The sequence below is a fragment of the Triticum urartu genome, chromosome 1 (assembly GCF_003073215.2).
Source record: "Triticum urartu cultivar G1812 chromosome 1, Tu2.1, whole genome shotgun sequence".
In the NCBI taxonomy this organism is placed as follows: Eukaryota; Viridiplantae; Streptophyta; class Magnoliopsida; order Poales; family Poaceae; genus Triticum; species Triticum urartu.
Window position 1 is genome coordinate 563,132,984 of NC_053022.1, and position 57,086 is coordinate 563,190,069.

At 47.9% G+C, this 57,086-nt stretch overlaps 2 protein-coding genes across 2 annotated transcripts; one reads left to right on the forward strand and one right to left on the reverse strand.

Annotated features, from left to right (window-relative positions):
• Positions 1–27,905: 27,905 nt before the first annotated feature.
• On the reverse strand, positions 27,906–29,685 carry LOC125533163 (F-box/FBD/LRR-repeat protein At5g56420-like). The gene is made up of 4 exons (XM_048696918.1): positions 28,948–29,685; positions 28,738–28,878; positions 28,370–28,504; positions 27,906–28,286 (listed from the first exon to the last, which is right to left on the reverse strand). The coding sequence occupies exons 1-4, from the start codon at positions 29,683–29,685 to the stop codon at positions 27,906–27,908; spliced, it is 1,395 nt and encodes a 464-aa protein (XP_048552875.1).
• Positions 29,686–31,931: 2,246 nt separating this feature from the next.
• Positions 31,932–38,089, forward strand: LOC125530635 (70 kDa peptidyl-prolyl isomerase-like). Its single transcript, XM_048695021.1, has 3 exons — positions 31,932–32,353; positions 32,447–32,533; positions 37,653–38,089. The coding sequence occupies exons 1-3, from the start codon at positions 32,248–32,250 to the stop codon at positions 37,742–37,744; spliced, it is 285 nt and encodes a 94-aa protein (XP_048550978.1). The 5' UTR covers positions 31,932–32,247; the 3' UTR covers positions 37,745–38,089.
• Positions 38,090–57,086: the final 18,997 nt, after the last annotated feature.

A 57,086-nucleotide genomic window follows, 5' to 3' on the forward strand; every position in this document is an offset into this window, starting at 1 on the left:
TAGGGTTTCTAGTCGTATTCAGGCCGTGGAGGCCCAGTAGGAGGCATTTTTTTGGTTTTTTCTTTTTTATTTCTACATTTTTTTGGTTTTTTATTTTTTTATTTCTACTTAAAACTAAATACTTACAGTTTTTTAGTGATTTCTTTTTGCTTTTAGGTCACAAAAATTATAAACTTTCTGTTAGTGCCATTAGTTTTAAATTTTGAATAGTTTAAATTTGAATTTTTAAAAATTTGTGTGAATCACTAGTTTATGAATAACTTTACTATAAAATAGAATTTTTTTCTATTTATTTTTTATTTATTACTTACAACTAAATACTTATAGTTTTTTAGTGATTTCTTTTTGATTTTAGGTCACAAAAATTATAAACTTTCTGTTAGTGCCATTAGTTTTAAAATTTTGAATAGTTTAAATTGGAATTTTATAAAATTTGTGTGAATCACTAGTTTATGAATAACTTTACTATAAAAATAGAATTTTTTTTCTTCTTTGCTATTTATTTTTTATTAATACTTACAATTAAATACTTATAGTTTGATTTTAGGTCACAAAAATTATATTCTTTTTGCTATTGAAGAATATTATAGTTTTATTTTAGTTGATCATAACATAATATTTTAATTGATTGTTTTTATTTTCATAAAAGTTTTGTAGTTCATTCTGTTTGCTATTAATTCATTCTTTGAGCTAAATGACTCTGAAATTGGAAAGCATTTCAAAATGAACTCTGAAAAGGTTGAAAGTTGGCATGGTATCATCATTTCACCCACATAGCATGTTCCAAAAAGTAGAGAGGGTTACGACAAAAACTTGATGCACTTCGTGTACAAAATGGACAATCACTTTCGAAGTATCAAAGTTTCGAACCATAAGACATGAAAGCATTTCAAATGAACTCTGAAAAAGTTGAAAGTTGGGATGGTATCATAATTTCACCCACATAGCATTTGCTTATTGCGGGAGAAAGTCTTCACTTTTTCTTCGCTTGTGTCATTTGCTTATTGCGCCGTAACCATGGATAATCTTCATTGTTTATCAGGATGCTTGGGTCAGCCTTGACATTGAAGGGAGGAATTTCATGAAACTTTTCATAATCTTCAGACATGTCTGTCTTGCCGTCCACTCCCAGGATGTCCCTTTTTCCTGAAAGAACTATGTGGTGCTTTGGCTCATCGTATGATGTATTCGCTTCCTTATCTTTTCTTTTTCTCGGTTTGGTAGACATGTCCTTCACATAGATAACCTGTGCCACATCATTGGCTAGGACGAACGGTTCGTCAGTGTACCCAAAATTTTTCAGATCCACTGTTGTCATTCCATACTGTGGGTCTACCTGTACCCCGCCGCCTAACAGATTGACCCATTTGCACTTAAACAAAGGGACCTTAAAATCAGGTCCGTAGTCAAGTTCCCATATGTCCACTATGTAACCATAATATGTGTCCTTTCCGCTCTCGGTTGTTGCATCAAAGCGGACACCGCTGTTTTGGTTGGTGCTCTTTTGATCTTGGGCGATCGTGTAAAATGTATTCCCATTTATCTCGTATCCTTTGTAAGTCAATACAGTCAAAGATGGTCCCCTGGACAACAAGTACAACTCATCACAAACAGTGTTGTCACCTCTGAGACGTGTTTCCAACCAACTGCTGAAAGTCCTGATGTGTTCACATGTAATCCAGTCGTCGCACTGCTCCGAGTGTTTGGAGCGCAGACTGTTCTTGTGTTCATCGACATACGGGGTCACCAAGGTAGAGTTCTGTACAACTGTGTAGTGTGCTTGAGACCAAGAATATCCGTCCCTGCATATTATTGAGTCTCTTCCCAGAGTGCCTTTTCCAGTCAGTCTCCCCTCATACCGCGATTTAGGGAGACCTATCTTGTTAAGGCCAGGAATGAAGTCAACACAAAACCCGATAACATCCTCTGTTTGATGGCCCATGGAGATGCTTCCTTCTGGCCTAGCGCGGTTACGGACATATTTCTTTAGGACTCCCATGAACCTCTCAAAGGGGAACATATTGTGTAGAAATACGGGCCCCAGGATGACAATCTCGTCGACTAGATGAACTAGGACGTGCGTCATGATATTGAAGAAGGATGGTGGGAACACCAGCTCGAAACTGACAAGACATTGCGCCACATCACTCCTTAGCCTTGGTACAATTTCTGGATCGATCACCTTCTGAGAGATTGCATTGAGGAATGCACATAGCATCACAATGGCTAATCGAACGTTTTTCGGTAGAAGCCCCCTCAATGCAACCGGAAGCAGTTGTGTCATAATCACGTGGAAGTCATGAGACTTTAGGTTATGAAACTTTTTCTCTGGCATATTTATTATTCCCTTTATATTCGACGAGAAGCCAGTCGTGACCTTCATACTGAGCAGGCATTCAAAGAAGATTTCTTTCTCTTCTTTCGTAAGAGCGTAGCTGGCAGGACCTTTATACTGCTTCGGAGGCATGCCGTCTTTTTCGTGCAAACGTTGCAGGTCCTCTCGTGCCTCAGGTGTATCTTTTGTCTTCCCATACACACCCAAGAAGCCTAGCAGGTTCACGCAAAGGTTCTTCGTCACGTGCATCACGTCGATTGAGGAGCGGACCTCTAGGTCTTTCCAGTAGGGTAGGTCCCAAAATATAGATTTCTTCTTCCACATGGGTGTGTGTCCCTCAGCGTCATTCGAAACAGCTAGTCCACCGGGACCCTTTCCAAAGATTACGTAGTGTAAATCATTGACCATAGCAAGCACGTGATCACCAGTGCGCATGGCGGGCTTCTTCTGGTGATCTGCCTCGCCTTTGAAATGCTTGCCTTTCTTTCGACATTGATGGTTGGTCGGAAGAAATTGACGATGGCTCAGGTACACATTCTTCCTGCATTTGTCCAGGTATATACTTTCAGTGTCATCTAAACAGTGCGTGCATGCGTGGTATCCTTTGTTTGTCTGTCCTGAAAGGTTACTGAGAGCGGGCCAATCGTTGATGGTCACGAACAGCAACGCCTTAAGGTTAAATTCCTCCTGTCTTTGCTCATCCCACGTACGTACACCGTTTCCATTCCACAGCTGTAAAAGTTCTTCAACTAATGGCCTTAGGTACACATCAATTTCGTTGCCGGGTTGCTTAGGGCCTTGGATGAGAACTGGCATCATAATGAACTTCCGCTTCATGTACATCCAAGGAGGAAGGTTATACATACATAGTGTCACGGGCCAGGTGCTGTGATTGCTGCTCTGCTCCCCGAAAGGATTAATGCCATCCGCGCTTAAAGCAAATCATACATTCCTTGGGTCCTTTGCAAACTCATCCCAGTACTTTCTCTCAATTTTTCTCCACTGCGACCCGTCAGCGGGTGCTCTCAACTTCCCATCTTTCTTTCGGTTCTCACTGTGCCATCGCATCAACTTGGCATGCTCTTCGTTTCTGAACAGACGTTTCAACCGTGGTATTATAGGAGCATACCACATCACCTTCGCAGGAACCCTCTTCCTGAGGGGCTCACCGTCAACATCACCAGGGTCATCTCGTCTGATCTTATACCGCAACGCACCGCATACCGGGCATGCGTTCAGATCCTTGTATGCATCGCGGTAGAGGATGCAGTCATTAGGGCATGCATGTATCTTCTCCACCTCCAATCCTAGAGGGCATACGACCTTCTTTGCTGCGTATGTACTGTCGGGCAATTCGTTATCCTTTGGAAGCTTCTTCTTCAATATTTTCGGTAGCTTCTCAAATCCTTTGTCAGCCACAGCATTCTCTGCCTTCCACTGCAGCAATTCCAGTACGGTACCGAGCTTTGTGTTGCCATCTTCGCAATTGGGGTATAACCCTTTTTTGTGATCCTCTAACATGCGATCGAACTTCAGCTTCTCCTTTTGACTAATGCATTGCGTCCTTGCATCGACAATGACCCGGCGGAGATCATCATCATCGGGCACATCGTCTGGTTCCTCTTGATCTTCAGCAGCTTCACCCGTGGCAGCATCATTGGGCACATCGTCTGGTTCCTCTTGATCTTCACCAGCTCCCCCCGTTGCAGCATCACCGTATTCAGGGGGCACATAGTTGTCATCGTACTCTTCTTCTTCGCCGTCTTCCATCATAACCCCTATTTCTCCGTGCCTCGTCCAAACATTATAGTGTGGCATGAAACCCTTGTAAAGCAGGTGGGAGTGAAGGATTTTCCGGTTAGAGTAAGACCTCGTATTCCCACATTCAGTGCATGGACAACACATAAAACCATTCTGCTTGTTTGCCTCAGCCGCATCGAGAAACTCATGCACGCCCTTAATGTACTCGCGGGTGTGTCTGTCACCGTACATCCATTGCCGGTTCATCTGCGTGCATTATATATAATTAAGTGTCCAAATTAATAGAAGTTCATCATCACATTAAAACCAAAGTGCATACATAGTTCTCATCTAACAACATATAGCTCTCCAGAGCATCTAATTAATTAAACCATACATTGAAACTATGTAAAACATTTCAATGCGAAAACAAATGCGATCATAATCACAACCAAGGTAACAATTGATCCAACGGCATAATGATACCAAGCCTCGGTATGAATGGCATATTTTCTAATCTTTCTAATCTTCAAGCGCATTGCATCCATCTTGATCTTGTGATCATCGACGACATCCGCAACATGCAACTCCAATATCATCTTCTCCTCCTCAATTTTTTTATTTTTTCCTTCAACAAATTGTTTTCTTCTTCAACTAAATTTAACCTCTCGACAATAGGGTCGGTTGGCATTTCCGATTCACATACATCCTAGATAAATAAAATCTATGTCACGTTGGTCGGCATAATTTTCATAAACAATAAATGAACCAATAGTTATAAAGATAATATACATACCAAATCCGAATCATAGACAGGACGAGGGCCGACGGGGGCGGATACCAAAACCATCGCACTATATAAGATGCAATAATAAATGTAAGAAAATGATACAAGTATCTATCTAAACATACAAGTAAGAATATTTTTCCTTTCAGAAAGAAGATAAGAACAAGAGGCTCACCACGGTGGTGTCGGTGATGAGATCGGCGCGGGTGATCGACGGCGGTGAAGACGGGGACGGGGCGTGACGGACCGCTAAATCTAGACAAATCTCGAGGAAAATGGAGCTTGGAGGTCGAGCTTCGAGAGGAGAAAGCTTAAGTAGTGTGGCTCGGGCATTCCATCGAACACCTCATGTGCATAGGAGGTGAGCTAGAGCACCACAAAGCCCTCTCCGCCTCGGCCAGAAAAAACAGAGCACTGTGCTCTGCTCTTGCGCGAGGGGGTATATATAGGCACCTCATTGGTCCCGGTTGATGACATGAACCGGGACTAAAGGGAAGCCTTTGGTCCCGGTTCAAGCCACCAACCGGGACCAATGGTGGTGGGCCAGGAGCGAGGCCCATTGGTCCCGGTTCGTCCCACCAACCGGGACCAAAAGGTCCAGACGAACCGGGACCAATGGCCCACGTGGCCCGGCCGGCCCCCTGGGCTCACAAACCGGGACCAATGCCCACATTGGTCCCGTTCTAGACTGAACCGGGACTAATGGGCTGAGCCGGCCTGGACCATAGCCCTGTTTTCTACTAGTGCATCAAGACCTCCTCACGGAGAAGAACGGCTACTATTGTATCTTTCCTTTGTTGATTTTGAATCTTGTGCTACCTTATGTGTTCGGTGATCTAGCCCTTGTGTGATTGATACTTGTCGGTTTAGTGTTCCTCTTGTGTGTTTTCCTTGTGTTCTTCCGCTTGTCCCTCGTGTTCTCCTCGTAGGATCCACTCCAAACGTGAAAGATCCCCGATTAGGGTTCCACCCTACATCAGAGAGCCATCAAGTCTGCTCGCCCTCATAAAGCGACTTAATGGACACAACAAATCATATTTGATGTCCAGATACCATGCAGATCCGTGCTTTCTCATCAGATAAGTACATATCAGCACAAGTTGGTTTCAGCAGAACTAACATAAGATTCCAAGATAATATAAACTTATATAAACTACAAATGTGAGAACTATTCCTCCGTTCCATAATTCTTGTCGTGGTTTTAGTTCAAATTCTTGTTGTGGTTTTAGTTCAAAATAGTTTTAGTTCAACTTTTGAACTAAAACCACGACAAGAATTATGGAACGGAAGTAGAGACAGTTAGCAAAGCACAAAATTTACCGCCCCCTCCCCCCGCGTCGCTCCCGCGAGCAACGGGGGGAAACCCTAGCCGCCGCCGCTCCTAGTCCCCTCCCCTCCTCCACCCCCATCGCCGCCGCCGCGCTTGCTGGCGGGCAAAGCCCGGCCAGCAGCGGCGGCGGCGGGGCCTCTTCTCCTCTTCAAGCGGTGGTGGGCGACGCGGGACGGCCTCGTCGTTCGGGGCGCAGCGCTTCGTGGGGCGCGGCGGCGCTGGTGGCTGCTGCTTCAGCGTGGTGGGCTACGTGGTGTGCCCGGCGGGATGTGCCCTGGTGGTGGCGGTGGCGCGAGCCTGGCGGCGGCGGTGGCCCAAATCGTCTGGATCTGGTGGCTCTCCCTCGACAGGCGGCGCGGGGGCTGGCCTTGACCCGGAGTGGTCGTGGCGTTGGGAGTGGACCGTGGCAGCGCGTGGCGAGCTGCTACAGCGGCGGCTGCCAGTGGTGCGGCGGTCCCTCGGTGGATGGGCACTCTGGAGGCTCTCTTTGGCGGCTGGGTGCGGACGGGCCGGCGGCCCTCGCTGGTGGACGGGTGGCTGATGTTGCCCCGCGTGGAGCTGCGGGAGGCCATGGTGGGGCGTCAGGGGTGACGTCTGGGGAGGTTGCAGGGGGGATGGGTGGTCTCTCTACCCGTCACCGGTGCAGGGGGCGCTGGTCCGGACATGCTCCGCTCCTCTTCTCCCCATTTCCCCTACCTAGCGCTTCCGAGCTCCAGATCGCTGTTCGGGGCAGTCCAGTCATTAGCGGCTCTGCTATGCTAGGGTTTTGCCGGTCGGTTCCAAGTCTATCCCTGTGTTGGTGTCTGGAGCGTCGGGATGCAGGGCGGCGGCCTTGGTGGCGGGAGCGGTGTGCTCGTGGGCGGAGCTCGCGGCTCATGTGCGGGCTAGTCTCCATGGTCGTGTGGGCGGCATGGCGGCTGGTGCTTGGGGCTCATAGATCGACAGCGGGTAGCTTGGTCTCTTCTCGGTGGCTTGTTCCCGGTTGAGTGCTCCGTCGACTTTCTAGTGAGGCTTAGTGTCTATCTATTGTTTACTTGGATTTGTTGTGGGAGTGTTAGCTGCTTCTTAGCATCTTTGTACCTTGCCTTGGGTGCGTGTGGTGTTGTATCACTCGTTGTAAGTTGGTCGTGGCTTTATATATAAAGCGGGGCGAAAGCCTTTTTCGGTGAAATTGGTACCTTCTTCCAAAGTGTATGTGCTTTCAAAGGGATCAACGACACTCAACTCATGGACGCTAGAATCCATAATGTAGCTATAAGACCAATCCGATGTAAAACAATCATAATGTACAAAAAATGTGTCAAAAGTCAAGATGTGACTTGATGCCACGATAAAACAATTGTCTTGAGACGAATGTCAAGAGATCTTATAGGATCCTGGTGTTTACAACGAGTTGGTTTTCTCTGGTCCAGTTGATCCCCATGTACCATTTCTATTTATTTCTTTAGCATAGAAAACACCCATTATATTTCGATTGATTGTTGGCCAAATCTGATCATCGGCAATGGCAGCGAGGAATTCTGGGGCCGTGTCATGCATTTATAGCAGGTACTACGAGTCTGTGAGTACGATGTCCTGCCTTGCAAGATCATAGGCGTTGGTTGCTTTGAAAGATAGGATCACCTAGCGCCTAGGCATCCAACTGAATCAACAACCACCTGAGTGGTTCTACAAACCATCCGTTGTGCTCCAATACACCATGTACTACTATCGATTCGCTAACAAGCGCAATATGCATGCAATTACTGAATAGTTGATTCACTAGCAACTTTACTATGTTCCATCTTCGGCATTTGCATCGGCACACAATAAATCGGCATACAATTTAGACAGTCCAGGAATTCTGAATCTGACAGCTAACAAAAGAGGGCAAGCAACCTGCACAAAGAAAGGAGCAGCAGCCAACGCTGGGGCTTGATCAGTGCAGCTCAACATCATGACCATTTATATGCCGGAAGAAAGTGAAATTCGTTTGCTTTCAAGATGAAGCCCTCGGCTGAAGTGGTAGATCGACAGCACACTGCAAATAGTTGTTGACGCAAACTCGAGACATCGTAAAATATTCCGAATGCACAACTAACTACGTTCTGTACAAATCATGCCACTCGGCAAGGAAAAACACAAGTGAACGGTAGGAATTTTAGCAACACAGCAATACTCTAAACTGATAAGGTGTTTAAAAAAACAAAAGAAGAGATATTGATACTCAGCACCATCAGTTTGTGTGGCTTCGTAAATACGGCTTAACGGATAACACCATATTTGACGTTCAGAAACAGACACAACTATGCATGCACTTTCTGATCAAATAAGTGCACGTCAGCACAAGTTGATTTCAACAGAACCAAGACCATGAATAGCTTGTTTACAAATCACAAGCTTTCAATATAATACGAAACTTGAGCAAACTACAAACATGAGAACTAATAAAAGTTAGGACAAAGCACGAAATTTGTAAGTGTGCGGAGGCGAAAGCGTCGTACCTCTTCTAGAGGGACGCCGTACGTGTTTATAGAGCAGGGGCGCACCTCCCTGATAGCGCATACAAGTTCGTTACAGGAGATTACAACTTGGAGAGAAAGTTAGGTAGAGATAGAGATAGAGTTTACATGAGATAAGATATCTTCTACCTAATATCTAAACCTCCTAACGACATACCACGCAGCCTCCTGTAACACGTAGCTCCTGTACGTTATGGATGTTTAACACCCTCCCTTAATCACAACTTCATCAAGTTGAGATTATGCTTGAAGTCCTCAAAGCTGCGTATAGGCAAGGCCTTTGTAAAGCCGTCTGCAACTTGATCCTTTGAATGTATGAACCGAATATCTAAGAGCTTGTTAGCAACTCTTTCTCTGACAAAGTGAAGTCTATTTCAATATGCTTTGTTCTTGCATGAAAAACTGGATTTGCTGAGAGATAGGTGGCTCCCAAATTATCACACCACAGACAAGGAGCTTGAGTACTTTCCACATCAAGTTCTTTAAGCATAGACTGTACCCATATGATTTCTGCTGTGACATTAGCCAGCGCCTTGTACTCTGCCTATGTACTAGACCTGCAAACCGTGGCTTGTTTTCTGGCACACCATGATATAAGATTGGGTCCAAAGAATACTGCAAAACCATCAGTTGAGCGTCTATCATCCAGACAACCTGCCCAGTCTGAATCAGAAAAGGCACTAACAAGTGTGGAAGATGACCTGCCAAAGTTAAGACCAATGCTCAAGGTATTCTTCACATATCTAACTATGCGTTTTGCAGCAGTTAAATGAACTGAGGTTGGTGCATGAAGGAATTGACACACTTTGTTGACAGCAAAAGAAATATCAGGTCGTGTAAGTGTCAGGTACTGGAGTGCACCTACTAGACTTCTGTATTTGGTGATGTCCTCAGGGCTCAATAGTGTTCCTTCTGTGAGAGACAACTTCTCTGTACTAGACAAATGAGTAGATGTGGGTTTACAGCCTTGCAAGCCAGCCTTTCTTACCAAATCGTTTACATACTTTTCTTGGGAGAGATGAAGTCCATCCTTGTGCCTTTTTACCTCAATCCCTAGAAAATAATGCAAATCTCCAAGATCCTTAAGAGCAAATTCAGCACTTAAATCCTTCAAAAGTCCTGCTATTGCCTTATCAGAAGAGCTTGTGACAATAATATCATCAACATATATGAGAACAAATATGGATGTGTTGAGCTTATTGTAAATAAACAATGAGGTGTCAGACTTTGAAGGAATGAAGCCAAATGTTTGCATCTTTCTGCTGAGACGGGAATACCATGCCCTTGGAGCTTGCTTCAGTCCATACAGTGCTTTATCAAGCCTGCATACATGAGAGGGTGCATGTTTATTTTCAAACCCAGGTGGTTGTTTCATGTATACCTCCTCTTCCAGAACACCATGAAGAAACGCGTTCTGCACGTCTAGCTGTCTGAGACTCCATCCCCTGGAAACAGCAATAGACAAAACAAGACGGATGGTAGCAGCTTTTACAACTGGACTAAAGGTGTCCTCATAGTCTATACCATACCGCTGTTTGAAACCTTTTGCAACTAGTCTGGCCTTGTAACAATCAATTGTTCCATCAGATTTTCTTTTGATCCTGAAGACCCACTTGCAGTCAATAAGGTTTTTACCTTGTTGTGGAGGAACCAAGTGCCATGTTTTGTTTTTCTGTAATGCCACATATTCTTCAGGCATTGCCTTCCTCCACTTTTCATCACCAAGGGCCTCCTCAAGTGTATGAGGCTCACCTGGTTCACCTGTAGAACAAACCATGCCATACTTGGTTATGTGTTTATAATTAACAGGTGCAATTACCCCTTTTTGTAGTCTTGTACGCCTTGTCTCAGTTTGTGGCGCAGAAGATCCTGTGAGCTGACCAGGAGACAGAGCTGCGCCCGATCCCGAGGCGGATTCGCCCGCGCCAGCAGTTGCAGCAGATTCCAGCGTTGGCTGGACGCGGTGCGGATCTTCTGTGGCATGCGGCTGTTGCTCAGAGGATGCATGCGCCACAGAAGATCCTGGCCGACCGGGCATCGTGGGACTGCTGGGGTCCGCACCGTGGCACGCACCTGTCGCATGAACCGCGCCGCTTCGCTTGAACACCACCGGTTGGGGAGGAAAGCGCGTGCGGTCCGGGCCAGCTGTAGCGCCGTCTGGGCCACCCGCAGGTTGCCGCGTGTCCGCTGGAGAGGCGCCTTCAGGTGCGCCTGCCACGCCTGGCGCGACAGCGACGGAGTCTGAGGATTCCGGGTGCACAGATCCCGCGGTGGATCGCCTGCTCTGCTCTAGAGCGGATCCCAAGGAGGATATGCCCCCTTCACCACGACACATGGGATATGGCGCTGTTGAACAGATTTCTTCATTATTTTTCGAGCTGTTTTCGTCGCTGTGGTTTCCTGTAGCAGTACAAGGCTCATGCATATGGTCAGGAGGGTTAGTCAACATATGATCAGTACAGTTATTAGTTCCCCCTTGATCATGACCAATAAGATGAGGTGACAACAGAAGAATTTCTTGGCGAAGCATAGCACCGGCGTTGGGATGGAGGTCAGCAAAGGGAAATTTTGTCTCATCGAATACGACGTCACGAGATATGTAGACGCGTCCGGTGGAAACATCGAGACATTTTACCCCCTTATGCTGAGCACTATACCCAAGAAACACACATTGCGTTGAGTGAAACATGAGTTTGTGTTTATTATATGGACGCAAATTAGGCCAACATGCACAACCAAAGACACGCAGAGAAGAATAGTCTGGTTTAGTGTGGAGAAGCCTTTCGATGGGAGTGTCATTGTTGATGACATGACTAGGAAGCATGTTTATAATGTGTACGGCAATGAGAAAAGCTTCATCCCAGAACTTCAGTGGCATGGAGGCACCAGCTAACAAGGCAAGGCCAACTTCAACGATGTGCCTACGCTTGCGTTCAGCAGAGCTGTTTTGTTGGTGAGCGTGAGGACAAGACACGTGATGAGAGATGCCAAGGTTTTGGAAGAAGGAGTTTAATTTTTCGTATTCCCCTCCCCAATCTGATTGGACAGCAAGAATTTTTCTATCAAACTTTCTTTCAACAAGTGCTTGAAAGTTTTGAAAAACTTGAAACACGTCGGATCTTTTCTTAAGAAGATAGATCCAAGAAAACTTGCTGTAATCATCAATAAAGCTTACGTAGTATGTGTGTCTACCAACAGAGCTAGGGGCTGGACCCCATACATCAGAAAAGATTAGTTGCAATGGTTGAGTAGAAACACTAGTGGAAATAGGATAAGGTAATTGATGACTTTTGCTTTTTGGCAAGAATTACAAATAGTCTCAACATTGCGCTCACCAACAAACGGGAGCTTATTTTTTTTAAGCAAACGTTCAACTAAAGAAAATGAAGCATGTCCTAGACGATCGTGCCATTGTGTGGATGAAAGCTTGATAGCGCCACAAGCTTGTTTATTGAGTCTTCTAAGCTCCAGAATCAACGGATAGAGACCTCGAACGCATCTACCTCGATAGAGGGTTTTCTTCATGGCCAGATCCTTAATCAAAAAGAAGAAAGGATGAAACTCAATATAGACATGATTGTCAAGAGTGATTCTATGAATTGATAGAAGATTTTTGTTGGCACTAGGGACATGCAAAAAATTTCTAAGATGAATTTTACGATGCGGGGTAGTAATAACTGAATGACCAATGTGACGTATCCTCATACCTGCACCGCTAGCGGTGTGAATCTGGTCTTTGCCATGGTATTTCTCCCTGAGAGTCACCTTCTCGAGTTCGCCAGTAAGATGGTTTGTGGCGCCACTGTCGAGATACCAGTTGGTATCTACACCGTATGAGCCATCAGCACCAGCAGCAACCTTTTCATCATCTTCAGTCGAGGCTTCATCTTCATCGAACCGATACCAGCAGTCCTTTGCTGTGTGGCCTGGTTTGCCACAAATCTGGCACCGTACAGCATCAAGGCGAGACCTGCTGGACCCGCCACGGCGGCCCCGATTGTTGGTGGAGACAGGGCGCCCGCTGCGAGGATTAGCGCCACCGTTGCTGCTGCCACCTCCTTGCTTGCCTTTGGAGCGAGGAGGACCACGGTGACGAGAGTAGTCGCCGCGCCCACGCGTCGCGACGTTGGCAGAGGACTTGAAACCGCCCGATCCCTGGTACTGCGCAACCCTTTGATCGAAATTGCTAATCATGGAGAAGAGTTCATCAAGGGATACCGGAGTGATGCGCGCGTCAAGTGCAGAGACGAGGGGTTGATAGTCCATGTCGAGGCCGTGGAGGATGTAGGACACGAGCTCATCATCCTGGAGCGGCTTCCCGGCGGCGGCGAGTTCGTCGGCGAGGCCACGCATCTCGGCGAAGTAGGTGGTGACGGTCTTGTTGCCCTTCTGGGCGTTCACCAGGGAGGTTCTGATGTTGTTGACGCGGTTGAGAGACTGCAAGGAGAACATGCCTGACAGTGCCACCCAGAGCTCGTGCGACGTGGTGATCGCGGTCACCTGCACAAGCACCTCCTTGGTGAGGTTGTTCAGCAAGTATCCAAGCACCTGCTGATCCTCGCACACCCAGATGGGATGGAGAGGATTTGGCTCGGTGGATTCCTTCCCTTCCTTGTCCTTGGTGGAGAGGATCCTGGCCGGCTCCGGTGTAGCGCCGTCGACATAGCCGAAGACGCCCGCGCCTCTGAGCTGCGGCGTGACTTGCGTGCGCCAGAGGATGTAATTGGTGCGGGATAGCTTCTCTGTAACCTGGCCGCTGAGACCAAGCTGGGAAGCACCGGAGGAGGACGCCATGATAGCACTGGTGGGGATTTGATCTAGACAATGTGGAAGAGAATGGCTCTGATACCATGTGCGGAGGCGAAAGCGTCGTACCTCTTCTAGAGGGACGCCGTACGTGTTTATAGAGCAGGGGCGCACCTCCCTGATAGCGCATACAAGTTCGTTACAGGAGATTACAACTTGGAGAGAAAGTTAGGTAGAGATAGAGATAGAGTTTACATGAGATAAGATATCTTCTACCTAATATCTAAACCTCCTAACGACATACCACGCAGCCTCCTGTAACACGCAGCTCTTGTACGTTATGGATGTTTAACAATAAGGACGTCTCCATCTAAAGGGATCAGCTAGATCCAAATCATTGACACCATAATCCAAAACATAGCGATGAATGGAACCTGGTGTAATATGAATCCGAGCACCTCTTGAGGCCTTCTTATCCAGCTGAAGCTTCTTACGTTGTTGTCTAAAAAACTTAACTTTGTAATCACTTGGATCAACCTCCAGAGTCATTAACTCTAGCATTCTCGCATTTAGTAAGAAGAATGTGGCAAAGTCAACATCCGACTTCATACCCGAATAATATCGCCAAACAATAGTCTTCAGCCGTATATGTCAAGAGAAATTATAGACTGGAAAGTAATATAGAAGCAAACGCCCTCACCACCTCCTTCTCCTTCTCCAAGAAAGAAAGTTAGGGTTCGTGCCTCTCGCCGGCGCCGGCGCACGTCCGCCTCGTCTCCGGTGGCCCTAGGGCCATGGATACGCGGTGGATCCTCGCAAGGGCCGGCGGGAGGGCTCCGTTTTTAGTGGTTTTTTCAATCTTGTTAGGGTTTGTGTCCTACTCAGGAAGGCGAGACGGCGGTGGCTCCCTGAAGATGGAATAAAGGTCTCCCCGCCTAGCCCCCGTTCCGGCGGTGCGTCTAGCATCGTTGGTGGGCGTGTGGAGGTGTGTCTCCGGCAGATCTATCTTTGGTGGATTTGCTCGGATCTCGTCGTTGTTCGTCCACGTTCGTGTGTCTTCGGTTTGGATCCTTCCGATCTACGTTATTTTTCATCGGCGGCGGTTGCTATTCTGAGGTGCTGGTCCTATGGGGCCTTAGCACGATGACTTCCCGACTGTCTACTACAACAAGTTGTGACCGGCTCCGGCGATGGAGGGGCGATGACGGCGGCGCGCCTTCGGCTCGCTTCGGTGCTTGTAGTCGTCGCTAGGTGGTCTATGAATCTGGATGTAATTTTTATTTCTGATGTTCGTTGTACTGCCATGATTGAAGATGAATAGATTGGAAGTTTTTCCGCAAAAAAAAGAGAAATTATAGTATTCCGGTATTTACGTCGCCACAAATTTTTTATCCCAGGCCCCCTTGACTAGCAAGAACATAACCAAACCAAAAACAGCCAGTTAAGAACAATAAGCAAATTAATTAGAACTGAACACTATGAACCATTAAGAAAGAGTTGTCACCTCAATGTACAACCTTTCCAAGAAAGGAAAGCATCTCATCAAGTCAATAACAGAATCCAAACTAAGAGAATGCATATCAACACATAAAATCTTGACACTGCGCGCCGTCTTCGTCAGGCTATCAACACGCAATCCCTTCATGAAGCATGGGGACGGCGTTAGACCAGGTATAAGTACAAAGTGAAATGCCGATATAAATGCCTGTGAAGGGAAGTAGGGATGACATAGCTACCTGAATAATTGCCGAGGAGTCGAATTTGAGTGTGGTACTACGATGATAAGAAGTAAGGCAGCCTAAGGTCTTCAGTTTTGGCGCAAAGATTACCGATATACGCAGGTCAACAGTTGAACCAAGTTGAAGAAACATAAGAAGAGGGGCATTCTTAATAATGAGCTGTTTAAAACGGAGAGTTGTATGGCGCGCAAGAGATTTCACATATATGCTTCTAAGGCTGATGGAGTTGATCCGGACGGAACGGAAGCCAGAGCTGCAGCAAATCATCAAGCACTCCAGTGCAGGGCAGCCATCAAGCATGGCTTGCAGCGAGCATTCAGAGATGTTGACCCGCTTAAGCCCGAGCTTCTTAAGCATAGGGAAGCAAAGCGCTTGGGCGGTGCTGTCGGGGATGTGGCACTCCCCGAATATGGCGACACAAAGGGTCTCGGAGAAGCGGAAGGAAGCTGCCGGCGGCGGCAACGTTGGAGGTGGCAGCCTGTAGTTGTCGCTGCTGCAGAGCTCAAGCTCCTCGAGGTTATCGAGGGCGGAGGACTGGAGCCAAGCGTCTACGGTGGCAGCTCGGTCGCCGTGGAGGTGGTAGACAGGCGCGCAAAAGCGGCGGACGGGCCCCTGGTGGACGGAGAGGATGTGCGACACGATGGCGTCGAGGTCACCCTGGCTGTTGCACAGCCATTGGTGGTCGAGGTTGAGGGGGGCGGAGCGCCAGAGGTGGCGCCACCGGTGGGCGAGGATCTGCGTGCGGGCGCCCTCCTTGGTGGGGAGCAGCGAGATGATCTCCCCGAGGAGTTCGTCGGGGAGGTTGCTGATGCAGTCGGCGCGGGTACACCGCTGTCGTTTCTTCCTCGTCGAAGCAGGAGCTCCCGCCTCCATCGGCAAGATCGGAGATGCGCGTAGAGAGGAGGGGACGGCGGCGGTTTGAACAATCGATGGATCGATATAAATCCCGACCTTTTTTCCACGGGGGATGAGGGGGCCGGGCGTTGGCCAAACAGTCGGGTTAGACGCGTTTCTTTATAGATGATGGACTCACTCGTACGTGCACGCGCGTGGGTGGTGAAGGAATCGTGACACGACACGATTAACGCACGAAAGAAAGAAGTCCCACAAAAAAAAAGTCTGAAATAAACCTTGATTTCGTGCTCTTAGTCTAAATCAAACCCTGATATTGCAATCCTTGAAATTGGCACCCTGTTCTTTCTGATCCCGGTCAATCCTAGTCGTTTTTCGCTCATACCTTGTTTGGATACTGGGATTGATTATGTGGCACACGGGATCGAGGAGAAAGTGGCAACGACCCGACGTTCGACGACGGTTGTGCATATGTGTATGTGCTCCTTTTAACTTATCTTTTTTATTTATACATGATGTGATCCTTCATGATATCTGGTTTGTTGTGGCTTTGGCTAGTAACACACGGACACGCCTTAGCCAGTCAGTTGTTGTTGTGTACGTACGTCTCAGCATTGTCAGAATAAGCGTCCGGCTTGGTGGATGCATCACCCTTGTACCACAACCTGATCTTCGTCGCCATGGCTGACACGTTGAGCCATGCCACGGCCTCCTTGTTCTGCCGGAACAACAGATAGTCCAGCGGGATGACGCTGTTGGAGTGCACGCAGTTGCAGTCCCAGCCGGGATTGTGCTTTTCCCGGCATGACAAACTGGTTTAGGGCGAAGATTGACCGGGATTGGTAAATACAAGGTGCTGATTTTAGGGATTAGAAGGTTAAGGTTTGATTCAGACTTTGAGTACGAATTCAAGGTTTATTTTAGACTTTTTCCAAAAAAGGAAGAAAGAGGAGAGCACGAGACGAGCGCCTCTGGATCGATCGTCCGCAAGCAACAGCATCATCATTCTTGCTCAGCTCTAATTAATTTGCCACCACAGTAATATATACCTTGGGCTGAGGAGGTGTTTGATACCTGTACTCGATCGGAACCATCAATCCGCCGCGGTAGCATGAAGCAAACCACTACCGGAACAGGGCTCTAAGTCGACAGCCAAATGTATGCCGACGGCCACCGTCGGCCTAATCCGAGCTATGCCGACAGCTAGATCCTGGCCGTCGGCGTACAATGGCCGTCGGGCTATCCCCGTCTACGCCGACAGCAGTCGTCGGCACATCACAGCCGTCGGCTTATCCCGGACTACGCCTACAGCTGCCGTTGGCATATATAAGCCGTCGGCATAGATGCGGGCCCGCCGACAACAGTCATCACGGCCGGCTAACGACGTCAAATCTATGCCGACGGCCGTGACGGGTGGCCGTCGGCATAGATACGGGTGACACGTCACCGATCCAGAGCGCATCGACCAGGACCTATGCTGACGGCAGCCGTCGGCATAGCTGACACGTCATCGATCCGCGGCGCTGTCCATCTGCCCTGGCCGCAGCTATGCCGACGGCATAGTTTTTTTTCTTTTTTTCTTTTTTTCCATATAGTATTATTATTATTATTAAGCATACAGTATGTGTTAATAAGCATACATATAGATTGTGTTAATAAGCATACATATAGTATGTGTTAATAAGCATACATACATTATTTTTCGGTTCTGTACAGAGCGGTGTGACCCCCCTCACGAACGGTGCCGCCGCCAGCCGGCAACTGGAATGGGGAACAGCCGCATCGGGTCTATACGAAGGGGACTTTGCTCCAAGTGTTCATATATATCGGATGACCTACCACAATCGGATGGTGTTATGCCATGTCCGAAGAGGCGGCACGCATCTCCGGGGTGTGGCCCCGTCACGGACGGCGCCGCCACCGGCACCTGGAGGAGGGGAACGGACACGTCGGGTCTACATGGAGTGGATGTATCTGTGGGTTTGGCCCGGATGTTGCTCCCGGGTGTCTCTATGGGCGGACCTGACACAACCGGGTGGAGAGGTCCACTGGTCAAAGCCCGTCCGTGCAAAGTCAAAGGGCTAGATCCCGTGGTCAAACGCTACAGGGTTAGCCGGGACGGGGGCCCTGGGGGGTAGCAATGCCACCGGAGCGTCGTACCGGGCCCTCATACATGCGGGGTGGTGTTGTGGCATGTCGGAAGAGGCGGCACACGTCTCCGGGGTGTGGCCCCCGTCACGGACGGCGCCGATGCCGGCACCTGGAGGGGGAAACGGACGCGTCGGGTCTACACGGAGAGGATCTTGCTGTGGATCTGGCCCAGATGTTGCTCCCCGGTGTCCCTTTGGGCCAACCTGACACAACCGGGTGGAGAGGTCCACTGATCAAAGGCCGTCCGTGGGAAGTCAAAGGGCTAGATCTCGTGGTCAACCGCTCCAGGGTTAGGCGGGACGGGGGCCCTGGGGGGTAGCAATGCCACCGGAGCATCGTACCGGGCCCTCATACATGCGGGGTGGTGTTGTGGCATGTCGGAAGAGGCGGCACGCGTCTCCGGTGCGTGGCCCCCTCACGGACGGCGCCGCCACCGGCACCTGGAGGGGGAAACGGACGCATCGGGTCTACACGGAGAGGATCTTGCTGTGGATCTGGCCCGGATGTTGCTCCCCGGTGTCCCTTTGGGCCGACCTGACACAACCGTGTGGAGAGGTCCACTGATCAAAGCCCGTCCGTGGGAAGTCAAAGGGCTAGATCTCGTGGTCAACCGCTCCAGGGTTAGGCGGGACGGGGGCCCTGGGGGGTAGCAATGCCACCGGAGCATCGTACCGCGCCTCATACATGTGGGGTGGTGTTGTGGCATGTCCGAAGAGGCCGCACGCGTCTCCGGTGCGTGGCCCCCTCACGGACGGCGCCGCCGCCGGCACCTGGAGGGGGGAAACTACCGCATCGGGTCTACACGGAGTGGATTTAGCTGTGGGTTTGGCCCAGATGTTGCTCCCCGGTCTCCACTGGTCAAAACCCATCCGTGCAAAGTCAAAGGCTAGATCCCGTGGTAAAACGCTACAGGGTTAGGCGGGACGGGGGCCCTGGGGGGTAGCAATGCCACCGGAGCGTGTCTGGGGTGTGCCCCCCTCACGGACGGCGCCGCCGCCGGCACCTGGAGGGGGGAAACGGGCGCGTCGGGTCTACATGGAGGGGATCTTGCTGTGGGTCTGGCCCGGATGTTGCTCCCGGGTGTCTCTATGGGCGGACCTGACACAACCGGGTGGAGAGGTCCACTGGTCAAAGCCCGTCCGTGCAAAGTCAAAGGGCTAGATCCCGTGGTAAAACGCTACAGGGTTAGGCGGGACGGGGGCCCTGGGGGTAGCAATGCCACCGGAGCGTCGTACCGGGCCCTCATACATGCGGGGTGGTGTTGTGGCATGTCCGAAGAGGCGGCACACGTCTCCGGGGTGTGGCCCCCCACGGACGGCGCCGACGCCGGCACCTGGAGGGGGAAACGGAACGCGTCGGGTCTACACGGAGAGGATCTTTGCTGTGGATCTTGGCCCAGATGTTGCTCCCGTTGTCCCTTTGGGCCGACTGACACAATCGGGTGGAGAGGTCCACTGATCAAAGCCCGTCCGTGGGAAGTCAAAAGGGCCTAGATCTCGTGGTCAACCGCTCCAGGGTTAGGCGGGACGGGGGCCCTGGGGGGTAGCAATGCCACCGGAGCGTCGTACCGGGCCCTCATACATGCGGGGTGGTGTTGTGGCATGTCGGAAGAGGCGGCACGCGTCTCCGGGGTGTGGCCCCCGTCACGGACGGCGCCGAACCGGCACCTGGAGGGGGAAACGGACGCGTCGGGTCTACACGGAGAGGATCTTGCTGTGGATCTGGCCCGGATGTTGCTCCCCGGTGTCCCTCGGGGCTGACCCGACACAACCGGGTGGAGAGGTCCACTGGTCAAAGCCCATCCGTGCAAAGTCAAAGGGCTAGATCTCGTGGTCAACCGCTCCAGGGTTAGGCGGGATGGGGGCCCTGGGGGGTAGCAATGCCACCGGTGCATCGTACCGCGCCTCATACATGTGGGGTGGTGTTGTGGCATGTCCGAAGAGGCCGCACGCGTCTCCGGTGCGTGGCCCCCTCACGGACGGCGCCGCCGCCGGCACCTGGAGGGGGGAAACTACCGCATCGGGTCTACACGGAGTGGATTTTGCTGTGGGTTTGGCCCAGATGTTGCTCCCCGGTCTCCACTGGTCAAAACCCATCCGTGCAAAGTCAAAGGCTAGATCCCGTGGTAAAACGCTACAGGGTTAGGCGGGACGGGGAGCCCTGGGGGTAGCAATGCCACCGGAGCGTGTCCGGGGTGTGCCCCCCCTCACGGACGGCGCCGCCGCCGGCACCTGGAGGGAGGAAACGGGCGCGTCGGGTCTACATGGAGGGGATCTTGCTGTGGGTCTGGCCCGGTTGTTGCTCCAAAGTGTTCCTATGGGCTGACCTAACACAACCGGGTGGGAAGATCCGCTGGTCAAAGCCCGTCCGTGCAAAGTCAAAGGGCTAGATCCCGTGGTCAAACGCTACAGGGTTAGGCGGTAGGGGGGCCTGGGGGGTAGCAATGCCATCGGAGCATCGCACCGGGCCCTCATACATGCGGGGTGGTGTGGTGAAATGTCCGAAGAGGCGGCACGCGTCTCCGGGGCGTGGCCCCCCTCACGGACGGCGCCGCCGCCAGCACCTGGAGGGGGGAAACGGACGCATCGGGTCTACACGGAGGGGATCTTGTTGTGGGTCTGGCCCGGATGTTGCTCCAAAGTGTTCCTATGGGCTGACCTAACAAAACCGGGTGGGAAGGTCCGCTGGTCAAAGCCCGTCCGTGCAAAGTCAAAGGGCTAGATCCCGTGGTCAAACGCTACAGGGTTAGGCGGGACGGGGGACCTGAGGGGTAGCAATGGCACCGGAGCGTCGTACCGGGCCCTCATACATGTGGGGTGGTGTTGTGGCATGTCCGAAGAGGCAGCACGCGTCTCCAGGGTGTGGCCCCCGTCACGGACGGCGCCTCCCCTCCCCTCCCCTCTGTGTGGTTCCGGGAGAGGAGAGGGCTGAGCGGTTTAAAAAAAATTAAAAATCTATATGAAATAATAATACATAAAAAAGGAAAATTATAACTATAAAAAAATTAAAAATCTGTATAAAATAAAAAGAATAAATATATAACTATAAGAAAACATTAAAAAATTTATATAAAATAAAAAAGGAAAATAAAACTATGCCGACGGCAAAGCCGTCGGCATAGCTTAGGCCATACGGTAGGCGTTACGCGGATCAGTGACGTGGGTAATAAAAAATATAAAAAAAATAAAAAAGTATGCCTACGGCTAAGCCGTCGGCATAGGTGACACGTGGCCTCCTCACGTATGTCGACGGCTTAGCCGTCGGCATAGTCTGCCTTATCCACCCGCGGGGCGAACCCCCTCCACTCATTCCCTATCGCGCCCCCGACGCTGCGTCGCTCCCCGCCGCCCCCACGCTGCGCCGCCGCTCCACCCGCGCTGCTCCCCGCCGCCCCCACGCTGCGCCGCCGCTCCACCCGCCGCCGCCCGTGCCCCTCCCCGCCCCTCACCCCGACCCTCTCCGCCCCTCCTCGCGGCGCCGCCGTCCACCCGACCCCCGCCCCGGCCTCCCAACCCCACCCCGACCCCACAACGCCGCCGTCCACCCGGCCCGCGCCGACCCCTTCTCGCGCCGCCGCCGGCCGCAGGGCTCCCGCCCTGGCTCGGCCTCCCGGAGCCCGCAGGCCGCCCCAACGAGCACTCCTGGACAACGAAGATGATATGATTGATAGTGATGATGAGACAGACCGAGAAAGAGGTTACAACAGTGATGATTCATATGGGTTCTAGCAGATGTACGTTTCAAGTATTTTTTTTCTATAGTTTAGGAATATGCCTTTTTATGCATTTTTATTAATGTGTTTATTATCATGCCTTTTCCTTCATTTCATTAATTTACTAATTGCTTTTTCTCTTTTCAATGCAGGTTCGTGGAACATGGGCAAGGGGAAGGCCGACGACGTGGGTTTCCTACGCAAGGTCGTCGGCCTGCCTAGTCGGAGTGGTCGAGCACGTAATCCTCCCCCTCGGCTACTTGACGATGACTCCTCACATGGTGGTCGAGGGAGAGGTGCCCCTAGAGGAGGAGGGGGCGGGGGGAGAGCCTCTAGAGGACGAGGTGCTGGGGGGAGAGCCACTACAGGGGGTCGCGGCCAGAAAGAGCGCACCCTCACCGACTTAGGGGTGTTGTCTTCGAGGCCCTCCTCTAGTGAGGTACCCTCCTCTAGTGAGGCAAGCGAGGAGGAGGAGGAGGAGGAGGAGGAGGTGGAGGAGGAGGCAGGCGAGGAGGAGGAGGAGGAGGTTGGGGAGGAGGTTGGGGAGGGGGAGGCAGGCGAGGAGGAGGGTGGTGGCGGGGATGATGGTGGTGACGGGAAGGGGGTTGACACGAAGGGGTGGCTGCGTGGCAACGCAAAGCTACCAAAGCAGGTTCCTGCTACTGAGGAGCAGAAGTGGCTCATTGAGCCCACTGGAAAAGAGTAAGTGGTTCATTATGTTGCTTGTCACATGCTTATTCCGGTTGTTATTTATTTTTCTTGTCACATGCTAATAGTTCGTTCTTTTGCAGCGACTGGATATATTCTAAAGGGGTCCGTATTCCCAACGGCCTCATCACCGTCTTGCTGAAGTTATATTGGCCGGGGTTGTACTGTCCTGATCCAGTCAGGCAGCCGGACCGTCGGGTTTTGGCCACGAGCTGGGACCACTGGGAAGCGGCCCGCCACGCGGACCATGAGACCCATGCCAAGGCCGTGATCACTACTTTCTGGGTGAGTTCTCTTCAGAAGCACAAGTCCATTCTAGTTTCATGAATGATTTAACTCATGGCTTCTCCCATTCTTGTTTCATGCATGATTGTAGAAATTCTATCGAGTTCTTCCGGAGCACAGGGCTAGAGCGGACCAGATCGTGCTGCGCCAATGCAAGAAGAAGGCCCGCCAGATGCAGTACGAGGTGCGCTATGTGGCCATCTCCACATACTACCACGACTATCTTGGTGTGAAGATGACCAAGGAAGAAGCGCGGAGGATGGGCATTACCTTGGAGAGGCCCGAGTTCTTGGCGGTAAGTATAAAAGATTTTTCATTATGCTTTCATATATTATGCTTTCATTATGCTTTCATTACCTTGTGGTACATTATGCTTTATGCTTTATGCTTCCATAACACCAATTTGGACACACCTACATGCCATTATGCTTTTATTATGTAGGTGTGTCCAAATTGGTGTTATGGAAAAGACGAGTCCTGGGCGGCATTGGTGGATGTTTGGTGTGATGAGGCTGGAGCCTGGGCGGCTATGAGAACCAAAAATAAGGCTAACCGAGGGACGGAGGGAGTACATGCTCAGGGAAACCGAAACCACTATCTCCACAAGGCAGTTAATGTATGACTAACCCCATTAAACATTCTTCTTCTTCTATTTACCATCACTTTCTTATGTATGACTAACCTCTGTTTGGTGGTGCAGGAGGAGAAACTGAAGCGGCCGCTCTCACACATGCAAGCGTGGGAGATCGCCCATACGCGGAAGGACCCCAAGCCTGGCGAGCCCAAGTACTACGGCAAGAAGACCGCAGAGAGGAAGAAGGCCTACTCCGAAGCGTATCTGGAGTTACATCCTGACACACCGGACCCCATTGCGGCGCCTCTGGACAACATGGCGGTGGTGAGGATGGGGCCCAAGGAGCACGGTCGGGAGGCGGTTCTCGATGCTGTGATCACTCCTAGTATCTCCTACACACAGCTTCGTCGGATCGACCCGAGCCTGAGCCAGCGCACGAGCCAGCCAGTGACCAGTACACAGTACCTCTTTCAGGAGCAACAATCTGTAAGTATTTTCCCTCTTATCTTCATTTCTCACTTCATTTTCCTCATTTAGTAGTTTTATGAGTTCCATCATGTCATACCGTAGGCCTACATGGAGTACACACGCCAGGAGACCATGGCGTGGCATCAGAGGCTTTATGAACACCAAGTGCAGAGGGATAGCCAGATGCAGCATGCTTTTCAGGATATGGCGGCCGGCAGGTGTCCTCAGTTCCCTCCAGCACAATGCCCTCCAGCACAACCAGTGCTGATGAGCTTTGAGGAGTTTCTGGCACAGAACGCTGGCCCCTCGCCGGTTAGTTCATCCCCAATCTATTCACCCAAAGCATGTCATGCCTTTCAACACAGTCATATATCCCGTGCATATGTCTTTTCAACATCCAGGGAACACGTGGATCTACCGTTGGCGGCGGTCTTCGCAGCACTCCGGAGACACGGAGCCCGACCACTCCGATCCACGGAGGCGGAGGCGGAGGCGGTCTTGGCGGTAGCGCTGCCGCTAGCACTGACGACCTAGGCTTTGGCCGTCTTGGCGGTCACGACCTCCGCAGTGCTCGATGATCCTTGTGTGGTGATGATGCTTGAGATGACTTGTGTGTGGTGATGATCATTTAGATGACTTGTGTGCTTCTCTATATGCTTATGTTGGTTGTGATGATGTTCATTTAGAGACTTGCGTGTGATGATGCTTATGCATATATTGTTGTGATGGTGTCGGATGATATCCCGTTGTGTTTTATATGTCTATCTCATCATATATATCTGCTGATATGTGCTGCAATTTGAATTGAATTGATCTGAAAACAAACAGAAAAAAGAAAAAGAAAAAGCAAAAGCAAACTATGCCGACGGCATAGCTGTCGGCATAGGGCTAGCGTGAGCTCCCAGTAGCTGACACGTGGGCGCCTATGCCGACGGCATAGCCGTCGGCTTAGTTTAAAACTGTGCCGACGGCTAGGCCGTCGGCATAGGCGCCCACGTGTCAGCTACTGGGAGCTCTGTATGAAGGACTATGCCGACGGCCAGGCCGTCGGCTTAGTTTCAAATTATGCCGACGGCCCGGCCGTCGGCATAGACCTGGTCCTAGAGGAGCTGCTGGTCGCCACGTGGCACCCCTATGCCGATGGTCTAGCCGTCGGCATAGGTGTTGTTGGAAATATGCCCTAGAGGCAATAATAAAAGCATTATTATTATATTTCCTTGTTCATGATAATTGTCTTTATTCATGCTATAATTGTGTTATCCGGAAATCGTAATACATGTGTGAATAACAGACACCAACATGTCCCTAGTAAGCCTCTAGTTGACTAGCTCGTTGATCAATAGATAGTCATGGTTTCCTGACTATGGACATTGGATGTCATTGATAACGAGATCACATCATTAGGAGAATGATGTGATGGACAAGACCCAATCCTAAACTTAGCACAAGATCGTATAGTTCGTTTGCTAGAGTTTTCCAATGTCAAGTATCTTTTCCTTAGACCATGAGATCGTGTAACTCCCGGATACCGTAGGGGTGCTTTGGGTATGCCAAACGTCACAACGTAACTGGGTGACTATAAAGGTATACTATGGGTATCTCCGAAAGTGTCTGTTGGGTGACATGGATCAAGACTGGGATTTGTCACACCGTATGACGGAGAGGTATCACTGGGCCCACTCGGTAATGCATCATCATAATGAGCTCAAAGTGACCAAGTGTCTGGTCACGGGATCATGCATTGCGGTACGAGTAAAGTGACTTGCCGGTAACGAGATTGAACGAGGTATTGGGATACCGACGATCGAATCTCGGGCAAGTAACATATCGATAGACAAAGGGAATTGCGTACGGGGTTGATTGAATCCTCGACATCGTGGTTCATCCGATGAGATCATCGTGGAGCATGTGGGAGCCAACATGGGTATCCAGATCCCGCTGTTGGTTATTGACCGGAGAGTCGTCTCGGTCATGTCTGCTTGTCTCGGGAACCCGTAGGGTCTACACACTTAAGGTTCGGTGACGCTAGGGTTATGAAGGTATGTATATGCAGAAACCCGAATGTTGTTCGGAGTCCCGGATGAGATCCCGGACGTCACAAGGAGTTCCGAAATGGTCCGGAGGTAAAGAATTATATATAGGAAGTGCTGTTTCGGGCGTCGGGACAAGTTTCGGGGTTATCGGTATTGTACCGGGACCACCGGAGGGGTCCCGTGGGCCCACCGGGTGGGGCCACCTGTCCCGGGGGGCCACATGGGCTTAAATAGGAGGGAACCCAGCCCATAGTGGGCTGGGGCGCCACCCCCTATAGGCCCATGCGCCTAGGGTTCCACCATGGAAGAGTCCATGTGGTGGAAGGCACCCCTAGGTGCCTTGGGGGGGAGGGAAACCTCCCCTTGGCCGCCGCCCCCCCTAGTAGATCTCATCTACTAGGGCCGGCGCCCCCCCCCCATGGCACCCCTATATATAGTGGGGGGAGAGGAGGGATTTCATACCAGCCCCTGGCGCCTCCATCTCCCCCCGTTACGTCTCTCCCTCGTAGTCTTGGCGAAGCCCTGCTTCTGTGACGCCCTGCATCCACCACCACGCCGTCGTGCTGCTGGATCTTCACCAACCTCTCCTTCCCCCTTGCTGGATCAAGAAGGAGGAGACGTCTCCCGTCCCGTACGTGTGTTGAACGCGGAGGTGCCGTCCGTTCGGCGCTGGTCATCGGTGATTTGGATCACGTCGAGTACGACTACATCATCACCGTTCTTTTGAACGCTTCCGTGCGCGATCTACAAAGGTATGTAGATGCATTAGATGGCTCGTTGCTAGATGAACTCCTAGATGATCTTGGTGAAACGAGTAGGAAAATTTTTGTTTTCTGCAACGTTCCCCAACAGGTTTTGACTAAGCCGACGGCTAGGCCGTCGGCATAGGGGTGCCACGTGGCTATCAGTCATTGGGCAGACTTGACAGCGGCCGCCGTTAAGCGTGATAGTTGCCGACGGCCAGGGCCGTCGGCATAGATGTACGGCCCCCGTCGGCGTATCATATATGCCGACGGCCTCCCTGGCTATGCCGACACATATGTTGCCGACGGCCCTATGCCGACGGGGGCCGTCGGCATAGGTCTACCCCGACGGGACTCAGGCCTATGCCGACGGCCCTTGCCGTTGGCATAGGTGGCGATTCCGGTAGTGAACTGCCATACGAATTGTACTCTCACAAACGAATGCAAGAGGGCAGGATCTTCACTTCATGTAGCCTATCTAGCATCAGTACACATCATGCATCAGCGTTCCATCTTATTTCTTTCGCATATCCACAGCAATTTGACAAACCAATTATAGAGTCAAGGGAGGCTGCCCTGTGTTGGCAGCTCTCACCAACTTCTGCGTGCCTCCCTACACTACACCCCGCTCTCATCACTCTGCTGCTCATCATGAAATACATATTTTTATTTACCTTCCAAGAAAAACTATGTCAACAGATTGACCAGGCTTTGATCAGAGCAGTACTTCAACACCGGGCTGGAATCAAAAAGAAACTCCTTGCTTCCAAGATGAGGCCCCTTTTTTCGGGTTCTGGCTGAAGTGATAGACCCGTGCTCCAAGTAGTTGATGTAAACTGGAGAACATCACACAACAACCTGATTTTGCGAGTTGCGACTATGTTCCACGCACATCTTACCATTGAGCAAGGGGGGCTGATACCTGATAACACCTTGTTTAAACCAACTGAATGACCTTACAAATATCTTGACCTGAGAAGGCCCCGGCAAGTCTGATGGCTTCATAAAATGAATTGACTGGCAGAGTCCAGAAGCCACACAGATCTGTATTTTCTCATCAAATAAGTGCAACAAAGGTGACATGCACAAGATGGTTACAATTACAACAGAACTAAAATCACGAATAGCACATGTAACAACTGTCGTAAGGTTCCAAAATAATGCAAGCTTAAATAAGTTACAAAGGTGACAACAAACAAAACTAGGACAAAGTATGAAATTGGTAAGGATGCCTCCTTACAAAGGGATCAACTAGATCCAAATCATGGACACCAAAATCCTTAATGCTGCGATGAGACCGATCTGGTGTAAAATGTAGACGAGCACCTCCGGAGGCCTTGTTATCCAGCTGAAGCATCTTACGTTGTTGTGCAAAAAACTCCTCATTGTAATCTTGTGGATTAACCTTTAGAGTCATTAACTCTCGCATTTTCGCGTTTCTTATAAAGAATGTGGCAAAGTTAACATGTGACTTGATGCCCTCATAATATTCCCAAACAAATGTCTTCAGACGAATGTCGAGAGATCTTATAAGAGTTTGATGCTTACGACGCCACGAGTTGGTTTTCCCAGATCCTATTGACTGAAAAGAGCATAGATAGATAAACACAATGAGGACATTAAGTGGATCAAATGAGCACTGAACCATGGTAGAAGAATTGTCACCTCAATGTACAACTTTTCCAAGCATGGAAAGCATCTCATCAAGTTAATAACAACATCCAAACTAAGAGCACTCATGTCAATAGCTAAAATCTTAACAGTGCACACTGTTTTCGTCAGGCTATGAACACGCAATCCCTTCATGAAGCATGGAAGACGACATTAGACCATCTATAAGTGCGGATAGTATGTAATTCATCTGATGAACACAAAAATGCAGATAAGAAGGCAAGTAGGAAGGCTATAGCTACCTGAATAAGCGTCGATTCAACGAACACGAGTGTGGTATTACAATTAGAATAGAGGCAGCCTAAAGTCTTCAGTTTAGGCGCGGAGACTACCGATATATGCAGGTACTCATGGAAACCAGCGTGTTGAAAATTTTCAAGACAGGGGGCATTCTCAATGACGAGCTCCCCAATTTTGAGCACTTTATGATAATTATAAGCTCTCACGCCTACGCCTCTAAGAGTAATCGAGTTGATTCGGAGACAGCGGAAGCCAGAGCAATTCTGAATCAGCAAACACTCAGTGCGGCAAGAAGCAATCATGGCGTGCAGTGTGGATTCGGAGATGGTGACCCGCTCAAGCGCGAGCTTCTGAAGCTTAGGGAAGCGAAGCCCCTGAATGGTGCTGTGGGGGAGGTGGCACTCTCCTATGGTGGCAACACGGAGGGTGTCTGAGAAGCGGAAGGCGGCTTCGGGCGGCGGTTGTGGTGTCGCTGGTGGGTACAGCAATCTGTAGTTGTAGCTGCACAGCTCAAGCTCGTGGAGGTTGTCAAGGGCCGGGGACCGGAGCCAGGCGTCCGCGGTGGTGGCTCGACCGCCCCAGAGGTGGTAGACGGGTGCGGAGAAGCGGCGACCGGGGCCCGGGTGGGCGGCGAGGACACGCGACACGACGGAGTTGAAGTCGTCCGGGTGGTCGCAGAGCGAGCCATGATCGAGGTTGAGCGGGGCTGAGCGCCAGAGATGGCGCCACCGGGAGGAGAGGATCTGGGTGCGTGCGCCTTCCCTGGTGGGGAGGAGCGAGACGATGTCCCCGAGGACGCCGTCGGGGAGGCCGCTGAGGCGGTCCTCCGCCGTAGATTCCGAGGCGTGCCCTTCTGCAGTCGCTGCCGCGACCGCCGTTTCCATCTCCATCGTACGCGGCCTGAGCGAGACGGCGTCGAGAAGGTCACTGATGCGGTCACCGCCGGCGCCTCCTCCGTCCCCAGCCGCTATGGGAAGAGCAGGTTCTGGACAGGGCGCCTCTGTAGCTGGGGTAGCCGGTGCTTTCCTCTTCCTCGATCTAGGAGCAGGAGCGGCTGCCTCCATCCCCATGGTTGGCGGTTTGTGCGGCGGCGAGGGAAGAGCACGCCGAGAAGAAGTAGGCGATGGGTATCTAGGTTTTTTGTAGGGGTGCACGTCCAGACTTGGGCGCATTGCGAGCCAAACCAGTAGTACGTAACAAGATGAAACCAAAGCCCACGGTGAAGCCGGTCTGCCAAACAATTGCTGATTGTTCTGATGAAAAAAAAAAACAAATGCTGCTGATGATTCTAAAAAAATCAACTGTTCCTTTTCTTTGACAAACTTCTCCTCCTTTAGAGCATCTCCAACAGGCGCGCGTGAAATATCCGGCGGACTGGATAAACCGCCAGTTTGGCGCGCGCGAGAGGACGCGCGGAGCGCTCCAGCAGGCACTTGAAAGTTGGCGCGTGAAAAAATTGGCGCGCGCGGGGAAAAAGCGGCAGCGCGCAATAGTTTGGCGCGAGGCGCCAAACGCGCTGGTTAAAAGCCACGCGCATGTGCTCGCCAACCGCCACGTTTTCCCTACCGCCGCGCCTTCTTCCTCGCCTCTTCCAGCGCCCCGCCGCCGCCGCGCCTTCTCCCCTCACCTCTTCTAACGCTCCGCCATGCTTCGGTTGTTCGACGCGTTTACGTCGTCGGACTACACCACCGAGGAGGACGGGCAGTTTCATCTATTTTTATTTAGCATTGTTTTATCTATTTTTATTTAGCATCATATGAACTTGCTTGTGGTTTAGGGCTTGAACTATGCTATCAATTTGAACTGTGTGTTGTTTCAGAAAAAAAAATTCCAAGCGTCGGCTGGTCGTGCGCGCGCTGGATTTTGTAGTGCCTGGTGAAGCTTGCCCGGTCTTGCCGGCCGGCGGCGTCGGCGTCTGTGGGCGTCGTTTAACCTCCTTGGAGGCGTCGTTGTGGAGTGCCACACCCTCTTACACCTTCGGATCTTGCTCTTCGGGTGAAAGCCTAAGACCCGGTTGGGTGGGGCGACGGCGTCGACATTGTCGCTTCCCTCTTTGGGGCGTCGCCTCGAAGAGCTTCGGATCCCGTTTGCACGCTTCATGGGCTGGACGCTCGCGGCATTGCGGTCGGCTGGTGTCCGTTTGGCAATGCGGATGTTGCGCGGCTTCCTGTTTTGTGGCAACGATGGTGGCTTCGGGCGGAGTCAGGTTTGCTGATGGTTCTTGGTAGTCGATCTCTTCCGGCGTGTTCTAGGAGTAGCCGCTCTGGCGCTGGCTCGGCGCAAGCCCAACGCTTTTCTCCTGTAATGCTCGTCGACAGAGTCGGAGCTGCCTGGTCGCCGGCGCGTGTGGCTGACTGTTTGGCATCGGCGCCGGCGCAAACCTCGACGCTTGTTTGCGGTGAGGGCTTCTTCGGTGGTCGTCGATGGTGGAGTCGGAGTCACCCTCGCGGAGGCATGATGACGATGACGCCGGGCAGCAGCCTCGACGATGCTTTTCTCCTCGGCAGCGTGTGTCCGTTCTTGTGTGGGTTGCCAGATCACCCTGTGTGCCTTGTTTCTGCGGACCAGTTATGACGATTTTCGCCCAATTTTTCGTTTATTAACCGGGCAATTCTCTTCGAGCTTATTTAATGAATGGGGCCCGTTTCGAAAAAAAATGCTTTGAAGCTAGGATCGCCCGGCACGGGATAGCGCTGTGGAGGACCTGCCATATAAAAATTCTGATCTTGGCTGGGCATTCTAGACAGCAAATCAAGTTCCACTTCTCATCCAGCACTGAAGATCCCGTATTTGTATGAATCATATGACCAAACTGAAAATTCCATTCAACTTGGTAAGCTGAGCGTACTGAAAAAAAATCAACTGTTCCTAATGGTTAATCACTGTCGTCATTAGGGTCCATCGACCGATAGGGCGCTTTGCTTTATGCTCAAATCAACTACGTATGTTTTACGCAAATCATGCCACTAGCAAGGTGTATTACTTTCTTGATTGAAGATGATACCACTACTAGAAAAAACCTTATACACAGAAGTTTATCAGTAGCGCGGTTTAAAAATGGACGCTACTGCTAATTAGTAGTGGCGGGGGTATAAAAACCGTGCTAATACTAAGTTGATAGTAGTAGCGAGGGTTATAAACCCGTGCTGCTACTAAATGGTCTCCAACAATACCCCCAGGATAGGCCATAGTAGTAGCGAGGGGCATAAACCGGCGCTACTAGTAAAAAGTAGTAGTAGCGCAGGTAAGACCCCCACGCTACTACTAAGCGTGTCCACCCCGGCCCGGTCCACACTCCCACCCCACCAACCGTCCCACACCACCAACCCCCCGTCTGTCTCAGAAAAAAAAAACACGCAGCCCGAATCCCCAACCTCCTCTCCTCTCCCAACTCACTCGCCAGCTCCTCCTCCACCGCGGCCCCGATCCAGATCCCCTCCACCGCGGCCTCCTTCCACCTCCTCTCCTCTCCAAACGGCATGGCCGGCTTCCCGGGGGCCGGTGGCTACGACGCCATGGCCGGATCCGGCGATGACGAGGACGAGGAGGCCATGAAGAGCCTCTACGCTGGCGCGGCCCCCGCCCCCGCGGAGGAGTAGGAGGAGGTCGACGAGTGGTACGCCGTCGCGGTGATGATGGCAGGGGAGGAGAGGGGGATCGGGAAGGAGGGGCTGCGGAAGAGGCTGGTCAGGGAGGGGGAGGGGCCGCAGCTCCCCCGCGCCGGCGACGAGGTCGAAGGTAACACGCCCTCCTCGCTCGCTGCTTATCCGGCGTGGATGGGTTCGATTGGGTTGACTTGGGCGTTGACTTGGTTCTTCGTTTGTCCCGCAGTGCACTACACGGGGATGCTGGCGGACGGCACCAAGTTCGACTCCAGCCGGGATCGCGACGCCCCATTCAGGTTCACCCTCGGCCAAGGTACCGCCGCGCTCTGAGTCTGACTGACAGTCAACTCCTCCTCCTCTGCTTCTTCTCAACTGAATCTTTTGCAGCTAGTTAGGATCGGAACTTTGTAGATTAGGGGTACACGTTTACGACTAGCAACCAGGCAGATTGGCAGCAAATCTGGCATTTACAACGCTCACGCTTACAAGGGCTCATTAGGATCCAGTTTAGTGTGATTCAAGGTTTCAAATAGCGGCTGCTACCCCCGCTATTGCGGTAGCACTCCCCTAGCGCTATCTCTTTTGTGTTGCGTTATGATATAGCGGCTTTGGCATGATTCATCCGCTATTGCGTGTGTCAGAGCGATATTGCGGGCGCTATAGCGTTTTTGTGTTGCGGGAATAGCGCTCTGGCTACATAAACTTTGTTAGACACCAGTCGCCGGTGCTAGCATGTGTCTTGTCCAACCTTCAATCGTCAGCGCCTGCATGCGTCTGATGCTACTGCCCAAGCTCCAGTTCATGACTACTATTGGTTCTGCTGCATGTCAAGTTGTCAAGGAACCAAAATGCTGCTAACCCTCTACACACTGGAAAGTGGATGGCCTCTCTCGAACCAAACAAAACTGCTGCTACACGTGCTCATGTCTTTCCAAGTTGGTTAATTTGAGATGGTGCTACCGGCCAGATAGGTTATTTAATTCAAAATATTTGAGCGTAACTGTGTAAGCCTTGATGCATGAGGACCATATATTTTCTTGTAACGCCCCGGATCCGTTGCGCCAGGTGCCCGCCAGTTATTCGTCGTTGTTGCCTTGTCTTGTGCTTGCGTGTTGCATTTTGCCATGTCATCATCTGCATTTCATATCATGTCATCTTGTGCATTTCATTTTGCATACGTGTTCGTCTCATGCATCCGAGTATTTTCCCCGTTGTCCGTTTTGCAATCCGGCACTCCTATGTCCTCCGGCGCCCCTTTTACCTTGATTCGTGAGTGGCCGAAAAATGTTCTCGGAATAGGTTGAAACTTGGCATGCGGTCTTATTATAGTGTAGACAGAGCGCTTGTCAAGTTTCGCCGCATTCGGAGTTCGTTTGACTTCCCAACCATTAAACATATAGCGGCATTGTGGCCGGTTTAATTGTCGAACGTTTTCGGTCTTCGAAAAACGTTGTCGGGCCGCACACCTTCCCTCTCCTCTCAGCCCAACCTCTTTTCACAACCCACCTGCAGCCCTCCTAAACTTTCCCCTCCGTTCCGGACCGTCAGATCGCGATCGGAGGCTCCGAAACGCTCCCAAAACCCCCCCTAAACCCTAACCTAGCCCCTCCTACCTATAAATGGACACCCCCACGTCCATTTTCGGGCTAAACCTACCTCTAGCCTTCTCCTCCTTGATTTCCGCGCCAGCCCAACCATCCAGCCACCGCCCCCCTCCTTGGATCCGCCGCCGGCGAACCCACCGCCGCCACTTGGCAAGCCACAAGTGGCTACGCCGCCACCAGCCGCCCCTGCAATCCACTCCCGCTTCGCCACGTGCCTCCCCAGTGCCCCACCTCACCGCGGCCCGCCAGGCCCGCAACAGGCCCGCCCGAGCCCATCGGGGCCCAGGGCAGCCCGCGCGAGCCGCCGCCAGCCTCCTCCGCTCGCTCGTGCCCGAGCTCCCTTGCGTGCTCGCCCGCGCCCCGATCCTCGCCGCCGGAAACCTAGCGCCGCCCCGCACGCGCGCCGGATCCCGTCTCACCGACCCCGCCACCGGTAAGCCTCGCCGCTGCCCCGCCAGGTCGCGCCGCCCCCGTCCGGCTGCATCCTCTCTCTCCCTGACCCCGTCTCTCTCTCTCTCTCTCGCACAGGGTAGCCGTTCCCATCGCCGGAGTTAGTCGTCGCCGGCCTCCTCGCCCTTGGTCTTCACCGGGAACGGAATCCCCGGGTTCGGATCCGGCCAGATCCGGCCATCCCCGGCCTCCTCCGCCCCTCCCCGCGCCTCGCTGGACTTCCCCGAACCACCGGAGCTCCATTGCCGCCGTGTTGACTTTTTCCCCAAAGGTCGTTTTCTGCCAGGTCCCAAAATATTTGCACTCTGGTCCTCTGTTCATCGCATCATAACTCTGCATCCGCTGCTCCGTTTCGTGCGTGTAATATGTCAAATTGTTCGTCTCGACGAGTACTTCATTTCATTCCATTGCATCATGTTCATTTGAGCTCATCTAGATGCCCTAATCATCGTTGCAAGAGTGCTATATGATGTTAATCTGCTGAAACTGTTATAACTTGATGATTTGTCATTTTTGTTGCATTTGATGTGTGCATCTTATGAGCATGAGCTCTACATGTGTTTTGAAGTATGCCGTGCCATCTTTGATGTGGTGCAATCCATTCTTCATGAAATGTCATGTATTGTTTGTTCCAAGCTTGCAAAGTAGCCTCCGTGATGTTTCTGATTCCAGGGACTTAGAATTTCACTAAGTCTTTGTCTGCTGTTATTTTTTATGCCATGTATTCATGTTGCTACAGTGAGATCGATGCATTTTTTGAGTATGTTCAGTAAGGATGTTTTGGACATATGGTTATGCTCTATCCATCCATGCCTCTTTTTGCATTTATGGAGCAACCTAGCTTGACTCAATCGAACTCTACTTTTGCTATAAAATGTTCCTGGCAGATTGTTTACATGTTATGCAATTTTGCCAAGGTTGTTGTAGTTGATCCTTGCATGCTATGTTGTTGTTCTTGCCATGCCTAGCTTCTATGCCATGTCTAGTTGCTGGGTGTATGCTTAGTTTGTCATGCAATGCCTCGTAGTGAGTGCATCGAGCTCGGAAACATGCCTACTTGTTACCTGTTTATGCCATGCTCCAGTTTTTCACCAAGTCTGAATCTGTTTATGTTTTTGCTATGTTCACATGCTTGCAATTGTATTTTTTGATCCCTTTTGGCTTATGGTCAGTAAGGGACTTTTGTTCTATGTAATTGGTAGATCCATGCCATGCCTTTGTTTGCCATGATAAGTTCCTGTAGCATGTTGTTTCATAGCTCTAAACATGTTAACCTGATGTTATTTCTGCCATGTCCTGAAATTCTGCTAAGTCTGTGAACCTGTTATTAATTGCAATCTTGCCATGTCCTTTTGAGTATGTTCTAGTGATTTCTGGAGATAGCTCAGTGTTCATGTTTTGACATGCCTTACCTGTACATCATGTCCATGCCTTTTGTTTTCATGTTATGGTGCTGTAGCTTGTTGTTTTGGTGCTTGCAATATGCCTAGTTGCTGTTTTGGACAACGTGTCCTTTAAACTTGTATAGAGTGTATGTGTTGAACCGTTGCTCCGTTTTGAGTGTGCCCTATATGAAACTTGCTTGGTTTTGCATGTAGTTTCATATTATCATGTTGCATCCCTGTTTTGAGGTGTTTGCTTGATGTTTGGATGCATTTTGCATCAATGCCATGTTTAACTGTTTTGCTCATATCTTCTAGGCCGTAGCTCCGAATCTAATGAACTTTATATGTAACTTGACTAGAATTTCGTGTAGATTCTCTTGGTGCATCTTAACTTGCTGTTTAACAACTTGAACATAAGGTTTGTTCAGATCTGGACAAACTTTGAAACTTGCATATGAGGACTTACCGGAGTTGTTCTATGTTGTTTCCGGCCTCATTTAAACTTGCTTTGATGTGTTGCTCTTGTTTGCATCGTCTCTTGCCATGAGTAGCTTCATGTAGCTTTGTCATGCATCATACTTGGTTGAGAATCATGCCTTGTTCATGTGTGGCGTGTTTACCATGTTGTGTGTTTCTTCTCGTTAGTTCCCGTTTCGTTGCGATCGTGAGGATTCGTTCGTCTACGCTTGGTTCGACTTCGTGGCTTCATCGTCTTCATGGACTCGTTCTTCTTCCTTGCGGGATTTCGGGCAAGATGACCGTCACCTTGGATCTCATTACTATCATTGCTATGCTAGTTTCTTTGTTCTATCGCTTTGCTGCGTTACCTACCATTTGCTGCTCAAGCCTCCCAAATTGCCATGAACCTCTAACCTTTGTCACCCTTCCTAGCAAACCGTTGTTTGGCTATGTTACCGCTTTTGCTCAGCCCCTCTTATAGCGTTGCTAGTTGCAGGTGAAGATGAAGATTGCTCCATGTTGGATTATGTTTATGTTGGGATATCACAATATCTCTTATATTATTAATGCATCTATATACTTGGTAAAGGGTGGAAGGCTCGGCCTTATGCCTGGTGTTTTGTTCCACTCTTGCCGCCCTAGTTTCCGTCATATCGGTATTATGTTCCCGGATTTTGCGTCCCTAACGCGGTTGGGTGATTTATGGGACCCCCTTGACAGTTCGCTTTGAATAAGACTCCTCCAGCAAGGCCCAACCTTGGTTTTACCATTTGCCTCACCACCACCTACTTTTCCCTTGGGAGTCGCTCTCTCGAGGGTCATCTTTATTTTAGCCCCCCCGGGCCAATGCTTGTCTAAGTGTTGGCCCAAACCGAGCGATGTTCGGCGCCCCCTGGGCAATCAGGGTCTATGCCAACCCGACGTCTTGCTCATCCGGTGTGCCCTGAGAACGAGATATGTGCAGCTCCTATCGGGATTTGTCGGCACAGCGGGCGGTCTTGCTGGTCTTGTTTTATTACTGTCGAAATGTCTTGTAGCCGGGATTCCGAGATTGATCGGGTCTTCCCGGGGAGAAGGAATATCCTTCGTTGATCGCGAGAGCTTATCATGGGCTAAGTTGGGACACCCCTGCAGGGTTTGAACTTTCGAAAGCCGTGCCCGCGGTTATGTGGCAGATGGGAATTTGTTAATATCCGGTTGTAGTAAACTTGAAGTAAACTCTTCTAAAATACACCAACCGTGTGTGTAACCGTGAGTGTCTCTTTTCGGGGTTGATCGAGAGGAGAACACGGTTTCTGGGTTATGTCTGACGTAAGTAGGAGTTCAGGATCACTTCTTGATCATTACTAGTTGACGACCGTTCCTTTGTTTCTCTTCTCGCTCTCATTTGCGTATGTTAGCCACCATACATGCTTAGTCGCTGCTGCAACCTCACCACTTTATCCCTTCCTTTCCCATTAAGCTTTGCTAGTCTTGATACCCATGGTAATGGGATTGCTGAGTCCTCGTGGCTCACAGATTACTACACCACCAGTTGCAGGTACAGGTTATGCGATGATCATGGTGCGAGAGCGATGCTTGCTTGCGTTGAGTTTTTCTTCTGCTTCTCCTTCGATCAGGGGATAGGTTCCAGGTCGGCATCCTGGGCTAGCAGGGTGGATATTGTTTGAGTTTCTGTTTATGATTCATCCGTAGTCGGATGTGGATCTTGTATGTTGTATTGTTGTATTCATGTGACATTGTATGTATTGGATGTATCCCCACTATTATGTAATGTTGATGTAATGATATCCACCTTGCAAAAGCGTCTCCAAGATGCGCTTCTATCCTTGATGGGACCCCCGAGTTCCTTTAGGATAGGATCGCATCTTGGGTGTGACATTTCTTTAGTGTTTAGACTATACCAACGAACTTTTGACCATTAAGATAACTTGTGTGCATTTAACTTAGTGACAAAGAGCCTAACGAATCGATCGGTGCCTTTTTCTTTTATATCTGCATTGCTGTTTGTAGCTAACAGTTAATCTTGTGCATTGGTCACTCAAGTGAGGATGAGAAGTTGTTGCTCATGCATGACTCATTCAAGTGACAAAGCTAAACTCAACCCTTGGCTTGTTACGTGAGCTCAAACTAGTGACTAGTGAGTGTTTCATGTACTGAACTTGGATTTACAGCCAGAGTCACCCCACGAACAGGCCCAATGTATGTACTGTAGATCTGAAAGTCCGCTTCTCCAATTCTTCTTATTTAAATGAGGCCAACTTTGTTCGAAGCAGAGTTGAGTTGAATGAATCATTAGGTTCGCTGGGATTCCACCTATTTGTGGTGTCCTTCCTCTAGCTGCTGACTATTATTGGGAATTATTACTAGTTCATGAACTATTATTGAATGAATCATTAAGTAGTATGTGTGTATGACAGGCCTGTTGTTGTGTTCATGTGAATATCATCATACTGTCGTGTGGTAATTTCGTAGCGGATCAATGTGTTGGATGATGGATCAATCTCTATATATCTGCTGTTGAATGGTTGCCCCGTGAATGGTTCTACGCTCTGCGATGAACAGATCATTGCGCGGCATGGCTTGTCGGCCTGTTCATGTAATGTGTTTATTTTAACTCAGTTCAGTCCATTTTATTTTTTGCAGATAACGGATTGTAAACAATTTTGAGTTGCCCACAAGAGAAATAGAGGTTTGGAGTGACAATTGAAGCCGGCACAAACTGAAACTACCACGGGTTGCATGTGAAAATCCACCTTATGCATATATTCATTTATTTTTTAAGTTACTATTAAGAAAAACTCGAATATGAAAAAATCCACCTTCATTTTAATATTCTGCACGATATTGGATCATAGTTCACTTTTCATTTTATAGTTGTTTGCTTTGTGCTATTTAAATTACATATTGTAGTAAACTGAAAGATGCTCTTGTCTGGTCCTTGAATAAAATTCCACTAGGCCTATGCGCCGTTGGACGGGGGTCATCCTCCTGTTCTAAAAAAATGCGCAGTTGGACTAGGTTTCCTTTTGTTCAGTTAGAATCTTGATGTTTTGTTTCCCCTATAAGTTAGCTAACTTCCCTTTTCTTGATGAAATTGTCAGGAGTGATGCTTTCTTCATATGTAATTCTATCAGAGATATGTTCGATGTTCATGCAGAGCCATGGACCATTCTATTCTCTATGACCCCGGCGACGGAGGCTGCCAGGACGGAGCCGATGGCTCCGGCCAGGGAAGGGAAGGCAGATGGCGAGTGGGTCAATGTATTTGGGTGAGGAAACCATGATGTTCTTCTTTACTTGTTTTTTGAGGAAGCTGTAGCCTCCCGCATGCGCATGGTAGATTCAGTTGTGCAAGTGGGTAGTATCTTGATTTCCACTGGACATGTTGCCATGGAGCTGAAAACAATTGATGCTTTGCATAGGTTCATGGCCCTGCCATGTGCTTGCTCATGTCTATGTCCATGAGCAACAGCAAAAACAATCATTTAGTAGCATATCGTCTTAGACCTTAGTACTTGCCCTAGCAACTGGATATACCGGACTCTATAGTGCTAGTGCACTTTCATTTTTGTTAAATTTGTAAACCTGCCTGAGAAAACAGTAGCCGTCACTTAGCTTTTTGTTGGGTGCCTTATATAGGATGCACTTCCTCTATTACCGGACGACATCCACTAGGTTGATGATCCTAAACAGCCTGGGAGAGTGAATGCTTCAATGCTCATCACATACGTGTATGTAGAGTCTGGACTAGTTCATAATCTGTTTTCAACATTTGTACTACTAGATAAGTAGTAATTCTGAACAACTTTGTGGCTTGCAAAAACCAGATTGCAAGTAATTCTTAACATCTTTGTAGCTTGCAAGAACATATTTGAAATCAGTTGACACATGACCCCCGCGACAGAAGGCACTGATTAATGCTAATGATTTAGTAACTACAAATTTCTGTATTTTTCTTTGCCTTGTCCCGCCCAGCAATGTATTGTATTTGTCTTCCAAGACTGAACTTGGTGCCAAACATTGCGGCGCGAAGTAAACACACCACCCTGCCTGATGTGGTACTATATATAGTGAATAACCTAACAAGAAATCTGCTAAGACACAAAGTAATTTAGTTCACATATGCATTTCTGTGTTTCTTTTGGACTTTATGTTTTTCTATGCATTTGCCAAATCTATATATTTAGTTTGAATAAGAACTGAGGAATTAAGCATATATATTCGGCATGAGCCCCTTTAAATTGCTAGATGATAAGGAATCTTAACTTAATGGGTCTTGTGAATTGTAATATACTATTTAGTTTAACTGATGCAATTTGCGCACTAACAAGTTTTCACTTTCCCGACGTGGGCGCAGGGGTGATCGACGCTGACTAGCATGGCCCGATGGGCGTTGCTGTGAAGCACGGTGGCCACGTCGAACAGATGAACGTCCAGGTTTTTGACACCGGAGGTCTTCGAGGTGGAGGTCCTCGACGCCATCATCCGGGGGAAGGAGGATTCGGGTACATTGGCGTCTGAACTCGAAGCCTTGGTAGATACATCTAGAGAAGTGATTTGTTTAGGTTGGTGGTGGACCACTACGGGAGGTACTTCGATGATGGTTGTGTGTCTGATCTTAAATGGAATCCTGAGATGGTTCTGTGACATTGGTTTGCTTTGCAATGGACGTATTACCATTCATGAATACCACATCTAACTTTTATTTTTTTTTAATTCCTAAATTGTTAGTAGTAGCGTGGGTTAAAAGTGAGCGCTACTAGTAGTTAGGTTAGTAGTAGCGTGGGTGTTAGCTTAGTAATAGCGCGGGTGCACCCGCGCTACTACTAATCTTTTAATAGTAGCGCGGGTTTAGCCCACGCTACTAGTAACAATTAGCTGTAGCGCCTTATTGGTAGCGCGGCTGTCCGCGCTGCTGATAGCCTAAAAACCCGCGCTGCTGCTAGCCTTTTCCCTAGTAGTGTACGGCCGGGCCGGAGCTATGCTTACTCGGGGAGTTTAGCCAGGTTTAGCTTCTTGAAGTTTTTGCTTCACCAACGTCACTCAAATACTCAAGGCTGCCTGGTTGTTTGCGTCGTATGGTATAGTATATACAGAGAGAGAGAGCAATCTAGTGTCAGGTTCGAGGAGCCCTCACTAACGTCACTCAAATACTCGAGGCTGCCTACTTGTTTGCGTCGTATGGTATATAAAATGTTGATTTTCATGGGGGGTCGACCACTGAACTAGGACAAACTGACAAACAAATTATACAGCCTTCCATTACCTTCCGAGACGAAGCCCTCGGCTGAAGTGGTAGATCCACACTGCAAGTAGTTGGTGTAAACCGGAGAAACCACAATAATATCTTGACCTGGGGAGGTGTTTGATGCACCAGGTGAAGTGATACCGATACTCACTTCCTGTAGCATAACTAGCATCAGCACAAGGAACAGGTCAGGAGGCTGCCCTGCGTTGGCAGCTCTCAACAACTTCGGCCGGCGTGCCTCTCTACACGCTGGTATCATCACTCTGCTGCTGACGAAATATACATTTACCTTCCAAAAAACAATGTCAGCAGATTGACGGCACATCGGCCAACACCAGGCTTGATCAGAGCAGTTCAACACCAGGCCGGAAAGAAAAAAGAACTCCTTGCTTGCTTCCAAGACGAGGCCACATATTTTTGTTTCGGCTGAAGTGATAGATCGGCATTACAAATAGTCGATGTGAACTGAAGAGATCACATATGTTCCACACAACCTTGCCTCTAAGTAAGGAGGGAAACATATGAGTGATACCTTAATGAGAAAGAGACCAAGTTGCATGGCTTTACAAAAAGATTTAACAGACAAACATCACATTGATGTTCAGAGGACACACAGATTTGTACTTTCTCATCACCAAATAGGCGCACAAGTTGGTTTTTCATCAGAATTGACATCATGAATAACATGTTTAACTGCCATCAGGTTCCAAAATAATACAAACTTGAACAAACTACAAACGTGAGAACTACTAGCCGCCAGCACAAAGCACAAAATTGGTATTTTCTTTAGAAGGGCACGTCCTTTCAAAGGGATCAGCTGGGTCCAAATCGTGGACACTGGACTCCATAATGTGGTTATAAGACCAATCTGATGTAAAACGGAATCGAGCGCCTCTCGAGGCCCTGTTATCCACCTGAAGCATCTTACGGTGTTGTGCAAAGAACTCCTCATTGTAATCTTCAGAATTAACCTCAAAAGTCATCAATTCCAGCACTCCAGCGTTTAGTACAAAGAATGTGGCGAAGTCAACATGTGACTTGATGCCCCGATAATGTCGCCAAACAATTGTCTTGAGACGGATGTCAAGAGATCTTATAAGATCCCGGTGTTTACGGCGCCAGCAGTTGCTTTTCCCGGGTCCAGTTGACTAAAATTGAACATAGACAAATAAAAAACCAATCATTTCAGGACAGTAAGATAGACCAAATAAGCATGGAACCATCATCACAGAAGAATTGTCACCTGAATGTATAGCTTTTCCAAGGAAGGAAAGCATCTCATCAAGTCAAGAACAACATCGAGACTAAGAGCATGCATATCAACAGCTAAAATCTTGATAGTGCGCACCGCTGTCGTCATGCTATCAACATGCAACCCCTTCATCAAGCATGAAAGATAACATTAAGACATCCAATTAGTCGGAAGTGGAGATAGTATGTTCTTCATCAGCACATGGAAATGCAGGTAAGAATGCTAGTAGGAAGGCCACAACTACCTGAATAACTGCCGAGTCAAACGCGAGTACGCTACTACAAGTAGAAGAAAGGAAGCCTAAGGCCTCCAGTTTAGGCGCATAGATCAACGATACATGTAGGCGATCACTTAAGATCAAGCTACCAAGAAAAGGGGCATTCTCAATAATGAGTTCCCCAAATTTGAGCCCTCTCCCATAACTATAAGCTTTGACACATATGCCTCTAAGGTTAATAGAGTTGATTCGGAGGCGACCAAAGCCAAAGCTGCGGTAAATAAGCAAGCATTGCAGAGCTGGGCAACCCGCAATCATGGTGTGCAGCGAGGATTCGGAGATGCCGACCCGTTTAAGCGCGAGCTTCTGAAGCTTAGGGAAGTGAAGCGGTTGGATGGTGCTGTCGGTAAGGTGGCAATCTCCGATGGTGGCAACACAAAGGGTGTCCGAGAAGCGGAAGGCGGCTGCCGGCGGCGGCTGCGGTGTTTGCGGTGGAGACGGCAACATAAATCGGTAGCAGCAAAGCTCGAGCTCATGGAGGTTGTCGAGGGCGGGGGATCTGAGCCAGGCGTCGGCTCGGTCGACGGGGAGGTGGTAGACGGGCGCGCAGAAGCGGCGGCCGGGGCCCCGGTGGGCGGCGAGAACGCGCAATATGGTGGCATTGAGGCCCTCCTGGACGAACAGGAACGGACGGTAGTCAAGGTTGAGAGGGGCGGAGCGCCAGAGGTGGCGCCACCGGGAGGCAAGGACCTGGGTGCGGGCGCCTTCCCGGGTGGGGAGGAGCGAGATGATGTGCCCGAGCATGCTGTCGGGGAGGCCGCTGAGGCGGTCCTCGTCGGGAAGCGGCGGTTGCTGGTCCTCCGCCGTAGAATCCAAGCCGTGCCAATCTGCAGTGGCCGAAACCGCCGCCTCCGTTTCCATCCCCATCGCCGACGGCCTGAGAGAGACGATGTCCACGAGTACGGCGCCGGGGAGGTCGGTGGTGCGGTCGCCGCCGGCGCCGTCGCCTCCTCCGTCCTCATCCATTCCGGGAAGGGGCGCTCCCGGGCCCTCCACTTCTATATCCGCGGGCACCAGCGCTTTCCTCTTCCTGGAGCTAGGACCAGGAGGAGCGCCTGCCTCCGTCCCCATGGCTAGCGGACTGTGCGGCGGGGATGGGAAGAGCACGCCGAGGAGGAGGGAGGCGGGGTTGGGGTTGGGTTGACGGCCCGTCGCCGGAGCCGACAGGAGCAGAGGAGATGGGCGGGAGCTCCTACTGGACGCTCTTTGCGTCAAATTGTTGACGCAACGCACAGGGAGGCAGCCCGACTGGGCCGGCCCATCGAGCTGTACCGCATGAGAAAAAAGGGAAGCAAAAAAATGAGCTAGGCGCGATCCCAGGAATCGTACTGGCGACCAAACGATTGCGAGTTGCGACCGCATGCTCCTTGCCAGTCCACCTGACTAGCGCTTTATGTATTTTGACATTGCGTAACTAAACCAACTTAGGACGCCGTACAACAAGCCAAATCTACTTCGAACACAATTTTTTTTTCAAAAACAAAACGTGAATGTTATATCAAACGCGAACATTATTAGTTCTATTTACAAATTTTGAGAAAACTCAAACATTTTTCAACACACAAACGGATTTTCGAGATGCGAACATATTATTTAGAACAGAAACATTTTTTAAACTACCCAAAAAACTGAACAGGAAAAAGTTTCAAATTTCAAACACAAAATTTGGAAACACGAACAACATTTGCACGTGAACATTTGATGAAAGTCCAGAACAAAATTTGAAAAAAACGAACATTTCTTAAAATTAGCAAAAAAAATGGAAACGGAACATTTTCCGAAACTCCGAACAAAACTTGTAAATATGAACATTTTTTGAAATTTCCGAACAAATTTTGGAACGGGAACATTTTTTCAAACTCCCAAACAAATTTATGGAATTTACGATTTTTTTTTTTGCAATTTGTGATCAAAATTTGAAAACATGAACATTTTATAAATTTGTGAACAAATTTGGAAAGCTGGAACACTTTTTGAAATTCCTAAACATTTTTCAAATGCAATTTTTTTTGAAAACGTGGACAATTTTTAAATAGGAACATTTAGTGAAACTCAGAAACAAAAATTGGAAAAACTAACATTTTTCTTAAATTTGCGAACAAATTTTACGAAGTTGTGAAATTTAGAAAAAACAAAAAGAAAAGAAACAGAGAACAAACTTTGAAGCGTGAACAAATTTTTAATGCATGAACATTTTTTGAATCTTGAGAACAAATTTTGAAACGGAGAGCAATTTTTGAAGAATCCTAACAAAGTTGCAGGTGTCAACTTTTTTAATAAGTGAACAAAAAATTAAAATCCAGTACATTTTCTGAATTTCGAAAGTTTTGAATTTATATGTGTAATGAGAACATTTTTTCGAAAGCTGAACTTTTTTTGGGAACATAAACAAAACTTGAATATTTTGAAAAAAGTTTGGAAATAAGAGAAGAAAAGAAAAATAAATAAAATAGAAAAGAAAGAAAATTTGTTGAAAAGGGAAAATTAACTTGAAAAGGAAAACTGAAAGAAGAAACATAAAACAAAAAAAAGGAAAAAGAAAAAAAGAAAAGGGAAAAAAGAAATAGAAACAGAAAAACAAAAAAGAACCAATAAAAAACGAAAAAACCGGTTCAGGGAGAAGGTTCCCAAAACCGGTGGTAACCGCGACTGGGCCGGCCCAAATCTTCCTGGGGGTGTGCGGAGCCTCGTCAATTCGCCGCAAAATGCGGCGAATAGGGTTTTCCGAGATGGGCGGCGGCGGTTTTGGGGGAAAAGGCGCCTGGCGGATCACACAACGACGACGTAGCAGAATGAATCAAAGCCCACTCATGGCGTAGCCCGGTCGGCCCAGTCTGCTTGCTGAAGCCTTCTTTTTTTGCTCAAAAAAATATGCTGATGTTTTTTTTTTAACTCGAGGCATGCTCCTCTCCTGCTGATGTTAATCACTTCCATTAGCGTCCATCGATCGACACAGTGCTCTGGCAAAATATACTTTCGTATATTTAATACTACCTCCGTCTTGGTGAATAAGTCATTCGCGTAGTTCTAGGTTGACGATTTAACTATCTAAATATGTATTATATGTGACAAAAAATACGTATTTAGAAACTACATCATTATAGAAATCTAGTGATATGCTTTTCATGACATATAACACATATTTAATTTCTTAAATCAATGACCTAGAACCACGCAAATGACTTATTCACCTAGACGGAGGTAGTACTATTTATAGTATTTTCTTGTTGTAAAAAATACTATTTTCTTTTTAATGACCATGCCAATGTCAAAAAATGGGATTTATTTTTTCCTTTAGAAAATGATACGGCGCTCTGCCTACTGAGGGAGTTTAGCTTCTTGGTGTGAGTTTCTGCTTCGCTAGTGTCAATGAAACACACCAGGCTGCTTGCTTGCTTGTTTGCAATCAAGTGTCGCGGGTTCGTTCTGAATTTGTGACACCAGGGCATTGGCCTAGGTACGGTAGCTGATACACCATGTACTGTTCCTTTGTCTATTCACACACACAAAAAAAGTATTGTTCCTTTGTTTCTGTCAAGGTATGGAACAGTATACAGTTGGCACAGTCTGTACTCTTTTATTTATGTCTGTCTGTCTGTCTCCATCTTTTTTGTGAATAGGTAACTCTGTGCTCAACAAAGTCTGTTTGAAAAATAATAAATAATCATGCATGGCACCTGGGGATCAGTTTCCCAAACTTGGTTGGTTGCTTGGAGGCGCCATAGAAACGTACACAACACCGTGATGATCCCATGCATTGCACAGAAGCCAGAAACCACAGAGCCTCCGCTGCCTGTGGCTTCACAGCAAGCGTACGTCGTCAATGTTGATCTTCGTTCAGGGGAACATCGCTTGGGGGCGACCACTGAACCAGGACAAATGCCGGGAAGATCGACTCACTATGTTGTTTGTTGACACGACCAGTTCACCAGCGTTCGATGTTGGTGTTCCCGACAGACCAGATGCTCCACAGCAAATTAATTCACTAACAAGGGCATCATGCTTGCGATAATTGAATCCAGTAACAAGTTTACAGTGTTCCATCTTTAGAATATTTATGTCGGCACCCAGCAAATTGACAAAAAAATTATAAAGTCAAGGGGTTCTGACAGCGAATGAAATAGGAAAGAAACCTGCTTGGCCAGCAGTTCGGTGGCGCAACAAATTATATAGTCAGGACTCCTGACCCTGAAACTGTGACACATATGGAGGTTGGCTATCTTAAGTCTTACTTATTTTTTCCTACCGCGCACCTGCAATAACATCACCAACTAAGTTCAGTCTGAAAACATGTTGATACTGAACCAGAAGTTGGCTCTGAACTCTCATGTTGGACTTAACACATGAAAATGTTACAGAGGGGAGAGCGGCCAGATGATATCCAGGTAACAAGAGGACTCTGTAACCATATTGTTTTGCGATATAGGGTATCATGATGAGCCTCCAAACGCTGATCAACCACCGTATGGCACCCCAAGCCCAAGGTTTACACTCGAAACTCCTACCTAACAAAAACAAATCACAGTATTATTTGCCTCTTTTTAGAATGTGTGCATGGTAACCACTGGCACCATCTGATGATGAATAGACTTTTTGAGTAGCTCCTCAGGCTTGCTTGAGAAGTGGGAACTATGGTTGTCTCACATTCATGTTACCCTTTTTTTTGACCCCCTGACCGTAGAGTTCTACGGTATATTTTCGTTAAAAGAATTATGTACAATGAAACATTCTAAAAGGCCTTAGCCAATGCCAGCGGGTTCTAACATCATAATAAATCACAAATTATTATCTAACCAGTGCTGAATCTTGTTTACCTTGGAGGCCTTAGCTCTCGGCATGAGCACCTTGAGTCCTTCTCGCATGCAATATTTCCAGCACATAGGGTGAGCCACTGCCTGTTTGAAAATCTTGTCATTTCTCACGGACCAAATGCTCCAGCAGCCAGCAATGATGATATCAACGCCAAACTCTTTTGGGAGGACTGACAGGGCCAGACATAATTCATCAAAATTGGAAATGCCTCTTCTCTTAGCAGGCATAATTATGTTCCAACAGTGGGTGGAAAAAGAGCAGTCCCAGAACAAGTGAAGTGAGGTTTCTTCTGTCTTATCATTACACAATGCATAGTCACATGAGCTCAGAACCATTGATTTTCTTTTCAAAAGGTTCCTGGTGTTGACCCTGTCATGTAGAAGTAACCAGAAGAAGATTTTGTGCCTGAGTAAGTTTGATGCTTTCCAGAGGATTTTGAAGAGGAAGTGAGCATTGCTTTGTCCCATCAAACATTTGTACATCTTGATAGATGAGTATTCTGGTGTTGTCCATTTGTACGTCCAGCTATCCTTGTGTTCAACAGAAGGGTGGTTGTGCAGCAGATCTTGCATCTCCATGAACGGTTGGTGGGCAGCAGCGGATAATGGTCTGTGAAAGAGATCTTCTCTGTTGTCTAATTGAAGCACCTGTTGCAACGTTATATCCACCTGAATGACAAAGGAGTAAAGCTCTGGGTATTTCAGATGAAGTTGCATCTCCTGCCAAGGGTCCTTCCATAGCCTAATTTGTATCTCCAATGCCTGCCTTGCAGTTAGAGAACTGTTGAAATGTTGGGAGCAGTTTCATGATATCTTTCCACCCAAAGGAACCAATTTGCTGGACCACTATCATTGGAATGGCAAGAATGCTCATATAGAAGATAGGCACACTTGCAAAAACCCGATTTGATGAGTACCGGCTTATCACCATATGGGAGCAGTGTAGAACAGCCTTACAATCTTGTCTCAATTCTCTTGATTAGAGGAAAAAAATCCACCACCCTTGGCTTCTGGATGCTCAGAGGCATCCCTAGATATGGAAGTGGAAATGAGCCAATCTGACAACCCATTAAAACTGACAAAGCCTGCATTTTGTCCTCTGGAGTGTTGATTCCAATCATGGTTAATTTGGCATGATTCACTTTCAGACCCGTGTATGTTGCAAAGTGAAGCAACATGTTCTTAATGTGCATTAGCTGGCTAGGGATAGCAGGGAGTACCAGAACAGTGTCATCTGCATATTGAATGATTGGAAAGTCTGGGCAGGTGGCATGCTTGATGGGGACTCAATGAGAGCATTGTTCATAGCTTCATTCATCATGGACTGCAGAAGGTCAACAGCTATCACAAATATTAATGGAGATAGTGGGTCACCTTGCCTCACTCCACTCTTGCAAAGGAATTGTTTGCCAGGAACTCCGTTGAGTCAAACAGAGGAGAAACCAGTGCTATATATTTGCTTGATCCAGTTGATCCATTTCTGTCCAAAACCTTTTGCTTCCATAATCTCAATGATGGTGTCATGATTAAGTAGGTCAAAAGCTTTCTCAAAATCCAGTTTGAGTAGAATTATCTCCTTCTTTGATTGATGAGATTGATGTAAATACTCATAAGCCCAAGCCAGGCAATCCTGAATACTTCTGTTGTTGAGGAAGCCATATTGATTCTTATGTATCAATCTCAAGATAAATTTTTGTAATCTGTTGGCCAACAGTTTAATGATAATCTTTAGGGTACAGTTGAGCAGTGAGATGGGTCTGAATTCACCTGGGGTGGCAGTAGAGCTATTTTTGGGAATCAAAGTGATGTAATAATAGTTGATGCTCTGAATATGTGTTTTACCCTCATGAAAATCTTGGATGAGGGAGTAGAAGTCAGGTGCCACAATATCCCAGCAAGCTTTGAGACCAGTCAGGTGCCACAATATCCCAGCAAGCTTTGAGACCAGTCAGGTGCTACAATACTCCCTCATTTTAATCTGTTGGTCAGCATTAAAACCATCTGGTCCTGGAGCTTTGTCATTGGGCATTTCTTTGATGATGTTATCAATTTCCTCATGTGTGAAAGGAGCTTCCAGGTCTTGTAGCAACTGATCTTGTTGGAGCAAAGTATGCAACAGAAGAGGATTGCTGGTTTGTTTATTTGTTCCCAATCTTTCCTTGAAAGCACTGTACAGAATAGCAGCTTTGGATTGATGGTCCTTGTGTTCAACAACATTGGAGTCCTTGAGCATAGCAATACTGTTATTCCTCATCTTAATAGTTGCTTTGGCTTGAAAGTATTTAGTATTTGCTTCACCCACCTTGATGGCTCTAAATAGTAGCTCTCTGTTTTCAATAAATTTTCTGGAATTTAAGCACTCTAGTAGGGTGATCTTTAAGGCAGTTTCTGCCTTCAGATTCTTCTCTTGATAATGGTCGTGGGAGAAACAAGGCCAAGAAAATTCCGGCTGGGATCGGAAAGCTCACCCAAATGAATCCACATCAGGAGTTTAATTGATGGCACCCGCCACACCATGGGATCAAACGACAGCTCTGACCACGGTGATCTGATGCTGACGGCAGAGCCGGCTACGGGCTCCAAAGCTCAAGTGGACGATGATGCCGCCTCGCCGGAGCAGCAAGCCCAAAAACGCATTCACGATGGTGGCGGCGTGATCAAACATGACTTAATTACAAGTAGCTAGCACTCCACGTCTCCACAACTCTTCCAAAAATTTTAACCCAAAAATTCAAGCTTCGAGATTGACTGGCATATTTTACTATGCCCTAATACATACATCTCCTTATGTATGTTGAATAAAATCGAGAGTGGATTTTTTGCTCTCGGGCTCCATGGATCCTGAAATTTTCAAAAAATCAAAAATCAACCTTTTGGATTTCATAAAAAACTGAAAATAAATACAAAAATACTTGCAGATGGGTGTGAAGTTTCACCATAAAAAAACATTTTGACGTGACCCGCACAAAAAACAGAAATCATGTACAACGCATGGGCACCACCTTCAATTGACCTCTGGAATCCTTATTTAATTAGCCCCACCTTATATCGTTTCGTGTTCATCCGTTTGATTGGCGCACCTAGGTGTGGCTCCTATGCAAATCTTAGGCCCTGTTTGGTTCATAAGTTTTAGAACTTTTTTTAGTCCTAACTTATAAGTCCCAAGTCTCCAAAAAGTCCCTACCTGTTTGGTTCCTGGGACTTATAAGTCCCTATAAGACCATATTACAACTATAAGTCATATAAAGCTCTCCTTGAGAGTCTTATTTCATAAGTTCCAAATGCGCACTTTAAGTTCCTATAAGTCCCTCCTGTTTGGTTTAGATGGAACTTATAGGGACTTTTTTAAGTCCCTAAACCAATAAGTCCCTGGAAACAAACACCCTTTAATTCTCTTTCCTTCCATATTTCTCCGTTACGTCACACTTCTTTTGAAATCTAGCCCGTGCATCACTTATTTAATTAGCGGTCTCTCTTCTAGTTTAGTCTTCACTTATTGATCCTGAGACAGTTATTTGTATCTAGAAACTCAAATCTATAATACCTAAATAATTCATCCCCACTAACATATTTCTCTTAACATGCAGCCTATCCACATCAGCAGCTCAGCCACATCAGATTTTTTTACCAGCTTACATGTGGGACCCGCCATAGTCCAGACCAGCCACGTTTGCTTTCGGTTACCAGTAGCTGGACCCACGATAGGCTGACCCATCACCCCCTTTTCCCCTGCATCGCGTCGGGCACAGCGGCGCTGTAGCCAGCTTCCCCCTCTGAACAATCCGATGCACAGCTTCGTCATAAGCTGGCCTGTAGCCTGTTGACTCTTCCTTTCTCAAGCCATGGAATCGGAAGCGAACCGTCGTTGCAATCAATTCGTGCGTCTGAACCTCCTCATAAGCTGGCCTCCCCGTCTCACATTCCTCATCTCTATCTTTCCCCAAACGTACAGGCTAATGGCATAGAAGATCTAGACTCCTCTAGGGTTGCGGCGGCCACCAACGGGGGGTATAACCAGCGGCGAGCGAGCGGCGCCATGGCTCCCGTTCCTCTCCATGCCGAACCTCTTCGCGTCGTTCGGTTTCTATTCCATCTACGGCCTGGGCGGCGCCGAGGCTGGAGCGCGCGCTATGACAGCACGGAGACAACATGGCCCGATGCGTTGGTTGCGGGGTGGTGTCCAGTGAGGTTGTTCTCTCGAGGCCGTCCGCCTCGGCGTGCATCAACCAGCTCACGGATGGCTACAACCCCGGCCTTGCTTGGCGACTGTACAAAGGCGCTGCCCGGGCGCTCCCTCTTTGTCGATCCATAGACTTTAACTCTTTTTTTTTTTAGAATTAGGCCCTCTATGTTTTTTATGCTCAGTCTGATCTTGCCTGCTCTTTCCAGGGCACTGTTCAAATGTTCCTTCCAGAACCTTCTGAGTTCCAGGTGTGTGATAGATCACACATTTGGGCATACACACGTATTCTTTGTTCTTCTTTATGTTTAGAGATGTGGTGACAACTCCCGCTCCCACTCTTTGGTAAGAGAACATTAGCTGCTTAACATCAATTTCTATTTTTTAGGGTATGGCAACCTGCAACTTTGTAAACATAGTAGACCAGAGTGGAAACCTGATCATCTTTTTGTGCCTGGGCCGCTTTTGCTCAATGGCGTCACTATTGGAAACGTAGCTGCTCTTACTAGATTTGCTTCTTCTTTTTTGATGTGATCGGAGGATCTATGCACTCTGCATAGTCTCATCTCCTTCCTCATCTATGTCAGATCCTGCTTTTGTTTGTTTGATCGTGCATGCTTGATTTCTGGATTTCTTAAGGATGCTGATGCGTGTAAATCGTTGGGCGTTGGCTACATGGTTTCACCTGCCACATCTGAGGCCTTCTATTAGATTCATAGATCAGCCGACAACATATACTGAGAAAAAGAGCCTGAGACATTTGTAAGTGGGTTGAAATTCAATAATGATTCTCTCTGTTTTCACAAGGAAATATGATTGAAAATACACAGTATGATTTCTTATTGAATACAGATTAATCCTTTCTTCTAATGTCTGTACTTTTTCCCCATGAAGTGTTCATTTCAGGTCATGTTCCCTTCAACACTACTTGGAACTGATGAAAACTAGACAATGATGAAGACCATAAGTGTTACTGAATATGTAAATGATGAAGCAGGTAACTTACATATTTTTTGTTTGAACCTAACACTTGATTGTAACGAGTCATCTTTTTTGTTTGAATGCCGAAATTTGGTTGTATGTAGTTAAGCAGTTCAGTATACTATAAAAATATCCCTTTGAATGCCCCCGGATGAATTACTTATAGCCGTTCGTTAACATTTGAAGTAGGAGCTTCACTTCCTTTCAGATTTTATACTCATTATACAATTCAGAGTCTGCATCCAAATCTTCTTGCATGTGTTTGTATTTCAGATAATTTTCATTTTTTAATTCAGGTTATACACTGCTACAGTACTATTCTTTTACCTTTTTAAAGGAATATGGCAATTCATTTGCATCGTGCAATTGGGTAGTTTTTGCACAATTTTTTTCAATGATTGGTGCAGCAATAAGGTTCATACAAATGCACATCTATAATACCTAAATAGTTCATCCCCACTAACATATTTCTCTTGACATGCAGCCTATCCACATCAGCAAATTTTTTTTAAATATTTTCCAGTAAAGAAAATATATTGCGCTTTAACACCTCTTTTAAGTTTGCGCATTTGAGAATTAATTTTGAGCTTATGTTCTATTATGTTTTTCCGTCAAGTGTTGTGATTGCCTTCAAAGCAGAATCTTCTTATTTGCAAACCTTGAAGGCGTGCACTGTTGACTGAAATGTTATTTATATTACTCCCATCCTTCCTTTGTTACACACCAATACAAGAAATGTATTGAGGACATTTTGATTCTCTTCTTTTTGGTCCCATTTATAATTATATTTCCTTATTTGTTCCCATTGCAATGTACTGATGACGGAATGGCCAACTCGAATTTTTTAGTTTTGTTTGATGTTGCATTGAAGCGAATAGTATGTTACTTGGGGCTCTTTTTCTGTGGATTCATGTACTAATGTGAATCAAAACCCATGACCAAAATTGACACTTCGAATGAAATATAATATCCCACAGCAACATGTAGGGCACCATGAGCCCTCCATATCACCAATTGTGCCACTTCGTAAACTATTTTGTAACACATGCACACCTCAAAAGTGTTCCATCTTCAATGGTCCAGCATACATTCATACTCTTTATGCACCCACAATTACTGCTGAAAAAATTAGCTTTTGATTTAGGTCATTTCATTCATAGAAAATTTATTCAAAATTAATCTTTATAATCCCGCAGCAACGCGTGGGGAAATCACCTAGTAGTATGTATATAAATTGGCACAAATGAATGTAATGGAATAAGATGAGATTATTTAATAAGATGAATCAATCTTTTCTCCAACACACAATAACATCTACTTTTATTGAAACTTTCTATTTTGCATTTGAAAATTCTGATTTTCTCGGTTGCGATTATCAAGTTTCAGAGATGAAACTTTAAGCGATTCTTTTTGTCGGTCGTTTATCAGTCGCGTGGACCAAGTTTCAAGAGTTGAAACTTAATACTCCCTCCATTCCCTTATACAAGGCCACAATGAGAAATACAATATGCATCTATATAAGGCCACTAACTATAATCGAGACAAAAATTAATAATGTTTTCTCGTACTACCAATTGTTCTAATATTTGCATGCATGTAGTCATAATGACATGGTGCTACTTCCTTCTAATTCCTTCCTTGCATGTATGTGGGCGTATTAATGATTCCAGTTAACGAAAAGAAAAGTGAACTTGCACAGCAGTCATTGAATTTTGCCTTGGTACTTGTAATTTGAGTTTGTGGCCTTGTATAAGGGAATGGAGGGAGTATATTTTTTCCAAATTCATCAAAACATAATGGATCTTATTTGAAACCCTTGTCATGAGAAACACGAATATGAAAACAAAACTTAATTTGGAATTTTTATTCAAAAGATATGAAAGTTTGAAAATCAAAAGAAAAGGAAAAAAAAACACTCGCGAGGGATTCGGTGCCCCCGCACTTGCGTGCCCGAAACGCTCTCGTAGATAAGTAGTATATATCTATATGTATGTATTTATTTTTTAGATTATTTTGAAAACGTAAAAATTTGATTTTTATTTTATTTTTCAAATTAAGGGATCTATGGAGCTCAAGGTCCATTAGCAATTTCTGGTATAAAATCCATCTCAATAAGATAGTTTTAGACTGATTAGTTGTATGTGTCTTGACAAACATTTCTATGAACGCTCGCACCGGAACACAAATACGGAGTAGCTAGTACTAACTCGGTGCTTTGATATTTTACAAATACTAGATGACCCATTGTGCCAATTGGCACAGAAACCAATTAACATGTTCTCTTCATATATGATGTCACATTGAATCAAATATGTGTTCATAATGCATGATTACCGATTTTTGCACTTTTCTTTATTGTGAGCCTTGCACATTTGTGGTTTTAATTAATTTTTATTTATTTTCTTGTGTCTACAGATCTTTTGGAGCATGCTAGGACGAAGCATGATGAAAGTGCCAAAAATGGATTATACGAAGGACTTCCACTATCAGGCGTTTCGGATAGGGAAAAGGTGATTTTTCTAAAGTGCTCCAAATCGAGATCTAATACCACTAGCGTCACTCTCGCGAATCCAACAAGTCCAAGAACATCAAAATCGAAGTCTGCATGAAGAAATGGCAACCAAAATATCGTAAGAGTTCAAAGCGTTCGACGGCATCTGGTACGACCGCGGACAGTCGTACCAGCTCCACACAGGCCCAAAAGTTGACCTTCCAAATATGGTTCTTCACCGATTTTGTCCTATTTGTTCCTACGCGATCCTTTGTCAATATGGAAGGGTTTGGGAGAGGATTTAGCTCACCTTAAGCCATTGGATCAAAGGAGACAACGTACATCTACGGAAGAGGCTTGGGGAGAGATCTTTATATACCTCGCCAAACCCTAGCTGCCATCGTCACCACGTCATTCATCGAAGATCAATCTCCATTGCTAGCGTCAAGAGCAAGGGTAGGGTTCCCCGACCAGGGTCGGTGTTGGCCGAGGCAGCCCCTCCCCACACGACGCAGGAGGTAGCGGAGCAGGGTTGTCACACTCCGCCGCTGGAAGGACCACTCCGATGAAGACAATGACACGGACGACAACGAAGGTGTCGCCGGCTAGGCATGTGAGGTCATTGTTTGCTACAAATTAGTTTAGACTTCTTAGGTTTAAATTGAACGGACAAAATGTCATCTGGTTTATGTAAATTATATCGACTTATGTCTGTTTCCATGAATTCCGTCGTGTTTGCATGGATTACGTCTGAATGTGTTTGTACCGCGACTAGAAATTTACGACAAGTATTGGATGATTGACTCTCGTATCACTGTCTGCAGACGCATCCGAATGCGTTCATGAGCAAAATATTTCTGTCTTGGGGGTTGGTTTTGAGGATGCATGCCCTTAGTTATTGAGTCAATTGGTTCAAAACATGTACACTACTATGAACTAATTTAAACAATAACCTATAGGCCTTTAGCTTTTCTTCTCTTATCCTTTGGTGGTTAGAGCAAACTCTTCCCTCCAGGCTTTGTCGGTGAGTATGTGGATTCGCCTCCCCTCTGCCTACCGCTCCAGTGGTCGGTGGCGGGGAGGGGAATCCCGGTGCCTCCGCTTCGGTTAATAGTATACATTAGTGTTTTTTTAGTCGTCACAGGTGCAACACTTCTTCAAGTTTTTCTTCCGAGCTAAGATCCTCCCCAAGTTCATCCATCTGGACGTAGTTACCGCATCTCCCTTGTAGATTCATGTCGTCTCCATGGGGCGGTGAGGTTAGGGTCTCTCGTCGTGTGACGAGATTTGGTGTCAGGTACTTCAGATGTATTTAAGGGTTTAACGACGAAAATCACAGCTCCAGGGAGCTGGTCCTTCGGGATACATTCACGAAAACTTCCCGACTGTTATCGACAAGGTCAAACCGGCTCTGGTAGAGGAGCGGCGGTAGCGGCGTGTCGGCGGCTCGTTCTGGTAGTGGCAGTGATTGTTTGGTGGTCTCTTAATCTCGATGTAATTTATTATTTTTGAGATACTTTACACTCACGGTGAGCTTTAGTTGTCGCTTAAATGAATGTATCTAGTGTTGAAATAGGTTCAGATACACCTATTTCAACGATAACTACTAGTATGAATCGGAAGGAGTAATAGATTTGAATCATTTTCACAGAAACAAAAACAATAACCTTTTAGATGGGTCAAGGGGACAATGTGTGAAACTGAGCCTAGCACGCTGCAAGCACG

Excerpts from the sequence above, each read along its gene's own strand:
- LOC125533163 (XM_048696918.1), bottom strand. The coding sequence starts at position 29,685 with ATGGGGATGGAGGCAGCCGCTCCTGCTCCTAGATCGAGGAAGAGGAAA. Across the intron at positions 28,505-28,737 it reads GTCTTGAAAATTTTCAACAC|GGATTGCGTGTTCATAGCCT; the intron begins GCTGGTTTCCAT and ends TGCTTCATGAAG. Across the intron at positions 28,287-28,369 it reads TGGAAAAGTTGTACATTGAG|TCAATAGGATCTGGGAAAAC; the intron begins GTGACAATTCTT and ends TGCTCTTTTCAG.
- LOC125530635 (XM_048695021.1), top strand. The coding sequence starts at position 32,248 with ATGATGGCAGGGGAGGAGAGGGGGATCGGGAAGGAGGGGCTGCGGAAG. Across the intron at positions 32,354-32,446 it reads CGCCGGCGACGAGGTCGAAG|TGCACTACACGGGGATGCTG; the intron begins GTAACACGCCCT and ends TTTGTCCCGCAG. Across the intron at positions 32,534-37,652 it reads CAGGTTCACCCTCGGCCAAG|TTGCAGGTACAGGTTATGCG; the intron begins GTACCGCCGCGC and ends CTACACCACCAG.